The sequence below is a fragment of the Microtus pennsylvanicus genome, chromosome 11 (assembly GCF_037038515.1).
Source record: "Microtus pennsylvanicus isolate mMicPen1 chromosome 11, mMicPen1.hap1, whole genome shotgun sequence".
Taxonomy (NCBI): Eukaryota; Metazoa; Chordata; class Mammalia; order Rodentia; family Cricetidae; genus Microtus; species Microtus pennsylvanicus.
This window is the reverse complement of record NC_134589.1, coordinates 8,755,986-8,827,110: the sequence shown is the minus strand read 5'-3', so window position 1 is coordinate 8,827,110 and position 71,125 is coordinate 8,755,986. Positions and strand designations below refer to the sequence as shown.

The following is a 71,125-nucleotide window of genomic DNA, read 5'->3' as shown; positions in this document are numbered from 1 at the left end:
ACCCAGTCAGAATCATTTCAGATCACTTCGCTGATATCTGGCCTTGGCAGGCAAGCCCGACCTGATTGACTAGGTGGATGGCCAACACTCCAGGGATAGCCTAACCACTAAATTCTGAAGAAAGCCAGTAGCTTTAAGTTATAGCTAATTTTGCCCGTGTGGTATTCAAGGTTGAACCTAGAGTCTCGTGCATGCTACAGAAAGGTTCTGTGGACCCTTTGGGCTACGAGAGAGAGAGAGAGAGAGACAGACAGAGAGAGAGAGAGAGAGAGAGAGAGAGAGAGAGAGAGAGAGAGAGTCAGTCTCACTAAACTGCCTAAAGAGGCCTCAAACATTCCCCCAGCTTCCTAAGGAGCTGAGATGACAGACTTACCTCCTCACGCCCACCAATACTTATTTATTTTCTTTTATTAGCGCTAGACTTAGGTTTTCATATCCCAAGCAGGCCTTGAATTCAATTTGTAGCTGAGTGAAGGCATAAGTCACAAAACAATCCCATACCAGTTTGGAATTATGATTAATAAAAGGGTTATTTATTTAAAGGGAAAACTTACAGATCACCGACCGTCCTAGACAACACCCTCTGCACGACCAGGAAAGGAGTCTAGTAGCCGGTAGCAGAATCTGAAGCGAGAGGGAAAGAGGGAGGGAGAGGGAGAGGGAGAGAGAGAGAGGGAGAGAGGCTCCAGAGCCTGCCAGCAAGGCTACTGCTGCTTTTTAAAGTGGGCTGGTATCTTAAAGGCTATTGGCTAAAGGAGCTATTGCCATGGTGAGCAGAGAGCCACAGGAAGTTATACGGTAGTTGGGTGCAACAGGAGTAAGTAGCCAGTGTCGGCTCAAGCTTTGGGAGTCTGACCCTCATGGTTTATTTTAGGCATATTTAAACACAGCACAATTTGGTGACATTTTCCTGGTGATAATTAACTCAACCCTGTTTGCACAATAAACCTTAAGACGTGACTGCACTGAGACTCTGAAATGTAGACGTGACATCTTCCATAAAGATGGGCTCTATAGATTGGCAAGCTCATGATCGGGGTCTGAGGGAGGGACCTGGTGTGGTCTTGGCCGCACAGTGTCAAGGTGATCAGCCTATTCACCACATCTGCCCCGGCCTTCTGGCTGGAAAACAGATTATACATCCCTCCTTCTGAAAGGTCAACCTGTGTGTTTCAGTCTAGCGAAGGTGTCACATGCCTTTAATCCCAGCACTAGGGAGACAGAGGCTGGTGGATCTCTGAGTTTGAGGCCAGTCTGTTTTCTGAAGCGAATTTCAGCACAGCCAGGATTACACAGAGAAACCTTGTCTCAAAAAGGAAAGGTTTTCCTAGTGCTTATCTGTGAGCACAGGAACCTCCGTACATCCCACAAGACTGGATAAACCAGATACCAAAGCCATTAAAACCCTCCAGGAAGGAATAGGACGCCTTATTCTCCACACAGCCAGGAGGCAGTGCAGCTGGCCTGTAGGGCTCCTTTTCAGAGGAACCAAGGGAAACACTGACTGGGGCTGACCTGGCTGGACTCCTTGAGGTTAAGTCCTTTCTGCTCTGACACTGGCCTGCCTGTTTGTCTCCATCTGGCCCATCTCCCTGTGGCAGTCTGTTTCCAGAACTCTTCCCTGGCAGAGACAAGCTCCTTAGATATCACACCAACCAACCGAAGCACAAGTCCACCAAAGTCCAACTTGGCGAAGGGGAGAAGCCGTGAGTCTGTTGGGCTTACATACAGAGCAGAACCGAGAGGTTAACTATAGGAGCCCGTGAGACGCTGAAGCAGCTGCGCTCCCAGAGAGTATCTCTCCCAGCTATCATAGCAGACTTCCCCAGAGCCGCATGGATGGACAGAGCCCTTCAGCCCCACCCCCACCTGCCTCGGTTAGCCTTTCACAGACTGCCTATGCTAGTTCCTCTAGAGACCACCAGGCCATGTGCAACTAGGGAAGAATTCAATCCAAATGGCTGGAAATGAAGGCCAGTGACCCCACACCTGCAGACACACACAGACAGACACACATATACAGAGACACACACATATATACACACCCACAGAGATATGTTTCTATAAGGAACCATCAGTAGTTAAACAGCTCAATTTTTTTGTTGTTGTTGTTTTGTTTTTGAGACAAGGTTTCTCTATGTAGTCCTGGCTGTTCTGGAACTTGCTCTGTAGAGCAGGCTGGCCTCAAACTCAGAGATCCACCTGCTTCTGCCTCCAGAGTGCTGGGCTTAAAGGTGTGCGCCACCAAACCTGGCCACAGCTCAATTTTTTTTTATCTTTTTATTTTTTTAAGACAGGGTAGCCCTAGCTGGCCTGGAACCCACCATGTAGACCAGGTCGGCCTTGAACTCACAGAGAGTTCTGGTATTGAAAGCATTCTCCAGCACAGCTAGGGCTAACAGCCTACTCTTGAGAGTCTCTTACAAGCTGTTGCAACTGCTCTGAAGAGGGCTGCTGTTAAGTTCAAAGGGAGCGTGCAGAACCTCATCCCAGTTGAGGACAAAAGACTCAGAGGGAAGAGAAAGAAAACAAATAGGAACTGGGCCTGAATGAAAGGAAGCTGGAGTACACCAGGTGGCCAAAGCTAAGAACAGGCAGGTGGTGGAGCGAGCACTACCTGGTGATGTCTTCCTGTTCCCATCTAATTCCCAAGGGAACCAGGACCAATGTCTACCATTCAGGCTGTGGCCACGGGTTGTGGAGTCTGTATGGTCCGCACATCAATAGAAAAAGAGGCTTCTGCCAGGTGTGATGACACAGGCCTTCAAACCCAGCACTGGGGGAGGCAGAGGCAAGTGGATCTCTGAGTTCAAGGCCAACCTGATATATACAGAGAGAGCTGCATAATGAGACCCTGTCTCAAAAGAAGAGGAGGAGGAAGGAGGAAGAGAGGAAGGGAAGGCGCTTCCTTGGACCCTTGGTGAGAACCCAGAGAGCCAGCCACAAGCAATCCCTGTCGCCACCTGCTGGTCAACCCTGGAATTTTAACTCTCCTGAGTAAGTAGAAACTCCTGCACAGGATCTGCAGGTGTACAAGTATGGCATTGGTGCCTCTAGAAATCCTTCACCCCCACCTCCTGCCCGACCAGGAAGCCTCAAACACTGGGAGGAGCTCCTGAGGCCTCCTGGGGGGAGGGGGCAGCTAAGAAAGGAGCGGGTGAGAGGAACCTTACAGGCAGCTTTGAGCTCCCTCAAGTCCAGCTTTGAGCTCCCTCAGGCTCCTGCCTCGCAATCAGTGAAATCAAGGGTACTCCGTCCCCAGTGGGACCAGTATCTCTAACACCCACTGCCACTGGTGTCAGCCTTGAAGGGTGGATGGAGTGTTGTGCTTTTCCGTGCCTGCTAGATTGCTCCAGCAGAGGGGAGAGGGGCTGGGCCGCAGGTGCAGCTGAGGGAACCCTTGCTCCTCTTCCCCAGAGCCCGAGAAAGCAAACACAAGGAAATGGGTCACACTGCCCTGCCTTCCACTCCTGGCAAACTTAATTTGGTCTTCCACTATAATCTGGGTTCTGGGCTCGATGCCTAACACCCCAGGCTCCCAATACAGAAACACTCCTTAAGAGTTGTCTGGGGGTAGGGGAGATGGCTCAGAAGTTAAGAGCACTGGCTGCTCTTCCGGAGGACCTGGGTTCCATTTCCAACAGCCACATGGCAGCTCACAACTGTCTCTAATTCCAGTTCCAGAGGATCTGGCATCCTCACACAGACATACATGCAGATAAAACACCAATGAACATGAAATAAAATAAATAAAAATACAAAAAAAGAAAAGAATGTGCTTTGGCTGCAGGGTAAGGGGTCCAAGGCGGCGGCTTTAAATGCTGCTAAGGTTTCCCACTTTCAGAAGTGAGAGCTTCCACTTTCAGAATGGAGAAGTAGCCAGCTGGGCAGGGCTCTGTAGGGTGAAGTAGAGCCCCACTTCCCAGTCCCACTGACCACATTTGTTTACTCATGAACCCAAATCCAGGGGCACTTTTGAATCCTTTGGGGAGTTTTTAAACAATATCTGGAGCTGGAGAGATGATGACTCAGAGGTTAGGAACACTGACTGATCTTCCATAGGACCCAGGTTCAATTCCCAACACCCACATGGCAGCTAACAACTGTCTGTAACTCCAAGATCTGACACCTTCACACAGACATATGAGGCACAATTAATAAAAGTTCAGGGCCAGAAATTGGGGTTCAACCTGAAGATACAAAAAGCAAAACAGCCAGCCACTGGCTCTTACCTCGACCTCAGTCTGAAATGGCAATCCTACTTCCTGGAATCTCAGAAGGAGACTGTGTCTGAGAGCTGCCCCCCCCCCCATTTTATATTCCTCTCTGGGATTAAAGTGTGCACCACTGGGATTAAAAGCATGTACCACCTGATTTCTATGGCAACTAGTGTGGCTACTGGGATTAAAGTGCATGTCATTGTGGCTACTGGGATTAAAGGTGTCTGTTGCCATAACCTGGTCTGTAAGGCTGACCAGTGGGGCTGTTTTACTCTCAGATCTTCAGGCAGGCTTTATTTATTAAAGTAAAATTGAAATGCCACTACAGACATGCATGCAGGAAAGACACCAATGCACATAAAATTTTAAAATAAATAAACAACAAACAGTATCTGTGCCCAGCCAGGCATTCTGGTTCAGGCTTGTAATTCTGCAGTATTCAGGGGACTGAGACAGGAGAATTGTGAGTCCAGCCTGCTGAGGCCTCATAGCAAACAAATTCTAGGCCAAATGGGCTAAGAAAAGAAAGAAAGGGAGGAAGGAAAAAAATTAGAAGCAGCTAACATTTTCTATGCATGTGGTGCACATTTATAATCCGAGAATTTGGGAGTTTGAGCTAGGAAAGATCAAGAGTTTGAGACTATCCTCTGCTACATAGCAAATCTGAGGCCAGCCTGGGCTACAGGAGACCCAATCCCCAAAATTAGAAACAACACCAGGTGATGGTGGCGCACACCTTTAAATCCCAGGATTTGGGAGACAGAGTTCTTTGGGTGATAGATCTCTCTGAGTTCGAGGTCAGCCTGGTCTACTGAATGAGTTCCAGAACAACCAGAGCTGCACACAGAGAAACCTTGTCTCAAAAAACAAAAACAAACAAACAAAAAAAACTAGAAACAATAACAAAGGTGTTTCTCCTTTGAACCCCCTCCTACTCTTGGGGGTTATTTTCTCCCTTTTTTCTGAACAAATGCTTGCTCAGGTATTAGGAAGGAAGGAAGGAAGGAAGGAAGGAAGGAAGGAAGGAAGGAAGGAAGGGAGGGAGGGAGGGAGGGAGGGAGGGAGGGAGGGAGGGAGGGAGGCACGGAGGGAGGGAGGCACGGAGGGAGGAACAGAAGGAGGAACAGAGGGAGGAACAGAGGGAGGGAGGAACGGAGGGAGGGAGGGAGGAAGGAAGGAAGGAAGGAAGGAAGGAAGGAAGGAAGGAAAAGAAAAGAAAACAGAAAAACCCATCTATGCTTCAGCCAGTCACCACCCAAATACCCTTAACTGCTCCTGGAGATTCTGCCCCACTGGCTGTACAGAGCCTGTCTGATAAAGGGGGCGGGTAGGAGAGCCTTCAGGACAGCAAGGGAGGTTTGGGGTGGAAGTGGGAGGCAAGAGGCTAGTGCTGAAATGAATGCTCGAAGGAATGAAAGGCATAGCTAAGAGTTTTGGGTTTCTGTTTGTCGAGACAGGGTCTCATTCTGTATCACTGCCTAGCCTGGAACTCATTTAGTAGACCAGGCTGGCCTCACACTCGCATAGACGCACCTGACTTTACGCCACCACACCCAGAATAGCCTGGGTTTTGGATCCCACCTTGTCTCAGATAAGCTGTGTGACGTGGGCTGAACCTCTAGCCTCTCTGAGCCTCAACTTTTCCTCCAACAAACTGGAATAAGGATGCCATCAATCTATAGGATCCAAGGTCCAGAAGGGTTTGTAGTTAATGCTATCTCAATGTCTTTATGTTATTTGTTAATTTATTTTGTATGTATGGTATGTTCAAATGTGTTTGAATGTACATGTGTGTGCAGGTGCATGTGTGAGTATCCAGGTGGAATTCAGAGGTCAACCCTAGTGGCAGTTCCTTTGTTTTTTGTTGTTTTTTTGTTTTATTTTTTGAGACAGGGAACTACAGGGTCTCTCTCTAGAAATTGAGGCTCACCAATTAGATTAGGGTGGCTTGCCAGACGACCCCTGGAGATTCTTCTGTCTACTTCCCCCAAATTGGGATTACATTTAACCATGCCCAGCATATTTTTTATTGTTTTGTTTTATTTTATTTATTTATTTTTTGATATTTTGTGACAGGATTTCTCTGTGTAGCTCTGCCTGTCCTGGAACTCACTCTGTAGACCAGGCTGGCCTCAAACCCACAGAGATCTGCCTGCCTCTGCCTCCAGGGTGTTTGGATTAAAGGCATGCGCCACCACCAACTATCATACCCAGCTTTTTATGTGGGTTCTAGGAATGAAAATCAGGCCCTCACACTGGCTTGGTTACTTTAGCAACGGGACCATCTCCTTAAGCCACACCATGGCCTTAGGACACAACCGTCCCCGTGTCATAGTGTATGGTTTAGGATATAACTGCCCCATGACATACTGTATGCCTTAGGACATAACCGTCCCCATGTTTAGAGAGGTATATCACAGCATAAGCTTTATCTAGAAAGGAGAAGTATCGGCTCAGGACTTCAAAGACCAAGTGTTCAGGCCGAGTTCTCAGCACAAAGGAGATTTATTTGCCCCCAAAGAACAGAAGGCAGGGATAAGGGACAAAGACCGGAGATAGAGGGAGAAGGAAGAGGAACAAAGGAGAGGGAGAAAAGGGCCAGGGAACAGAGGGAAGGGATATTTGTCCTGGCGGGACAACGGACTGCCTCTGGATAGAGAGGACACAGACACGGCCCACAGGCAAAGGGAGGTTTATAAAGGTAAAATGGGAAACTCAAGTTAGGATGAGGTGTCTAATTTTGATTGGGCAGGTTAATTAGGTGAGCCAAAAAGGGCTTTTGGCCGGGCGTTGGTGGCGCACGCCTTTAATCCCAGCACTCGGGAGGCAGAGGCAGGTGGATCTCTGTGAGTTCGAGGCCAGCCTGGTCTACAAGAGCTTGTTCCAGGACAGGCACGCACACACACACACACACACACACACACACACACACACACACACATACAAACTACAGAGAAACTCTGTTTCGAAAATCAAAAAAGGGGGGGGGCTTTTGTTGCTGGACTTCAGCTTTGATAGCTGGACCATGATAGCCTCAGGAGCAGGAATTGGTCAAATAAGGGAATGGACCTTGGGGGTTAGCTTTAGGAACGTAATCTAACGCAGAGGGGACTGGGGAGGATGAAGACACCAGAGCCACATGCGCGAGTGGACGAGTGTCCCGTCACACCTCACATGTCTAAAGCCGGCAGTCTCCTCCTGCCCCTCACTCTGCTGCCCGTGTGACCCACCCTTGACCCTGAGTCAATTAGCAGCACCGGGCACATCCCTGCAGCTCCACTGATAACTGGCATCCGAGATGCCACCAGACCTGCTGTCTGTCTCCACCAGGTGGCACTTGACACCTAGGCCTTGTTTATTTGCTTAGCAAATACTTCCTGGCTGCCCTTGTTATGCCAGGCTCTGGGCCCAAAGATAGGGTCATGGAGATAAAAAAAAAAACGCAACAACTTCTCCTTTCCGGGAGTCCGTGGCCTAATAGGAAACACGTAAACAAAGACAAGAAAAAAAAGATTCCCTTAAAAGGTGAAAATCTCTGCTAAAATCCTAGCCCCAGTGATCTAGTGAGACACTGGCCACGGCTTTCCTACTAGACACAGAAGAGTGGCAGGCAAGTGATGGGGGGTTGGGGGGAGTAGAGTGGAGTAGGGAGGGAGGTGTTGACCCCAGCCTTTTCTCTCACCCTGCTTGATCTCTGTCCCCTTGAGGAAGTCTAGAGGACACTGAAAATCCAGAGGGGTGCTGGGGATGGAGCCTAGCTGATAAGTCCTTGCCTATGAGGGCACAACGCCCTGGGTTCCATCTCGGGCACTACATAAACCAGGACTGGTGTGCACACTTCTAATCCCAGCACAACAGGAGGTGGAAGCAAAAAGGTGAGGAGTTCAAGGTCATCCCTGCATCCTTGGCTACTGTAATGAGTTCCAGACCAGCCGGAGATGGAGACGCGTGAGAACCCATTTCAAAAGAATAAAAATAAATAAATAAATAAATAAATAAGTTAATTAATTCCAGGATGTCCCTACCTGGGATGCGTCTGCAGGGGGCAGGGCATGGCACAGGCTTAACTTGTCTGGCCCTTTTTACCCCACAACTGAATTCCACGTCCATCCCCAAAGATGATGAGCCTTTGTAAAAGCTTTCTGTTCGTGTGCATGCGTGTGTGTGTGTGTGTGTGTGTGTGTGTGAGAGAGAGAGAGAGAGAGAGAGAGAGAGAGAGAGAGAGAAGCAAGTACTTACAGAGGCTAGAAGAGAGCGTCAGATCACCTGGAGCCGGAGGCCGGAGTTATGGAAGGCTATGAGCAACCTGATGTGGATGCTGAGACTCAGACTCCCCACCCCCCCACCCCCGTCCCAAGCAGCTTTAACTGCAGAGCCGGCTCTTCATCCAGGCCTCTCCGCGCTTTTCTCATCTTTGAGACAGAGTCTCATCCCCACCTTGTCCCCTGCAAGAGCAGCAGCACATGCTTTTAACCACTGAGCCATTCATTTCCCCAGCCCCAAGCACCGCACTGCCCTTCCATTTGACCCGAGTTCAGTTCCCAGAAAATTAAACTCATGGTTTATTTTCACAGCAGGAGAGGAAGGGAGGAAGAAAAGACGGGGGCAGGGAAACAAGAAGGCAGTGAAAGTCTCTCCCTCCTCTGCCTGGTACCCCCACCCTCACCTGTGAACTTGAATCTCATTTCCTCAACTTTCCTTTCCTGAGTCCTTTTATGCAAATAAGGGTATCTGAATATGGAGGGGTGGGGCTAGCAGGCTACTGAAACCACCCTCTCTGAGTCTGGGACTGGAGCTTCCTGCCCCAACCTTGCTCTGCTAGCCGCTCCTATAGGGATCTGGGACAGGCAGGGCCTGGAGGGAATCTGCCTGGACTACAAACTCCAGCTCGCTCACACTCGCACGGGCCATGCATGCACATGTTGGCAGTATTCTATTTATCCTCCTGAGGGTCACAAGGGAGAGGTTGTGCCCAGCCAAGTGTGGCCTGCCCCCTGCAGTGACATGCAGCTGGACACCCACTGCCAGACTCTCCCTGACCTTGGGCCCTTACTGTGGGTCTCTCTGGTGGCCCAGATACCCTGATCCAGTCAGTGTACACAAACAGACCTGTGTGGCTGGCATTCCTGTCCCAACAACTCAGCTCACCATGCAGGAGGTAGGCAGCTGACAAACGCTTGTTACCTATGTTGTAGCCAAAGGTCAGGGTCCCCGGGCTGCCCATCGGCAAAGAAATGCAGAAATAAAACAGAATCTGGGGCTATATGGAATCCCAGGGTCCCTGGGAGGCAGGCACAGAGGCCCTCTGTAACTCCCTAGGAGATCAGACCTTCGCCCACGGGTTGGACAATCCTAACCAACATTTGCCAAGTAATTTTGGTTGACACAACCTGGAGCTTGGTGGTGATCCTGACATTTAGTGGATAGAAAACACTACTTCGCATCCTAACACAGAGACCCCACCAAAAGAATAGTCTTCCTTCTCAAACGTTGATAGTGCCAGGCTGGTAAGCCTGTCCCCTGAAGCTCAGGCAGCACAGTGCAGGGGCTCCCTCTCGGGACTGGCTGGTCCAGGCACTGGTCCTCTTTGCAGACAGGGGACCTGCTTCCTTGAGTTAGGCTGGGACATACATGATTCTGGACAGGTGGAGCATACGGGACGAAGACTTCCAAACCATCTCAACCCCAGGCTCTAAGGATGGGAAAAAGTTGGGCACCATGGGGTAACAGTCCCCACACTCTTTTTCCCATCCCCCCCATCCCCATCCTCACCCAGGGCTAGGCAGGCACAGGGACAGCTAGGGACAGCTGGCGCCGGCTGGCGCTCAAAGAGATCCTATTGCAGGGCACCAGGATGGGGCTTAGATTGGAGTAGGTAGCAGCCTCTGGTCAGCTCCCCTAAAGGGACAGGCCCTAGGAGAGTGACAGTGGGGCTCCAGATGTTCAGGCCACCTCCCCACACAAGAGCCTAGGAGAGTGGGGGTGTTTGTCTTGGGAGAGGCAGAGGATCTCCTGAGCCCAGCACCCTGGGGATCCAGCATACACTGAATTGTGATTCAGTGTAAAACCTTCCCAGCCAGGTCTGGACCCTTGCACCCTCAAGTATCCTTAATGGAGGGATGGAGGTGGGGTGGAGGGGAATGTGAGCTTCTGCTCTGGCCACACCAGGGAGCATCTCCTCCTTGCCCTGGCTTCCAAGGAACCGGCAGGCAGACCGCTGGCCAGGATGATCGTCAGTTCCTGTGTGAGGCACAGCCCTGCAGTGGCTTTTCATCAACCTAGTTCTTCTGCAGACCTTGGGCAGGGGCTGCTGTGCGTTCCCAACTCCAAGTCAGACAGAGAAGAGTCAGGCCACGCCATGATGGTGTCCTGTGACCCAAAGAGCTACTACCAGTCTGGAATGACCATTTGTAGCCTCTACAACTTCTTCAGAGTTCAGATTTCTCCTAATAAAGGAGAGGAACCACAGTTTCTCCTCTTGGTGCCCCTATAGGTAACTGGGGGACAGTTGTCTGGTGGCAACTTGGATTTCCTGTGCGGCTAGGCTACGCACCAAGGCCTTTCCCCTTACACATCAGGAAACTGACCTGATAGACAAAATAGACCCCTACTCCCAAACCAGCTATTGTACCCACCCTGGGGACCCAGTGCCTACCTAGGGCAAGCAGAGATATATTAAGTCCAAGGTCACCAAGTGATCCATTCTAGAGGCCTGCTGGTCTGGGGAGGACATAATGGGAGTTTCGCTTTGACTGTGATTTTCGTGCGAGTGCCCTTTTGTGAACCCAAAAGTTGTCACTCTTATTTTACAGATGAAAGGAGCCTGGGCAAGGTCAAATGAACCGGGCAAGGTCAAATGCACCCCGCAAAGTCAAGGTTGGAGACTGCCCTTTGATTTCTATACAGGGTATAGAAATCTACTTTATGGAGTCACTTCCTGCTACAAGGGTAATTGACTGCTGGTACCCCCTCCTCTCAATTATTGACACACCAATGGGACCCTCCCCTCTTCTACCCATTAACAGCTACCTTTCCTCCATGAGGATGAGGTCAGAGCCACTTGGGGCCCAAGGAGGATGAGGTCAGCGCACTCTGGCTGGTGCAGACACTAAATAATTCATGGTGCTGCTGTAAGTGGGGGCTGCAGCTTCCTGGAGGACCCAGCGTGGAGCCGGCAGACAGGAAGTCTGCTTAGTAACCCCCTGAGCGCGACCTTGGTGTGTCCTCTGGGGAGCCAGAGAGAGTGCTGGTCTCAGTGAGAATGACCGTAGGGCTATAGCCAGGCAAGCCACCTAAACTTGCCATCTCTCTTGTGAGGAGCTGAAGCGCTGATGAACAAGAACAATGGGCCAGGAGAGCAAGCTGGGTGTGGCCATGACAGGGTGCCTTGGCCTGGGGCAACTGTGATCATCCCCAGTGTGTCTTTCTGTGAACAAAGCATTTTATGAAGATGAAATGGGGCTGTGGCCCTGCATCCCCAGCTGTGCCAGAAGTAGCTGGATTGCCATCTGTGGTGGCCCCTTCCCCACCCCCTTCCCTGTGTAGGAACCATTTGTCTCTGTGTTTGGCTGGTCAGAATGCATTATCACCCCCCCACACACACACACACACACCGTTCCCCATCACAGAGTTTCTCTGTGTAACAGTTCTGTCCTAGAACTCACTCTGTGAACCAGGCTGGCCTCGAACTCAGAGATCCGCCTGCCTCTGCCTCCCAAGGGCTGGGATTAAGGGTGTGTGTCACCAATGCCCAGCTCATTGTCCTTTTTTCCCCCTTCTCACTATGTAGCCCCAGCTGTCCTGGAACTCATGAAGATCTGCCTGCCTCTGTCTTCCAAAGTACGTGATTAAAGGCATGCAACATCATGCCCAGCTGAGAATTCAATGTCTTTCGGAGGCCTGGTTTTCTCCCCTAAAGTCTAACCAAAAAGAAATTAGCCAGAATCAGACATTGCTGGTGTAGCAGAGATGGGGGGGGAGGTAAGAGGCGGGAAGGCCAGCTGACAGACACCCCAGAATGCCTTAGAAACACACAGGGACACAGAGGCTTTAACCCCTCACGAAGAAAGGGCAGTCATTTAATTCTGAGTAGTTACAAAGTTGACCCTCCATTGACGTCCACTGTAGGATTTAACAGTGTTGGTGTGACATCGACCAAGGGGCGGGCCTGTGAATGATGAACTTGAACCAAGCCTGGGTCTACTCATTTCTCCCTTGTGTGGGATACAGCGACACAGCACTGTAAACTAGGAGGCCCCCAAACCTCCTAAAAATGTCCTTCGCTGGAACCGGAACTGAAAGATGCAGGGTAAGTAAGGACCACAGGTACTTCTGCATCCAGGCAGCTCTGCATCTTCCAGGAGCCCATGACTCCTGAGCTGCAGCTGCAGCCAGGACTTGGGCAATAAACACAGCCACATCCACCTAGGCATCTGGTGCTTTTGGAGTCCTAAAATACTCGTTTAAGACAGCAAACTAGTCCCTTGCTTGCTGTGACGGGTCTCAGAGCTCTAGATCAAGAACAGTGTGAGGTCCACGGAGACCCTGTTCCCTTGCATGTGTGTGGGGGCAGTATTGTATTACTCATAGACTGGGCATCCTCATTCAACAGAAGTCAAGGCAGAAGGTGTCACATTTGGAGGTACAGTCCCACTCTGTGGGGACCTTTCCCCCAAAAATAAAAGGCACAGGCTACTAGGGAGGAGTCAGCATGGGAGCCATGACTAAGTATGGGGTACCTTCCTGGGCAGTCACTCATCCTCACCTCTGTCTACATTGGCACTAAGTAGTGCTGAGCTAAAGGGCTCCAGGGCACACTTGGAGAGGGCCTGAAGGAGGCTCTCTCTGGTACCCAGGGCTGTGGAGACCTCGGTTCCAGGGTCCGGTACTATGATCATCTCAGTCATTGGTGTCGTCAGCTCACAGGCCTGAAAGTGGCCCTCTGTGACCTGGGTAGCCATCAGGTCCCTCAGGTGCACGTCCTAAGGCCAAGGCCACTAGAGGCTCCTCTAGTGATGAAAGCAGCAGGGCTTGTCCAGGTGTACCAAGGACACCTGCTGCCCAAGCTGAGGTAGAAACTTAGACATCTTCCCATGAGTAATCTCCAGCCCTGAATCCCACATCCCACCAGCCTGACCCAGGAAAGGTTCGAGTCACCCTGAGAATGCAGCCATGGCTCCCACCCACTGTCTCCTAAAGGAACTCCCAGACCCCAACCACATATGTCCAAGTAGCCCCAGCAGGTACCTCTAGAACCTAAGAGATCCAGATAATCCCACCTCAGCACCTGTCCTAGGAGCCATCCTGGGAGCTGGCATAGAAGCCGAAAGCAGACCGGGGAGATGCGGCCAGGGGTTTAACTGAGGTACATCCATAGCGCAACGCTCTAAGCACCATTGTGGCCCACCAGCTCTTCGACTCTTAAGTGGGGTTCTCTGTGCGGCAGTGCTGGACAACGAGAAATCTTCCCCCATTGGGATACGTGTTGTGATTCCCATTCCCAGTGGGGATGGGCAGTGGGGAGGGAGAATGAACGATCCTGCCCTGGTAAGGGGACACAGCTCACTGAAAGTAAGGTAGACTCAGGCCAGGCACAAAGGTGCTGGGACCTGAAACCCTCAGGTCATGAGAAACAGCCTGCCCAACCCAGGCTCTGCCCCTAGCTGGCGACCTCTTCCAGTCTAGAAGATGGTGGAAGGTCCAGAGTAGGGCAAGGGATAAGGTCTGTGTGGTTTGCATATGATATCCATTGTGTGACATCTGAGGGGTTACCAACATGGCCAAGAGGGTCCAGTGTCAAAACAGTGGCATTGTGCACCTGACGTTCACAGCAGGACAACAACCACCTGGAGAACCACATGGGGGCACAGACTCTGTGACTTGGGGGATGTGTTAAGGCAGGAGACATGAGTCAACAGTTAGCTCCCTGTAGCTGCAGTCACTTGGGGACCAGGAGGCTGGGAATGGGCAAGAGGGTGGGTGACCCTATGAGCACCAGTCACATGCTTCAAGCCTATCCCAAGGTCCCCACTCAGTCCAAAGCTTCAGATTGCTGGCCTCTGGTCCCTCCCAGCTCCAAGGGCAAAGGTGGGGAACCTGCTGGGCCCTGCTCAGCTGGATGCAGAGCAATGAGGGTGTCCGGATGAGGTGTGGTCCAGGGAAGAGGGCATCTACCATCTCGTTTTGTTTTTCGGGGACTGATCCTAAAGTAACCAGAAAGAACAAGAGTCAAAAGAGATGGATTCCACAGTCCAAGTATTGGATTGCATTTTAAAACAAAACAAAAAATAACCTCAATCTACAGGGAGTGATACAATCTAAACATAGTCTGGAGTTTTCTTCCAACAACCCTTTCTCTCCCTTTCAACAAAAAACTATTTTTCCCCCTTACAATTAATGTCAGAAAATAGCTTCTGGCTAGTTGGGGATGAAACTTCCCAAGCTTGGGATGGGCAGGCTCTCAAGTGCTGTTGAAGGACCTGGAGCTGATCTCCAAGGGTCAGAACACTGTTCCTTCCAGAAGGGTCAGAGGCATCTCAGAGCCCAGGACACTGGTCTGGCTTATCTCAGGGAGAGCCAAGGACAAAAGCTAGGGATGTCAGTCTGTCCAGTTTTGGTCCAGCCACCTAGAGGCTCTGTGGCCGGACTGAGGGGTTGGGATAACTATATCCCTAAGACCCCATATAAACCTGAAGTGACAGCATTCTGAGATTTTAGCTCTGGAAATGAAGGGAAAGACTGGCCCCATTCTGCCCTACCTCCCACCCCACCCGACTAGCCATGGAGATAAGCCTGAACTTCTGGGGAAAAGCTTTTACTGACCCCCAAATTCTTAGCACATGGATGCTGTGACCCTTGAGCTAACCAGGACCTGTAGTGACCTGCCTGTCTCTGTGAACCCACACTATAAACAACTCAGGCCCACCCCAAGCCATGCCACTCATGCTACGAAGCATGATCCCAGAACTTGGAGCAAAATGTTGGCCTCACCCTCTAAAGTATGCTAACTTCCTATGAGAGAGGCCAAGATGAGCTGACCCCCCCTCTGCACCCCAAGAACTGCCCACTGGTGGGCCTGCCTCCCCTGTTCTATCTCTGAATATAGCCCCCTCTGGGGGAGAGGATGAGCCCCTCAGGAAAGCTACGTAGGCTGGACACTCCCAGGTGTGGGTCCAGACAAGAGCCCAGATGCTCATTCTGATGGCAATTAATGACAGACACACTAGAGAGCCCTGCCCTGGAGGAGGCGCCAGCCCCTTACCACACAGATGACACAACAAGTATCAGCCCCGAGAGCAAGATGTGAGGAGGAGAGGGGGGTTCAATGATCCACCACAGAAGAAAGGAAAGAGTCACGGGAGGTGAGAACCCAGTCAGAAACCACGAGCCCAGAACAAGAGTTAATAAAGCAATAATGTGTTTATTAGGCACCCTTGCTCCTCACAGAGGAGCAGGATCCAGCCCAAGGCATCCTCTCTGAGCTCTCTGGAGGCTGCAGGTGTCACTGGAGAGTATAGGCACAGGACCAGCTGCCACCCCGAGCAGAACACTATTTGGAAGGAGCAGATCACCAGAGGTGGCCCTGGCATAAAACAGGGCAGGCGTCTGGACTCCACAAATACTGAGAGGGAGGAGGTCCCCCTGGACACCCACCCAAACATTGGCAGATCAGGGGACCTGACCCTGAGGCATAAGCTACCCTGAGCCAGTGAGGGAGAAGGGAGCCACAGAGCACAGTATCCCTAGTGGTCCCTCACCCAAGCCAGGTCCTGAGCGCCCTCTCCAAATCCGCCCACTTCCTCCTGGCCACAGCTGCTGCCTTAGTCCCACACGTAGGGGTTTCTAAAGACCTGAGAGATCTTGCCGTCTTTTGGTGGCGTGGCCACCTGGTGGCTCTGCACCATGTACATGTCTTCAGCTCGCAGGGTTGAGTTGGCACTGCCCATCACCTGGCTGTTGGCGGTGGCCCGTGGGAGGATGACGTCGTAAGCGCCTTCAGTCTGGAAGGAAGAACAGGCGGTCTCACAGTCGGGGGATCAGGAGCCAGGTTCCGCCAGGGCTGTGCCTGCCAGCTCCCACCTCTTGACCCACCCCCTTCACCCTCATTCTACCAGGGCCCTGCTGGCAGGATAAGATGGAAATAGAGGTCTGGCCTTCTGAGCACGGAAGAAGGTCCCTGAAAACCTCGGGGGCTTCCCAGAGGAGACCCCGTCTCTGAATTCCTGATCCTAATGCTTTGCGAAGCCTCAGGATCGGCAGCATTAAGCTTCTGCTACATGACCGATGCCACTCACAAGCTCCCTTTCTCATGTCACTACAACACTCAGTACCCTTCGGGTAGGTCCTGGTCCGTATAACTCTAGCTTTGGAATCTAGCCCCAAATGTTCTCCCTGGAAGGTACATGAACCCCTGGGGTGGTCCCTCCTGTCTTATCACCATGTTAGATGTTACCACTAAAGCACCCAGGCTCCCAAGACCCCAAACCAGCAGCTGCGGGTGTCTGGGCGGGGGCCTTCCCCCTTCCAGAAACATCCAACCACTCCCTGCCCTCTAGGACACTTAGATCTTGGAGCACCAAAATTAGCAGGACTGTTTGTCAAGCCCTATCCCCAGTTGAGCTCCACCCCCTAGCTGGGCCCCACCCAGAGATAGTCCGACAAATGTTTAACTACAGGGGTGTGAAAGCCCTTGAGTTCCCTGTAAATCTGCCTTAGGGAGTTACTACTCCCTTTTAGGTGGAACCTAAGCTACCAGGTGACCAACAGCCCCCACCCCAGGGCTACCAACACAGAACTCACAACAACCTGTCCCACCTCACACCCCATCTGCATTTTAAGCAAGTTTTCAATTGCTGCTCCCTTGAGTGGTCGGAGGACCACGGTGTGAGAACTAAGCAGAAAGAACTCTTTGGCTCAGTTTACCCTCCAAACTGAAAGACAGGGTGCTGGGGACCAGGTTCAGAGGCCGGGGGCGGAGGGGCAGCCTCTGATCATGGTGTGAACGGCAAACTGCTCAACTCTGTGCTAGGCTGCAGCTTCACACTTGGTGAGAGGGACTGGAAGTCTCAGACACACCAGCCATCCCGGGCCCCCAGCTTAGGGGGTGGGGAAGGGATGGGAACAGCACCCTGCTGACCTCCTGGCTTCCTGTTCCCAGAATCCTGCCAAGGCAGGTCGCTGACCTCTCTGGCAACCACTGCCAGCAAGAAGAGGAACATATATGGAGTGGGAATCTAATCCACCTCCTTCCTGTTCCCACCACCCCCCTAGCTAAGGGAGTACTGGCTCCCAGGGCTCAGGGGAGGTATAAGGTCAAGACTTGCTGGCCAGGCATGGAAATAGGGTCTCATATAGCCCAGGCTGGTGGTGCAAGCTATAGCCAAAGATGGCCTTGAGCCTCCTGCTTCTGTCTCCAAAGTGCTAGGATTACAGGTATGTGCCACCGGGCTGTGGGTGATGCCCAGTGATGCAGGGCAGGTCCCACTGCAGTGTACTAGAGCCCTGGGTTGGCAGTGTTGATGCCCCAGGAGAAGTTTGCCATACAATAAGAATGCCTCTATCCAGCCAAACGTTCACTGCCTGCACAGGCTTCCTACCAGCAAATGAGGCTGAGCTCTGTGACCCTCAACCAGATCACGGGAACCTGAGGGACCTACTCACCGGGCCTTTGTGCATTAGGGCCATCTCAGTGGGCTGGTACACACTGGTCAGCAGCTGCCCATTGTAGCCACTGTAAGGCGACACGGGTCTCTTCGCTGTAGGGAAAAACAAGGTCAAATGTGAAGGGTTCTGGATTCTTGTTTCCTGCTTTGATCCACAGTCCAAGCAACTCTCCTGGGCATAGGGGAGTGGGGGCCCCGGGGCCCGGCATAACACCAGACCCAGGAGTGGAGAGAGACCTGAGAATGAGGCCCTGGACCTGATGGCCCTCCCATGCCTGGCGTTCTTTCGTTTAGATGTATAAGAAAGTGCCGCTTGGCTCCCTGCATTGTGGGACACCCCCAAACACACACACACACCAGCCTCCCTTCCCTCCCACAACAGTTCCCCCTCCCCCTACACACCAGTACCCCTCCCCCATAGCTCAGAAAAACACACTGTCAGCAACCTTCACATCCTATCCGGCCTCGGGGCCAGAGGCCAAGAGGGGCACATGGGCCTTCGGCAGCTTTCCAAGATGGCCAGCCTCCAGCTCCTGCCTCTGCCACGACGGACCCGCTGCCAGGCACAAGGGGAAATCCAGCTGAAACCCTACAGCATTTTATGGGTTCATGTCCACACAGGGCATGGGTAGCTGCTGGTGCCACTTTGTAGCCATGCAGGGCCCAGTCAGGAAGACTTGGTGCTCAGTCCATCCTAGGCCCCCTGGCAAATACCCAGAGAGATTTGTAGCTCCCCACACCTTCTGGTGTGGGTTTCCTGTCTGATCCACCCTGATGAGCACCTCTGGGGCATCCGAGGAAAGCTGCTAACTAGCCCTGGGCCCCAAGAACAGGACTTCCTGGGGGGTCAGGTATACAGGATTCAGCTCTCTTCTGCAGGGCTGAGGGCCACGGCCTGTGCAGGGTTCCTAAGTGCTGAGCTCGTGCTATTGGTTTTTCCATTTTGGAAGAAAATGAAATAAATAAAAACTAACAGCCCAGAAGCGTCTCCATGAGAAGAAGAAGACTAAGTAAGACCTCTCCAGCCTGACGAAGGAGTACTGGGGCAGGAAGGAGCGGGGGTGGGGACAGGGTTTGCTGGTTCTCCCAGCACCTGCCCAGGTCTTCTGTCTTTCTGGCTTCCTTACTGGTCCCCTCCCTGCACATTCAGTGGCCCAGTCTGTGTGCCAGAGCCACCCCAGTGTGGGGCCAGCAGTCGTCTCCAGGGAGTGACATTGCAGACTATGGCGCTCCCTACTTCCACGAGGCAGGACATTGAGGGCCACACAGTGTGGACAGAGGACCCTAGGATTTCTGTTTCTGGAGTGTCCATCGCCTCTAACTGAGCTTCTGTCAGAGATCCCGGAGCCGGCATGTGATAACCAGTCCAAGTCTAAAGCCCTAAATATCTCACAAACAGTTTGGGTCCTGTAGAACTCTGGTCATGCCTGAGGGGCTGCAGCTTGTAAGCCACAACCCTTTGTGTCTTAGCAGAGCCCAGCACACAGCAGGCAATCACTAAAAGCTAATATTCCTTACAGTTAACAAACGCGCCCCTGAGGTCACAAATGCTGTCTGTGGTGCTGGAGACTAAGCCTTGGGTCTGCTACACAAATACTCTACCACTCAGGCTCAATGATCGGTCCCAGAACGCAGGGGCCTCAAAGCAGAAAACTGCAGATATTCACAAGAACTTTCAGTTTTTCTCAAGAGCCTGGCTCCCTGCCCTGCAGTAAAAGACATGGCATAAAGGATGGCCCAGCCAGGTAAGGATGCTTGCCACCATGCCTGACAAACTGAGGCTGATCCCCGGAAGCCACAGGGTAGGAAAGAAATAATTGACTAACTAAAGAAATGTAACTTTAACAAACAAAAGCTGAGAACAATGGCACACGCCAGCAACTGGGAGAAGAGAGGATCCGTTCAAGACCGGCTTCAGTTACATAGTGGGTTCGAGATCAGCCAAGGCTACATGAGACCCTGTCTGGCCTCACACACAGGTACGCCCCGACACACACAGACAACCCCCACCACGGATATATACAGGTCCTCACCGCACCTGAGGCTGGCTCATCCATGGAAAACGCCTTGTTCTCCACAAACATGCTCTGGCCCGTTTGCTCTTTCAGGATGGTCTCATAGCCCACGCCTCGGGTAGGGTACATGTCCCCCTGGTAGCTCTGCTCAGGGCTGGGTTTGGTCACCTGGGAGACCTCAGGGATGACATAGAAGAGGACGAAAGTCCAGGCATTGGCAGCAAGGGCGATGGCCAGCGTGGGGTCATCCCAGGTGGGGCTGTGGCGCTGTTTATTGCCGTAGGTGTACATGACGATCCACACGACCCAGATGGCAATGGAGAGGGCTGTGGTGAGAAGCGCAAAGACTCCGTGCTTCCGCCAGCGCTTAAAGCGGCCGCACAAGGCCGGCCAGGCTCCTAGGAAGGCCGCCAGCAGCAGCAACATGACATAGATGAGCGCCATGACGAAGTCCATATTGGCGATGGCACAGGGCGAGGTCACGGTCCAGTCGGCACTGCCGTTGCCCAGAGGCCCAACCTGGCCGCCTCCCCGTACCAGGGTGATGATCAGCCACTCGGTGTTGATGATGACCTCCACGAGGGTGAGAAGCAGGGCGACAGTGAAGATCACCCAGCCCCGGGGTCCATGGTTCTTCCGGGCTAGGAAGTTAAGGGCAAAGACATGGGCGACCAGGCAGGAGAAGCAGATGGCAAACAGGACCCCAAAGAGGAAGCGTCGAGAGGCGCAGGTGGAGAAATCAGGCTTTACCACGCAGGCAAACACAAGGCAAAAGAGGCCCAGGGTGCCCAGCAGAAAGAACACCTGGGTCCCCAGGAGGCTCCGCTTCTTCGTGTCCTGCACAAACGGAAGGCTGGCCACCAGGATGATCGTGAGCACAAACGTGGTGATGACGCCAGCGCCGGCCACCGCCTCCAAGACGATGCCCCAGGCCCCAGAACGGTCACAAAGGTTGTAGTACAGAGGGTCCAGGTCCGGGCCGCAGCCAGGTGGGGCATGGTTCTGGGCCCAGGCCCCAGGGAAGAACACAGGCAATCCTAGGCACACCAGCAAGGCTTTGTGGGTGGCCATCCTGGCTCCCAGGCCAGGCTGGGTCCCTGGAGACAGGAAGAATAGAAAAAATCAGTTCTCCAACGTCAGACCTCAGTGAGCAGAGTATTGCTTCCCCATTCTGAAAAAGAGTGACCAGGAGACATGCCCCTCTAGGCTTTGGAATCCTTATTTTATGTATTTTTAATTTAAAAGAATTATATTTCATGTGCAAGGTGTTTTGCTTGCATGTATGTCTGTGCGCCCATGTGTGCCTGGTGCCGCAGGGGCCAGAAGGCTGTGCTGGATCCCGCAGAACTGAAGTTAGGATGGTTGAGCCACCGTGTGGGTACTGTGAACTGAACATAGGTCCTTTAGAAGAGTGACAAGCGTTCTTAACTACTGAGCCGTCCCTCCAGCTCTTCAGAGTCCTTTTCTTTTGGTTTTTCGAGACAGGGTTTCTCTGTAGCTTTGGAGCCTGTCCTGGAACTAGCTCTTATAGACCAGACTGGCCTCGAACTCACAGAGATCCACCTGCCTCTGCCTCCCGAGTACTGGGATTAAAGGTGTGCACCACCACTGCCTGGCTAGAGTCCTTGTTAGCCCAGAATTCACGAAGGTTTGTCAACTGAGTAGACAGATGAGGTTCATCTGTCACCCCGTTCCTTTTTCCTTATTTTCCTTTTTCTGTTGTTTGTTTTTGGCCAGGCTTCTCTGTAGCAGTCTAGATCAGGCTGGTTTTGAACTCACAGAGTGCTGGGATTAAAGGTATGAGCCCCACACCCAGCTGTCATCCCTAATCCTAACCATGGAAAAGAAGAAATTTCTTAACTGCTGGAGAGATGGCTCAGTGGTAAAGAACACCGGGTGCTCTTCCAGAGGACCCAAGTCTGAATCCCAGCACCTACATCACCTACATGATGGCTCACAATGGCTCCTGACACAGGGAATCTGAGCCTGGTCTCCTCCGGCACTGCACAGACAAGGTGCACATACTTACATGCAGGCAAAACACTCATACACATAAAATAAAAATAAACCTTGGGGTGGGGACCACCAATGAACTCTCAGTGCTTTAACCCATAAAAACCCAGGTTTACTCCACTCAACATGGTCCTTTCTGCCTGGGGACTTCCAGGTAAGATACTGTACCCCTCAACTAAATCCTGGAAATGCCTAAGTCCAGGGCCAGCCTGACCTCCAAAGCAAGTTCCAGACTGCTACTGAGAAGTCCAGTTCTTGTCAACTTGACCACACCTGGAGTGAACTAAAGCCCCAACGGCCGGGCACACTTTCTCAATTAAATCATTTGAAGTGGGAAGACACGCCTTCAACGTGGGCCACACTTTCTGCCGGCAGCCTATATAAAGGACATGGAAAAAGCAAGTTCTCTCTGCCTGCTTGCCCTCACTCTCACTGGCAGGCCCATTCCTTCACTTGGCATTACATCACATGTCTTTGGGATTCCAGGCTGTACTGATGACCAGCGGAGACATCCAGCATGGAGAGCTGATCAACTGCTGGATTCTCGGGCCATCCGTCGGTAGGCGGCCACTGCTGGACTAGCTAGGGCACAGCCTGTAAGCCGTGTGTAATCGCTCTTTCTGTAAGTTCTGTCCTCTAGAGAACCCTGACAAATGCGGCCACTCAGCCCCGCGTTCCTCGATTCAAAGCCTTTAACAAGCACCTACAGTGGGAAGAAACCTACAGCGCAAAAGAAGAGAGCTGAAAATTCCTCACTCCACTGTTCTGGTTGGCTTTCTGTTGCTTCGAGAAATACAATGACCAAAAACAACTTGAGGAGGAAAAGGTTTATTTGGCTTACAGGTCACGGTCCCCACCATCAGGGGAAGCCGTGGCAGGAACCTGGAGGCAGGAAATGAACAGAGCCCACGGGGGGAATGCTGCTCACCCCCTTGCTTTCCTTAGTTTGTTTACGTACCCTTTTCTTTTCACTGTTTGTTTATTCATAAGGCGGATTCTTGCTAGGTAGCCCAGGCTGGCTGGAACTCACTACATAACCCGGGCTAACTGGCGCTAGGATTACAGGCATAGGATACAAAGACTGGCTTTTGGATTTTTTCCCTTTTAGTGCCAACTTTCCCCTTCAGATCTACAACTCCTTGTCTAGTTCAGTACTAAAGACAAGGAGAACATAAACGGATTCAGGCTGGGGAAATGACTCAGAGGTTAAGAGAACTGGCTGCTCTTTTAGAGAACCCAAGTTGGATTCCCAGCACCTACATGGTGGCTCACATCCAACTGGAACTCCGGTTCCAGGGAATGGGACATCTTCTTCTGGCCTCTGTCAGCATCAACTATGTAGATGGTGCACAGGTAAACATGCAGGCAGAACGTTCACACAGAAATAAAAATAAAATAAATCTCTTAAAAAGAAAAGAAACAAAACCAAACCAAACAAGCAGGAGCTGGGTGCGGTAGTACACACCTTTGATCCCAGCACTCCAAAGGAAGAGGCAAGAGCATCCCTGTGGAGGTCAGCCTGGTCTACACAGTGAGTTCCAGGCCAGCACTCCACAGAGAGAACCTGCCTCAAAAAAGCTAAACATAAATACACACACACACACACACACACACACACACACACACACACCCAAAGGGATTAATCTTTAATGAAAGACTTTAAGACACTGTAGTGAAATGCGGGTAATGGTCTATTTATTAACACCAGAAAGGTAACAACAGATCATGACATGCTCACTGTGGCCATACCAAATGTCGCAGATCTGTGCCAAGGAAGTAAACCAAAGCTGGCTGCCCAGAACAATATCCCCGTGTGCATTGAAGGAGATCGTGGTTTAAGAAAACTTCGAATCCGGGGGACTCTGCTGCAGCTCAGTGCTGGACACTCCCCTGGCGTGGGTATAAAGTTCTAGGTTCCATCCTTAGCTCTGCTCCCTGCCCCGCCAAGAGGGACATTTGGTGAATTTTCCATTCAAAGCTTTAAGTTGATTTGGAAATTGTGGTAGTTTGAATGAGGATGGCCCCTTAGGCACCTATATTTGAATGCTTGTTTCCCCATTGGAGGAACAGGGAAGGTTGAGGAAGCAAGGCCTGGTGGGCAGAGGTGTGTCACCAGGGATAGGATTTAAAGTTTTCAAAAGCCCAGGCCATTCTTGAAGGTAAGGACTTGAGTTCTCAGCTAATTCTCTAGCCTGGTGCCTGCTGCGAAGATCCCCACCGTGATCTTGGCCTCCAATTCTCTGAAACTGTAGGCAAACCCCTAATAAACTCTTTCTTCTATAAGTTGTTTCAGTCATAAAAGACAGAGCTCTAACACAGAAGGTTTAAAGGCTCTAAAACAAACTATTATGAAGCCCAAATTCCCTGACGCATAGATCCTCCGTGTGTATAGTAGGTACCCTACATGTTAAGAAACTAGTTATAGCTGGACAGGAGTGGTGGCGCATGCAGCTGGACAGAGACACAGACACGGCAGCGCATACCTTCAGCCCCAACATTCGAGGGGAAGAAGTAAATGGGGTTCTATGAGTTTGAGTCTACATAGTTTTAGGGCAGCCAGGGGTACATGGAGAGCAAAAGAGGGGCTAAATACAAAAGAAGCAAGGTGGTGGCGCACGCCTCTAATACCAGCGCTTGGGAGGCAGAGGCAGGCAGATCTCTGAGTTCAAGCCCAGCCTGGCCCAGGACAGCCAGGACTACACAGAGAAACTCTATCTTGAAAAACCAAAATAAAAAAATAAAATTTTAACAAATACTTTTAATAAATAAATAATAAATTTAAAAGGGAGTATCTCTCCTGCCTAGCCAGGGCGAAGGCCCCCCTGAAACTAGCAACCAAACTTTCCCTGGATGACAGCATCCACTAGTGGCCACCAAAGGCATGGCACCATCTATGTTACTAAATGCTTCCTCCAATGCCCAACTATGTGTTTATTTATTATTAAATTTGAAGCAGGGCCTTGCTACTCATCCATGGCTGGTCTCAAAGTTGTGGGAATCGTCATACCTCAGCCTTTTGATACTGGGGACATAGGCTCGAGCCACCACTCCTAGCTAATGTTTAATACGCACACAAAATGTCAAGTTTCCCTTTGATAGAAAATTTCCATCCATAACTGATAAATGGGAAGTCACTAAATCAGGGGGAAATGACACAAGTTATGACAGTCAATCCTGACAGTTGACTAGCAGGATCTAGAGGAGCCCAGGAAACAGGCCTGGGCGGTGCTGTGAGACTCTATCTAGATTAGGTTAATGGAGGTGAAAACATGTGGGCGGCACCATTCCCTGGGCTGCTGTGTGGGATGGGAGGAGGCGGCGAGAGTGAGCCAGGGGCCAGCAGTCACTGCTCTCTGCTTCCTGACTACAGAGACAATGTGGCTGGAGCCAAACTCCTCAAGGGGGTGTCTTCTCAGTTATTTTCTTACAAGAAAAGCAACCGATACATAAATTTAAATGAAACTGACATGATCAGTCTTCACTTTCTTCTTGCCCCACCTCCTTTCGTCTTTAAAGAAAATTGTGTATGGGTGTTTTGCCTGCACATTTGCCCAGGAAGGGCCATAGAGGCTGGAGCTGAGCTACAGATGGTTGTGAGCAGCCATGTTGGTGCTGGGAATTGAACTGGTCCTCTGGAAAAGCAGCCAGTGCTCTTACCCTCTGAACTATCACAGTAACCCCGCCCCCTCCCGGCTTTGTCTTTCTGTTTATTCATTTATTTACTTTGAGAGGCTCAAAGTGATAGCTCAGACCAGCCTCAAATGTGTGACAGTCCCCTTGCCTCAACCTCCAGGGTGCTGTGCTGGGGGTTACTGTACTTTAAGCCATCCCAGCTTTTGCCCCTTGAAAAAGTTTCAGGTCCCAGCATGGTGGCACACACCTGTATTCCCAGCACTGGGGACATGGAGGCAGAAGGGTCAGGATTCCAGATCCCTGGCTACAGTGAGCCAGACATCAGTCAGAACCACAAGAAATCCCATCTCAAAAACAAAGAAAGGGAGGGAGGGAGGGGAGGAGAAAGAGAGAGAGAAAGAGAGAAAGAGAGAGAGAAAGAAAGAAAGAAAGAAAGAAAGAAAGAAAGAAAGAAAGAAAGAAAGAGGAGGGAGGGAAGGCCGGAGGGGTGGCTCAGTGGTTAAGAGTATTTTCTGCTCTTAGGGAGGACCTGGGTTGGATTTCCAAAGAGCAGCTCACAACCACCTGTAACTCTAGTTCCTGGGCTCCCACGCCCCTCCTGGCCTCCACAGCTCTTACACGCACATGGTACACATAAACTCCCATAGGCACACACATAAAAATAAACAAAATAAAAATTCACAAAGCTTAAGCCACCTCAGCGATTTCCTAGCTTTTCCTCAGCTACCATCTACCTTTAACTCCTAAAACCAACAAGCATGCTTAAGTAAGTTTATAGTTGTCTTCCTAAAGAAGTACCATTGTAAAAGCGAGTTGCTCGCCAAAGTTCACTTCCCCTGCCCCAAGACTCTGTATTCTGGTAAATCAATAAAGGGTCACTGGTATTTACAAGCCCTGGAAAGAGAAGAACCATGGGAGTTAATGGGTAAGGGGGTCATTCCCAGTCACCCGAGAGATAACTCGCGCATAACAATATCATAGGCTCCCAAATGTCCAATGTTTCAGCAAACAGACAATTGAAAGAATTTGGGGTGGAGCTAGAAATTTAAAATAGAACATTGAGAACAACCAAGAAGCCTGTATCCCTTGGACACACCACTTTCCTGGGCCCCTAGGAGCGTTTCTCCACCCACTTTCCTGGGTCAGGTCCTAGTTCAGAGCAAGCAATCAGGACCAGGGACACAGCTTGGTGGTACAGTGTTGGCCTACCTATGTGAGGGCCCTGGGTTCAATCCCCAACACTGGAAGAGGGGTAGGGATACAGAATAGGTGATGATTCTGGGTCTGCCAGTACTGACTATATACATCCAAGGAGACAAGACCCAACTACTTTAGAGTTCTGGAAAATACAAAGATGGACAAACACTGTCGCTGGCCTGATGCTAGCTAAGGTCTAATAAAGATATGGTAGGTGTGGTAGGAAGATAGAGCGTAAGGAAACAAGAAGAAAGGGGACGGGGGAGATGACTTAGTCTAAAGTATCTCATTGGGAATTAGGCACATGGATGGCTCAGTGGTAGAGTACTTGTCTAGAATGCATGAGTCCTTAAATCTGATTCCCCAACACCTCCAAAAAAGTGGGAGATAGACCAGTCAGTAAGTGCTTGCTGTGTGCATGAAGACCTGAGTTTGCATCCCTACCTCCCAGGTAAAGATTGTGGCTAGAGCACGCACTGTAATCCCCAGCTCTGGGGAGGTGGAGACAGGAGGATTGCTGGGACTTGTTGGCCAGCCAGTCTAGCTGAACTGGTGAGCTCCAGATTCAAGTGAGAGGCCGTCTCTCAACAAGTCAGGTGGAGCCACTCAGGGACATTGCGGAGCGGGAAAGAACGTTTCGAGCCAGAGGCTAGGAGGAGCAAGTGCTGTGAAATGCTGTCTCATGGACATGAGATGGCAACTGTGCCCATGAACCACACAAGGTCAAGTCAGCAAGATCAGTCAATATTCCAACAGGCTCGGTGGATCATTAACAAAGGAGAGGACACGAGGCAGGGCGAGGAATGTACTAGAAGTGCCTGCAGGGACCGGGAGGCAGGAGTCGAGGGTTCATGGGGGGAATAGGGAGTCCACATGATCAAGATGCACTCTCTATACATATGAAATTGTCAAAGAATATATATGTATATTTGTATTTTCGAGACAGGATCACATTATGTAGCTCTGTCCTGAAATTCACTATGTAGACCAGGTTGGCCTCTAACTCACAGGGAACCAGCTTCCTCTGCCTCCCAAGTGTTGGAACTAAAGGCATGTGCGACTATTATGCCTGAATAAAGATATTAAAAAGTAAGATAATGGAGAGGCAAAATAGTTCAGTGGTAAAGGCACATGCAGCCTAGCCTGACAACCTTTGTGTAATTCTCAGGATCTGGAGCTGACTCCTGTAAGTTGTCTCTGACTTCCCTGTGTGCGCTCACACACATAAAAAGTAAAATAAAAAGTAAAAAGTAGCCGAGCAGTAGTGGCGCATGCCTTTAATCCCAGCACTCAGGAGCAGAGCCAGGCAGATCTCTGAGTTTGGGGCCAGACTGGTCTACAAGAGCTAGTTCCAGGACAGGCACCAAAGCTACAGAGAAACCCTGTCTAGGAAAAAACAAACAAACAAACAAAAAAATGAAAAGTAAACAAATAAATAAATGTAATAATAATAATAAACTAAGGTGGAGAGTAACTGAAGAAGACTCCTGATGCCAACCTTAACTTCCCATGCATGCACACACACGCTCACGTACACACACACGAACAATCTGAAAACACACCACACAAAGCATTTTACTCAGTATTTAGCAAAAATGCACCAAGAATGCTTAAAAGTAGAGGCATGGAGAGATGTCTCAGTGATTAAGAACACTGACTGCTCTTCCAAAGGACACAAGTTTGATTCCCGGAATCCACATGGCAGCTCACAACTGTCTTTAACTCCAATTCCAGGGAATCCAACACCGTCTTCTGGTCTCCTTGGGTACCAGGCACATGCATGATACACAGATATGCATGCATGAAAAAACACCCATACACATAAAGTTAGTATTTTTTTTTAAAAAAAAAGAATGCCATTAGCAGTAAATTAAATTGTATGGTGTCCCAGACACTGCCACGAGACAGACTAAAAGGAGATACCAGGGTGAGGGTGGAATTGAAAAACGTCAAAGGTGAAGGAAAGGGAAAAAAAAAGATGACAGATGTCAGTATCCTGAGTTCAGCCCTCAAATTCAGAGCAAGAGATAGAAAACTAAGTTCAAAGAGTGGTGAGCGTGTATGCAGGAGGCTAGGGCTGGGTACAAAGATGGGCGGGGTTACAAAGAGGACTTGTTCAAGGCAATGAGGAGTCTCTGCAGGCTGTACTGAACATGATGGGGGCATGGCCAGGGTCATGTTCTCAGATGTGTCTAGCACAAAGGCACAATCAATCAATTTGTTGAAGCCATGTTCATCCAGTTTAAGGAGCGAGGCCAAAGGCAGCAGAACCATAATGGCCAGGTCTGAGAGATTCTTGCCACCCCCTCCCGCTGCACCCCTCCCCGACAAATATCAGGACAAGGGAGATTTAGGAGAAGAGGGCGCTGCAGGCCACATTACAGGTTTACGTCTGATAATAGCCAGGTCATCCCAAGACTGGGGATGTAGGTCAGTGTAGGCACGTCCCAGTACAAGGTCTTGGCTTCCTTCCCCAGGGAAGAAGAGGAAGAAGGCGGAGAAGGAACACATGCGTGCCTCTGCTCGGCTGGTCCCCAGCACCCCTACAGACACTCGGGACAGGATTAGAGAAGGGTTACAGTCCTGTACTACTTATTCCTCTTGCCTTTGCTATGGGATGACCAGCTTCCGCCTTGACCTGACCCTTCAAATCTCACCTCTGTCACTAAGCCTCCAGTATGAAAAACTGGGCTGCCCTGAAACGTACCATTCCTCCTAAAGGGCAGATGGAGACAGAGTCAGGTGGGGAAATTGGGGCAGCGGGGCTGGACTCTCTCCCCTGTGTAGGACAGAGGCCCTGGGGTGAGCAAGACTGTTGAGAGCCAGGCATGGTGGTGCATGTCTTTAATCCCAGCACTTGGGAGGCAGAGGCAGCAGATCTCTGTGTATTGGAGGCCAGCCTGGTCTACGTAGTGTGTTTCAGGATGGCCAGAGCTACATAGTGAAACCCTGTCTCAAAAAAAAAAAAAGAACCCTTCAAAACAACAAAAAGATACTTAAAGAGAAGAAAGCTCATTGGCTCAGAGACCAACCAATCCTTCAGTCCAGGCGTACACATGTATTCAACCAAATTTATTTTGATTTTTTTTACATGTATGAATCTTTTGCCTGCATGTCTAGATATTCACCACATGTGTGTCTGGTGCACATAGAGGTCAGTAAAGGGATCAGATTCTTTGGAACTGAAGTTAAAGATGGTTTTCAACCATCATGAGGGTGCTGGGAACCCATGCAAGAGAAGTCAGCGATTTTGTCCACCGTTCAGATTCTGTGGCCACTACTGCTATTTTTTGTTTTGTTTTATCTCTCTGTGTAACAGTCCTACCTGTCCTGGAACTCATTCTGTAGACCAGGCTGGCCTCGAACTCAGAGACCCGCCTGCCTCTGCCTTCCAAGTGCTGGGATTAAATGTATGCACCACCACCATTGACAGGCTGTTACCTACTATTTTTTAAGATGGTGGCTAAAGGGTAGCGAGGAGAGGCCAGTTTTGCCTAGAGACTCTTAAATAACACCCACCACCTGTTGAGGGTTGTCACACACACACACACACACACACACACACACACACACACACACACACACCCTACATTCACACTGAACCTCTGGAGACCTGAACTTTTGAACCTTGTGACACAACCTCCCCTACCAGGCTCTAAGTCAATGGTTCTCAACCTTCCTATTGTCGTGACCCTTTAATACAGATCTTCATGTTGTGGTGACGACCCAACCATAAAATTATTTTCACTGCTACTTCGTGACTTTAATTTTGCTACTGTTATGAATCATAATGTAAATGTCTGTGTTTTCTGATCTTAGGAGACCCCTAGGAAATGGTCCTTTGACTCCTGTGCTGAGAACCGCTTCAAGACTCTGTACCTCTGAGGGTCTCCCACCCCCTGAACACAGCAACCATGTGAAACCTGCGCCCTAAAGGACAGAGTACCCACCCATCTCTGCCAGGAGTGGGACAGGCCTCCTGCCCTAGAAGCCTTAACAGCCCACAGCCAAGGCTCCACTTCATATTACTGTCTGGACAAAAAGGCTTTTAACTTCATCTCCCTGGAATCGGTCATACGATTTTTTCCTTCATTTTTCAAGATAGGGTTTCTCTGGTTAGCTGTGGCTGTTCTGGAACTTGCTCTGTAGACCCGGATGGCTTCGAACTCAGAACAACCCACCAGCCTTTTCCTCCTGAGTGCTGGGATTAAAGATATGAGCAACACCTCCCGGGGGCACCATACAAATATTCTTAATCACCTCAGAAATCAGCCTTTCCCCGGGGTCAGCTACCCAGCCCCCAACTCTGGTCGGAGGCAACATAGTCAAGTTCCTAGATCCCTTTTCTCCATCTTTCTGTGTTCAGGTGGAGCGGAAAAGCCTTGTTAAGGCTGGAGGGCTGAGACTCTGCCAGCCCTGAACTGGCTTTAAGCAGTTACAGGTGAGGCAGTAAACCTTCACCTTCTCACCTCTCAGAAGAACAACCCCATGGTCTCCCCATCAGCGTTTACACATGCATGCACACACACTCACACACACACACACAAACACACACACACACACACACATACAGTGGGAAAGAAGGCTCCTTGGTAGGATCAAGGCTACAAGTAAGACACAAGCCAAAGATCATAACCACCTACTGCCCCGTTCCATGGAGCAAAGGCTCAGCCAGGGACACCACAGAGCATCCTTCTTCCTCCCTAGCTGCGTCCCCTCAGCAGCTGACCTGAAAAGATGGGTGGACACGTAGCCAGCCTTCCTCTCACCCACCACTTCCTTCTTTTTTCACAATCTCAGGACAAGTCCTATTGTCTGAGCCCTCTGACCAAAGGGCTGGTCAAGGAATCCTGTAAGAACGGACCTGGGGAGATGCTAAAGCATGGAAGGACCCACAGTCCGTTTACTGTCCCCCATCCCGCTTTCATAACCAAGAGTGGGTATCTGAACTAAAATACCCAAGTATGAGGAATCTTAGAAGCCTTCTAAGCAATCAGGGGTCTGCTCTCCACTTTGGAATGTGCCCCACCCCCATCCCTAACAGCACTCCCTCCCAGCCACAAAACAAACACTGTTAGGGGGAGGGGGTTCTCCAGGAGCACAAAGCCACGCTTCCATATATCCTCATGATGTCCGTTCTTCAGGATCAAGATCATGGAGGCGTAAGTGATTTGGAACTTTGTACGTGTAAAAGTGTGGGCGTGAAGTGGAAGCGGAAAGCGCTCTGGAAAAACCAGGAGCGAGTAAGGGGTGGGATCCAGAACCTAGGCCTCCAGAAGGAGAGGCGCCCTAGGCCTCTGAAATTCCAAACTTCCCGCGGAGATATCCGGAGCCCTCGCCTCCCCATTCCAACCGGATTGCTAGGTCTCCGCTCGCAAGACCCTGGAAGTCTGAGCCAAAAGAGCAAGGGGCCAAGCTCTGTTCCTCTCATTGCTCCGGTCACAGAAACCTGCCCTCCCCACGCACCGCAAAGAAATCAGGAAAACGACGCCAACCTACAGTCACAGTCAACCGTGGCCTCCCACTGCGTGAATGGGTAAAGGGACACCTTACGGACACACGGGTGGTGGAGTCCTTCCTTGGCCGTCCACCTCAGGACGCAGAACCCGGATTCCCTGACCCATTAAGTCCCCAGCTGGCTCGGATTTGGAAACTTTCTGCGAAGTTGCGGAGTGGATGCATCGTGGCCTGGCCCTCGGGTCCCCACCCCGGGCCTCGGCCCTTGCCCTCTCCCAGCCAGCGGGACCCAGGTCTTCCGGCCTGCCGACGGCGAAGGCGGAGCGCCGAGGCAGCAGCCCTTACCTGGGACTCGCAGTCAGCCCGCTTCGGCGCGGCGCAGGGAGCCAACTTCGGGCCCAGGCAGAGCGCCGGCGGGCGTAGGAGGGACTCAAAGGAGGGAGCAGGGCCAGAGCCCGCTCCGGTAGGGGTGGCCAGGCCTGGGCAGAGGTGCAGGGCCTTCCTCCCCGGGACCCCAGACTGAGCTGAGTGAGCTCGGTGGCTAGCTCTCCCGCCCGCCTCCCCCGGCACAGCACTCCCCTCTCTCGGCCAGGGTGGGCCGGGCTGCATCACCGTGACATCACCTCCATTCCTGGCGCTCCTTAGGCGCCAGCAGCGCTCCAGGTACTAGCGATCCGTAACCCCAGTAACAAAGCGCGCCCGGCCCTGCCCCCTCGGACTCACCTCCAGGCTCGGCCTCAGAGCACTTTCGAGCTGGGAAGAGAGATCCGAGTTTCTGGCCAAGCTGGGGTGTGGGTTGTTGCTGTTTACTGCCACGCCCCCGCACGCGGGGGCGCGCGCACTTGCGCGTACTCACTTTCTGGGCTTGCCTTTCTCTCCCGAAAGCGGTGCGGGGTGCAGCTCAGCACACCCCTTGGTTTCATGTCCCGGGGATCGCACGCATCCACAGACGCACAGTGGCCACCTTGGCGCGTTTGCCGTGACAGACACCCAGCCTTTGTCACTTACGTCCTGGCTTTCCCGTGAGACACATGCCTGGCACAGTTTGTTGCTCCCCGTTGGAGCGAGGCGCACACTCAGCCATAAAGTCCGTCTTTGTCACGCCTTCCGCGCCCCCTCCCCTCGCGAACTTGCACACGTGGACACAACACACACGAGCGTCCTCTTTCATGCGTGATCCTTGCCGGAGAACCCAGTCTCCAAAATCACAAAGGAATACCAAGGTTTATGCCCCTAACTCTGTGGACTGAGCCCAGAACCCCAGCGAATTATTGGCAAGCGTCTTCGTCGACCTGACTACCCCTGCCCGAGTTTCTCACATCGCGGGCTCCCCTCCCCACGTCCCGGTTCCCTGTGGTGACCTGTCCTAATTAGCCTTCTCAGTTTTGTTCCCCGAGGTACAATGCTTAACGCGATCCATGTGGTCCCTGCGCTCCTGGCCACGTTGTTCCTGACTCCGTGTCCGGCTACTCCAGAAGTCGGGGGACCTTTCCACGAATTCGGATTCCCCTGAACCCCACCCCCATTCCCTGCCTGGGTGGATCCACCGGTTGCCACCCTTTCTTCTCCAGCCCCAGGAATCTGCTGAAAAGAAACCACAAAAACAGTGAAGCAAATCCCAGCTGAGGCCTCTCTGACCCAGTAAACAAGAGATTTTTTTTTTCCGGCCACTTTCCTTGGGGACTTGGGATCCCTCGGGAGTGGGCTGCGCTGTCCTTGGAGCACTGAGTGGGACTGGTTAGACCGCGCTGTATCCCCGGAGGGGACAAGTCGCAGAGCGAGAGGTTGTTGAGCCTGACAGGGGCCCTGGGGACGAGGGAGAGGGCTGGGCGTCGGGTCTCAGGGTGCGGGTTCTCGTGACGCCGAGTTGCCTGGGGGATCGCCAGGAGCGCGGTCGGAGCCAGCCGGTGGCAGGGCAGGCGGCTGGGCGTGTTTGCTCAACCCTGAGCGCCCTCGAGGGGGAGGGGAAGCAGCTGGTCACAGGCGAGGGGATAGCCAGGTGGAGGAGGCAGGGAGTTGGTGACCCGTACCTCCCCGGCTGGCTGTGTGTTTGCACGCCTCGACCTATGACAACCTGGAGTCTAAACTCAATAAATCACCCGGAGTTGCCGGAGCGATAAACCTCAGGCCGGTTCCTCCCCTCGCTCTGCTCTTTTCTGACTCTGGGAGGAATGTTTACTTGGGGGCGGGGGAGCGGGAGGGGGCTGCGGGACCCAGGATTTCTAGAACCCTGAATCCTTTCCCGTGCCTTGCCGATTCTGTCTGGTCTGGGGAATGTGGCAAAGCCTGAACTATTTCAGTGGGTGACTGTTGCAGGGGTACCTTCTCCCACTCTAGGGTTAGGGATCCAGTGCTCAGGTACCGAGGCTTGAATGGCACGGGCAGTTGGTGCCTACACTAGCTAGAAAGGCAAACATACTGGTTAGACCTCAGTGAGCAGAATGAGTTGCCCTGGCCTCTGCCTGCTTTTCATTGACTAGGCGACTGATGCCTAACTCTGCTGAGATGGATCATGGCATATGTGAAAAGCCAGCTAAGGGAGGGAGGTGGGGGGCGCGCAGGGAGCCAGGGAAAGGACCCTGCAAGCCATCTAAATTTCCAGTCTCTCCTTTCCCTTCAGCCTCCAAAACTGTGACTGTTTGGCCCTGCTTGGTGGCTCACACACCTGTAAATTTAACACTTGCGAAGTAGTAGAGGCAGGAGGATCAGGAACTCAAGGTCATCTCAAGACCACTCTGGACTACACAAGATTCTGTCTCAAAACAAAGGCCACGACTCTTCACACACACACACACACACACACACACACACACACACACACACACACACACACACACACCTTCCACCAGACAGGGGTATCTAGTGCCTGGTCATCCCCTGGGAGTCATTAAAAAAGGGACTGGCCCACAGTGGCTGAGCCCTGCCCTCAGCCAGCCTTGTGAGTAGAAATGAGGCCAGTGTCTGAGAACTCTTTGCTCTCTCTGGTTCGCCCAGGCACCTTTCTGGAACAAGATCTGCCTTCAAAGGACAGAGCAAGTCCCTCTGGGTAGATGATCCCACCTCTGGTTCTCCAAGATCTCTATTGTGCTCTGCTTAGGTCTTAGGAAGACTGTTGGGGACGCTACCATTGAGTCGGTCCCTCTGAGGGCTGCTGCCTGTGTCCTGGAGTGCTTTAAAGTTCTGTAGACCCGCAGCAGATCTCAGCCACAGGACGGTCTATGTTCTCCTCATGTCTCTCACCCAGATTTAACCCGATATCTTCTCTATTTTCACAAAAAATATAGTAGCCATCAGAAACAGCCCATTGCGCAGGGAGGCGGTGGCCCATTCCTTTAATCCCAGCACTCAGGAGGCAGAAGCAGATCTCTGTGAGTTCAAGGCCAGCCTAGTCTACAAGAGGACTGAATCCTGTCTTGAAAAACAAAAAAACAAAAACAAAAAAACAAGCAAAGAAAGAGAGAGAGAGAAAGAGAGAGAGAAAGAAAGAAAGAAAGAAAGAAAGAAAGGAAGGAAGGAAGGAAGGAAGGAAGGAAGGGCCCATTGCAGGAACTGTCCTCCGGCCCTTGCAAGCTCTCCTGGAGTTGCAGGGTTCTAGGAGCACAGCACCGTCCCCACCTTCCTCCACTCTAGGTGTCTGTTCCTGTTTGAAAGGTAGGCTGATGCCATCTTAATTCACTTGGCCTATCTTGGCCTATCTTTTTTTTTTTTTTGGTTTTTCGAGACAGGGTTTCTCTGTGGTTTTGGAGCCTGTCCTGGAACTAGCTCTTGTAGACCAGGCTGGTCTCGAACTCACAGAGATCCACCTGTCTCTGCCTCCCGAGTGCTGGGATTAAAGGCGTGCGCCACCACCGCCCGGCTCACTTGGCCTATCTTTGAGCTGCCAGAGGACCCCTCAGTTTTGGTCTTAGAAGTGCCACCGGCTAGCTGTGTGACTCTGACTCCCTCACTTTCCTCTTTTGAAAACTAAGTGTTAACCCCACCCTCCGAATACAACTTGTCTAGAATGTTCCACCACACACATGTCTGACACTTACAGATGGGTCTGAGGCCAGAGTCTGCTTCCCGTGTGATGGTCCAGCCCTCAGAGTCAGATCTCTCCACAAAAAGGCAGCTAATTGTTCTGAAACCACACACTGGAAGAAGTTTCTTCTCCCACACTTTTTCAATTCCACTTCACCATCACTAGAGAAGGCTTGCCTGTCTGCCCCGCTGAGCTGTGGTTTGTGCTGGTCTTTCTGTCTTCAAGCTCTCCCTTCTACCCCTCGTCTCTGTCTGAGTAAAAGTTTTAAAAGTCTTTCCTGCCTCAATGCCCCTACCTCTGAGGAGCCTTCCTCATTTCCCCCAGAAAGGATTTTTTTTTTCTTTTTATGAGACAAGATTTCTCTGTGTAGCCCTAGCTATTCTGGAACTCACTTTATAGACCAGGTTGGCCTCAAACTCACAGAGATTCACCTGTCTCTGCCTTTTAAGTGCTGGGATTAAAGGTGTGCACCACCACGCCTGGGTGAGAAAGGACTATCTAAGGGGGCTCAAGAGACAGTTCAGAAATTAGGAGCATTGTTGGTATAAACCAGCACTTGGGAAGCAGAAGCAGGCAGAGTTTGAGGCCAGCCTGGTCTACAGAGAGAAATCTTGTCTCTAAAAGACAGATAAACAAGCAAACAAAAAAGAGCCCTAGTTGCTCTTGCAGAAGACCCAGGTTCAGTTTCCAGCACCCACATGGTGGCTCACAAGCATCCAGTACTCCCTCTTCTGACTTCCTCAGGCACCAGAGATAAACGTGGCAAACATACATACAATGCATGCAGGCAAAACAGTTATACACATAAAACAAAAGAACCTTAGAAATTTCTTAAAGAGAGAACCATCCTGAGTTGCCTTGTTCACACACGACCTATCATATATTCAGTTATTTATGATTTATCCTACTATGCTATAATTAATCTTCTGAATTGTCTTCCAAATAGAAAATGCCTTTCTCAAGAGCAGGGACTCCTCTGGTCCTGAGACCAGGTCTTATCCATTCACTCCCAAGAAGGAAAGAAAAAGGAAGGGGAGTGGGGAAGAAAGGCAGGCAGGACATCCCACACTGAGCTGAGGGTGGGGCCTGGAACTTGTGTGGAGGAGTGGTGGTGCTGGGGAGTCCCAAGGCTGCTGGCAGACAGTTTGTATTTCACCTCCGTGCTTTTGGGCTTCTGGCAGCCATTACTGCCCCAGGTGCAGTATGGGGCTCCTTTCCCCTTGAGCTTCCAGGGCTTCCTGCTGCGAGCTGAGCCTGCCCGGTTATTTTGAGAAGATTCATACCAGGAGGGCCACTTTAAGAAGCCGGAAGCCAGGATCCAAGGGAGTTAAACACACACTCCCCACTACTGGCTGCCCATGGCTGATCTCTCAGGAATTGTACCCGGAAGCAGGCTTTGGGTAGAGCCTGCTGGAATGTCACCTGATGCTGAACCCATCCACAAAACCTGTGCCTCCCTCATCCTGTGTCAACCTCCCGCCGGGCCCCTTCTACACTCAGTGGCTCAATGGCAGTAACTAACTTCCCTTGGGAAGGAAGAGCTGGATTTTCTAAGACCTTCCTAAGGGTCTGGCCAGTGCTCATCAACATTCTTATCATAGCCTAAGAATCAGGCCTCAAATCCAAGTCTAGGCATTCAAGACATTCAACTCACCCAGCTCTTCCAAAAACCAAGACAGAAACACATGACCTTGTTGCATTCCGCTCTCCCTAATTTAGAGTGTCACCCCAATCTGAGAACCTTTCAAAGCGAGCATACTTTGTGACTGACCCCTACCCCCCCCCCCAAATCTACCGTGCTGCCCCTCCCCATTGTCATGCAAAGCCTCATCCAGTGAGGGATGCTCTCTGGCTCTGACCGTACCTGATAATGGTTTCCATGGCCGCTAAGTCAAGGTTCAAACTCCCTCTGGCCTGGCCTGGCTATAAGGAAGATCCTTCCTCGTCCCCACAAGAAATAGTCACTCCAGCCAGAGAAGCCCCAACCAGCCTCCCACACAGGCTTTCCTGGGGTTCACTCCCACTGGCTCCCATTCTCAATCCCAGATGTCCTCCCCCTCTTCTCAGCCCCTCAGGATCCATCCCCACTTTGAAGCCCTGGGGATTCTATTGGAAAGATTGTTGGTGACACCAGAGTCCTCCTCCCCTGGCACTATCTAGGAATCTTCCATTATTTAGTGTTTGTTTGATTGGTTGGTTGGTTGAATTTGTGGGCGACCACAAATTCTCTAAGTAAGCAAGAATGACCTTGAATTCCGAACCTTCCGCCTTTCTCTGTCTCCTGAATTCTGAGATTACAGGCGTGGCTCACTACTCCTGGCTTCCTTCTTCACATTGTTAATTTTTAAAGTTGTTTTTTGAGATGAATGGGGGCTGGAGAGATGGCTCAGCAGTTAAGAGTACTGACTGCTCTTCCTAGAGAACTCGGGGTTCAATTCCCGCATGGTGACTCACAACTGTGGTTGATTCCAGTTCCAGGGAACCTGACACCCATGGCAAAACACCAATGTACATAAAATAAAAATAAATAAGTTTTTTTAAAAGAAGTCGTTTTTGAGATGACCCTCCCAAGTGATCTGAACCTCTCCCTGCCCCTGACCATATTGTTATTGAAACCTTATGCATAGACATTTTGCCTCCCCTGTTCTCTGACAGTCTCTGCTGGGAATGGATTCTAGACTCCAAAGCTCTCCTTCCAAGCAGCCCCTGGCACAGGACGGTATGCATCTAAAATGTAGGCACTAGCTATCGGTGGATTGATCGGATTGATTGTCAGCCTCCTGGCTGACAGGCTTCTGTAAAGGGATGGATGGGGTCTACAAGGCAACTAGGCACCTGACTCCCTGACTCCAGGGCTGATGGGCTCAGAGATGAAGCCTAGTTGATAATATAACTCCTGTGATGGTTTACCTCTGTATAGCTTTGAACCATTTTTGTCTTTTACACAAATGACGTTTACAATCCTGTAGCTATCCAAATGATAAATAGGATCTCACAAGACAGGTACTATTAAAGGTAGATAAGATTCCAGAAGGCATATCTTATTGTCTCTGTTTTATGGATTTTTATAAACAGATTCATGGAGGCTAAAACCAGCCATGAGTTAGAACCATTTATTTTAGCGCTTTGGTTTATACTGTATTGGAGTGTGCCCACACCCCACCCCCCTCACCATTTTCTGCCTAGTGATTGTTATTTAGGTACAGGTGTCCTGAGGTCTTCGGGCCTCCCTCTTTGCTTGCAGGTAGTGAGGCTTCAGTTAACATTTGTAAAGGGAATTAGCATATGAAAGAGCTGCCAGAACCTGCCTAAGGAGGTTAAGTTAGGGCTGCAGAGCACCCCTGCTGCCAAGCCCACTGTGTGCACCTCTATCCTCCCTTCTCAGCCAGCCTTCCACCTTCAGAAGCCAGCTGCAGCCTGTTCCCATTCTCTGCTGGTGGTCATTGGCCCCAGTGGTCACTTCGAGGCTACACAGCCTGCAGCCATTTGGCCATTCACCAACCTCTGCAGCCACCACCAACATGGCTCTCCTCTGTCTAATCTAGCCACTACCAACATGGCTCTCCTCTGGCTAATCCAGCCACCACCAACATGGCTCTCCTCTGGCTAATCCAGCCACTACCAACATGGCTCTCCTCTGGCTAATCCAGCCACCACCAACATGGCTCTCCTCTGGCTAATCCAGCCACCACCAACATGGCTCTCCTCTGGCTAATCCAGCCACTACCAACATGGCTCTCCTCTGGCTAATCCAGCCACCACCAACATGCTATACAAAACAAAGCCTTCTTTATTTATTGTGTTTATTTGATTGATTGATTTTTAAGGCAGAGTCTTGGGTAGCCCAGTTTGGCCGTGTTTTGACTGAGTAGCCAAGGATGACCTTGAACTTCTGATCCTCCCACCTCTGCTCCCTTGAGCTGGGATTACAGGTGGGCTCCACGCGTGGTTTATTCTGTGCTAGGGATGAACCCAGGGCTCCATGCATCCTGAGCAAGCACTCTACCAACTGAGCCACATCTTCAGCCCTGTATTGGTTATTGATTGTTGTTGGTTAGCCGGGGTTTCAGTCTGCAGTCCAGGCTTGCCTCAAATTCATGGCAATCCTCCTGTCTCAGCCTCCTACGAACACACCTGGTTCAACAAAAATATTTAAAAGACTCAGTCACTGCTCACCCTCTCATCTGGAATTTGAGACCACCCAAGATATTATTGAGCTCAGCTCAGATCTCTGGTGGGTGATGAGCCTCATTTGCCTGAGCTCACCAGAGATGCTGCCTCCAGCAGGGCAGGGCAGGGCAGGACAGGACAAGGCAGGGAGGGGCCAGCCGGCTGGTTCTGGGCTAAGTCCAGGGCCAGCTGTTCCCACTGCTGCTGGGGCTTGACTGTCTCTCTCACCGGAAGCCCAGTTGTGGTGTAGCTCAGGCTGCCGGGAACCGGTGCGCTATTCTGGGAGTGTGATGGAGCTGGGCAGCCGCTGAAACTTCAGCGTCTTGGGTTTCCAGCTGGTCTCCTCCCTGCTGATGAGAAGGCAGAGTTCAGGCTTTATGCAAGTTCGGAACCGCTGATGGCATGCCTGAGGGTCTTAAGAGCAATTGTGGTCTCGATAAAGTGGGACCTGGCAGGAACAGGCGGCCTGTGATCAGTTCTGTGCTTAGCAGTCATCTTTCTTGCTGTCACTCATGGGGGCCCACAGTCCCTTTCTTTCTCTTTTATAATCCTCTCCTCATGTCTGCCCTGCTTTACAAAGTTAACCCATTCATGGGCCTTCTAAAGCAGTGCCTCCCGGTTAAGTCCCAATCAATTTCCTCCAAGGTCCTTGTCTTTTTAATATTTATATTACATTTATTTATTTATTTATTTATTTATGGTGTGTGCAGGGGTGAGTTGTTGCACGAATATGAAGCTTCAGAACTGGTTGTGTAATTTGCTTTGAAAACCAATGATATGGGCCCATTTTTACCTACCAAGTCCCTGGGAGCCTACTTGATATCCAACCCCAAAAAGTGCACACTGGTCTTAAGAAATAGCAAGGTCAAATCTGGGCATGGTGGCACATACCATTAATCCCCAGCACTCGGAGGCAAAGATAGGCAGATGTCTGTGAGTTCAAGGCCGCCAGCCTGATCAACCTAGGAGTTCCAAACCAGTCTGGACCACAGTCCTGAGACCCAGTCTCAAAAAAAATCATTGGGGCTGGAGAGATAGCTCAGTGTGGCTTCCACACGCACCAGGCATACACATAGTGCCAATACACACATGCAGGCAACCATTCATACATAGTTAAAAATAAGTAAGGTCAGATGGGCAGGGCGGTGGTGGGGCAGCACCCCGGAAGCAGAGGCAGGTGGATCTGTGGATCTCCCTTGAGTTCAAGGCCCCCTGGTCTACAAAGTGAGTTCCAGGACCAGGACAAACTCCAAAGCCACACAGAGAAGCCCTGTCTTGAAAAGCAAAACCAAAAACAAACAAACAGACAAAAAACAAAATCAAAAAAAGGAAGAACAGAAAGGAACAGGGAACATATTGGAGCAAAAGGAAAGAGAGGCAGGCAAAACACAGGAAGCAAGATGCTGCCTCCGGGTTCTGCCTGTTGGGCTACTCCTTGAACTATAGCAGATGAACAGAAGGGGAGACTGAGAAGGGGTTCACGACTGAGGCCTGCCAGAAGCCAGCCAAGCAGCCTGCTCTGTTCAGTGCACCATGGGACCTTCCCAGGTAAGGAGCTTCTTTTCCACAGCACAGACCGGGAGCTGAGGTCCGGCTCAGAGCTCCCAATGGCAGTGGTTACGCAGGAAGGTGACTCTGCCACACCTCCACAGTGGTCCCCAGAGACAGGGGCTCTTACCCATTTTGCAGATGAGCAAGCTGTATGCCCTTTGGGCTTCTCTGCCATCCTGCCAGCCCTATGACTGTTCCAGAGTGTGACCCTGGGTGGGCTCTCCACCCATTCCCCCCATCAATTCCTCTTCTCTCTGCTCCTCCCCAGAGACAGACTTTTCCTCTATCTCTGTGAAGGAGACAGTGAAACAGGAAGTCAGACTCATGAGATGGCTCAGTGGGTAAGGGTGTTGGTTTGTCACCAAACTTGAGGACCTGGACGACCTCCACGGATGTATCTAGCATGCACTTGCACACGTATGCTCAAGCACAAAACACACACAAGCATACATGCACTTAATAAATCAATAGAAATTGAAAACTATTTTAAAAGCGGGAAGTTGGTATGTTGGGTCTCCTGTCTCTTGCCTGGTGTTCCCATCCCTGGGTTTTCTCCAGCGCTCTCTGACATCATCCCAGGTAAACACAACATTCCTTGGCTGCATGTGGTGGCAGATTTTAGTCCCAGCACTCCAGAGGCACAGGCAGTTGGAGCCCTGTGAGTTCAAGGGTTCAAGGCTAGCCTTGTCTACAAAGGTAATTTATTTATTTATTTATTTATTTATTTATTTATTTATTTATTATTTGGTTTTTTGAGACAGGGTTTCTCTGTGTAGCTTTGGAGCTTGTCCTGGAACTCACTCTGTAGACCAGGCTAACTTTGAACTCACAGAAATCCACCTGTCTCTCTCTCTCTGGAGTGCTGGGATTAAAGGTATGCACCAGCATCACCCAGCCTGTTTTTCTTAATGTGTATTTAAGTGTGGAGGTCAGAGGATAACTTGCAGGCTTTGTTTTTTTCTACTTCATGAATTCTGGGGATCTAAGTTGCCAGACTCGGTGGCAAGCACCTATACTCACTGGGCCATCCCACCAGCCCAAGACTGTAGATTTCTGAACCCACTTAAACCTGTCCAATCAGAATCTATCCTTTATTGAGGGCACAGGTGACCATGAGATTTCTTAAGGTTGCAGCCCCTAAGATGCAAGCCCACCACAATGTGTGGTGGTTTTAATGAGAATAGCCTTAGTAGGCTCATATGTTTGAATGCTTGTTCCCATGTTGGTGGAACTGTTTGGGAAGGATTAGGAGGTGTGGCCTTGTTGGAGGAGGTGTAACACTGCCAGCAGGCTTTGAGGTTTCAAAAGCCATTCCAACCTCTCTCTCTCTCTCTCTCTCTCTCTCTCTCTCTCTCTCTCTCTGAGGTATAAGTTTTCAGTTGTTCCTGTTGTCATGTACTTTATTGTACCGTCATGGATTCTAACTCTCTGAGATTATGAGACCCAAATTAACCTCTTTCTTTTCTAAGCTGCCTCTGCCGTGGTGTGGTGTTTTATCACAGTGGTAGAAAAGTAACTAAGACACAGTACTTCCGACGAGAGTTGACCAGGTAGACAAAGCTGCAGGTGTGTGATTGGATGGTGCACGGGGTGAAGGCAATCTCATCAAATACAAGTAATTTGGGGAACAGTTTCGATGAGAATAAATAAGACATTCACCCAGAGTTGGCTGGGGAGAGGCCTGAAGGGCAAAGCCTTGGTGGTTCACGATGGGAAGGTCTTGGAAGAGAGCTGAGGAGATCGGCTCTAAGTGACTCTGTCTTGCGCTTGGGCCTGGGCAACTCCATTTAACAAAGCAGTGTCTGTGCAGATGGAGAAGAGGGTGGGTACTGCATATCGAGCCCATGGACACTACCACCTGTGAGACACAGACTGATAAAGAACTCATCCCTAAAAGGAAAAAGGTTCTACCTACAAACCTGTCAGTGTTGATTGGGAACATCTGGGCACTTGGGCTTTTATTCAAAGCATATTTGGATGTCCCGGCAGGAGAGTTCAGCTACTTGTATTTCCTCAACCCCAAAGAGTGTAACTTTGCAAAGAGCACAGGTGCAACAGCGAGGAAGCAAACAGACACCCGCCTTGACAGCCAGTCAGCGGGGTCACATGGCATAGCCAAGTCACTTTCCCCTTCCACAGAGACTTGTCAGAATGATATCAGGCTAGGCATAGTTGTGTAGGCAGATTTCTGTGAGCTTGAGGCCAGCCTGGTCTACATAGTGAGTTCCAGAACAGCCAGGGATGCATAGTGAGACCCTGTCTCATAATAAAACAAAATAAAATTAGGGACTGGGGAAATGACTTAGTGGTTACGAACACCTATGGCTCTTCCAGAGGACCTGAGTTCTGTTTCCAGTACCCATGTTGGGTGTTGTGTAGCCCACAACTACCTATAACTCCAGCTCCAGGGGATTGGCTTCTATGGGAAGACATACACCTGACATTCACTCACGCAGACACACATACACGTAAATAAAAATAATAAAAAGAAAATCCGAATAACCAGGCTAAGAACTCACCGAACACTCCAGCCCCAGGAAGGCTGCAGCGCTCTCAGGGGATGGGATAAAGAGGAGGACATCAAATGCCATGGTGATACTGGCTCCCACAAGGGATCATCTGAACGCAGGGTGTGTGTGAAGGAATCAACCGGCAGAGACGCGATTGTCCCTAGGCTCTAGCTCAGTCCCTGCTGCTAATGTGTCCTCATTAAGTTGCTGTCCATCTGTCTGCCTGTCCATCCATCTACCTGGACAAAGTTCTTCACTTTGTCTTGTGGCTCAGCTCAACCTCCAGGGCTGCCTCAACCCATGACCCAGAAGCTAGGCTCTGAGTTTCCCTGTTGATCTTATCTGCCATCAACACAGGAGCCTCTATCTTCATCAGCTCCGCCTCATTCAGAAGCTTTGAACACTTTAGGATCCTTAGCTTTTCTGTAGCCATTTTGCTACATGCTCACACATGCACACACACGCACATTTTATAGATATGATTGTCATTACTGTGCATATGTAATCTGTGATCTGAGAATTAATATAATAATAATTAAGACTGGAAACAAAAAACTATTGTTTGCCAATGACCAGTTACCCAGGCAACTGGGGCTCCTCAACAAACTGCAAAAAATGAGACTGTCATACTTTCTGAATTTATTTTTATTCAACAAATCCTGACACTGTGGGAAGACACGAATACATCCATCTTTTTTTTCCCCTTCTGACATCTGACATCACTTCATGTGCTCATGACCAGGGCAGGAAGCAGGGGTGGGGGTCAGGGGCCGGTGCAAACCCTCAGAAACATTTTCTAGTCATCAAAAGCTGCTATCAGGCCTGGGACATGAATTGGTGGATTAGGGCGTTTGCTGTGAAAGCCTGGCGACCTGAATTTGTTCCCCGGAACCAATGTAAAAGCAGGAGAGAATTGACTCCACACACCAGGGGCTGGGCACAGTTTAAGCCCTAATGACAATTCAGGGACAACCATACCCAGTAGCCTTTCTTCATGTCTCCCAGGCATACCTGGCTGGGAGGAGTCGTCGGAAAGCTAGGAGCACACCTGGAGGCTCTTTGCATCCCATTTTTATAAGGGATCCTGGAGGCAAATGCCACAAGCCGCTGAGTTTCCCTGCCTCTGCCCTGACCCCACCACGTTTGCCTCTGTCAATCAACCATTCCCTATTTCCTGTTCTTAAGTGGCAGGCAGGAACCTCAGACTTAGAAGAAAAGGGAGAGTGGGTAGTTCTCCCAGGCCTTGGGCTTCTTCAAGGTCACTTTTCTCGCCTAGCTAAAGCAGCCAGCTGAGAGCGGAGGAACAGTGGAGATTTACTCCCGTCAGCCCTTTCGCCTTAATACCATATTGCATTTCAAAACAGTTGTCTTGTTCACTGGGCCATTTCCTAACTAGGCCTGCAAACAGCGGCTCAGCAACTTCCCTGTCCTTGGACCTGCTTTGGTGGTGAAATGCGATCCAGGAGAGCCCCTCTTGGCCTAGGAGGAACCGTGCAGTCAGCTCTCCGCCCACCGGAGCAGGGTACCAAGGGCTCTATTCCCAGCAGCACATTCGTTGCTCTTAATTGTTTAGTGGACAGGATCTCATTTGGAGCCCAGGCTGGCCTTGAACTTGACGTACAGCCAAGGATGACTTTGAACTTCCCATCTTCCTTCCTTTCTTGGCCTCTTGAGTGCTGGTACTGTAGGCGTATGCTGCTCTACCCAGTTGGGTTTCTTTTCTCTCTCTTTTAAAGATTTATTTATTTTGATTTTATGTGTGTGTTTGTCTGCATGTACATGTGTACCATCTGTGGGCACTACCCACAGAGTTTAGAAGGGGGCATCAGATCCCCTGCAACCAGAGTTACAGACAGTTGTGAGCTGCCATGTGGGTCCCGGGCACTAAACCCTGGTCCTCTGCGAGAGCAGCCACTGCTTAGCCATGGAGTCATCTCTCCAGACCCAGCACCCAGGTTTGTTATGCAATACTAGGATTCAAACTCGAGGCTTTGTACATGCTAGCTGTTCAGATGATGGACGCTTCACCCCAGCCCCTGGCATCCAAATATCCAAAGAGTCTGAAACATTCAGATGAAAGCTCCACCCTAAGCCCCTCCCCCATCTCTCTCCAAACCCTGCTGCATCCCAGAAGGCCCACCAAGCAATGGTCCCTTCCTACAGATGCTCAAAACCACTCCCACGGGGTATTTAAACTGCCCCTCAGAAAACAGACACCTGATTTTCCAGTCTTCCTTTCTCATTGTCTCCTCTCTGGGGGGCTGAAAAGCTATCTGCGAGTGTGGTATCCATAAACCTGGGCTTTTTCTAATCTGGTTTGATTTGGCCTTATTTGGATTGTTGCAATGGCGGAGAGGCTTATGGGGTGCAGAGACTATTCACTAGCCAAGCCCTCTCCCAACTGAGCTACATTCCCTGACCCTATTAGATATTAGCAAGCCTCTTCCAATGGTTCCTTTATTTGAAGGAAGGATACCCTTGGAGACTAGGTCCCACTCTGTAGCCCAGGCTGGATAACATCTCTTGCCCTTGTCTCGCTCCATGTTTCAGATGGAAACCACTAGTTTTCTAAAGGTCTGGTTTCGAATAGAATCCCCTCCAAGGCACACTGCCTAGACCCTTGTTCTTGGTGCTCGCTGGCTCCTCTCTGAATGTGGCACCCAGCCACGTCTGCCTGAAAATGCAGAAGCAGAAAGCAGCTTCTGGTGCTGGTGGGGTGGGGTGTTCAGGTCTTCAGGTTTGTCTTCTTCTGGCTATCAGGCTTCCTGATCTGCAGATAACATTCATCTCGACCGCACACAGAGCCACTTCCTCTACATAGTCAGTCCAGTCCCAGAGTCAGTCACTTCCCTCGGGCTCCCAAGAGCTCTCCACAGTCCACCCTTTGTACCGGCCGGTTTTGTGTCGCCTTGACACCAGCTAGAGTCCTCAGAGAGGAAGGAGCCCCAGTTGAGGAAATGCCTCCACGAGATTCAGCTGTAAGGCTTTTTCTCAATTAGTGATCAGTGGGGAGGGTCCAGCTCCTTGTGGGCAGTATCATCCCTGAGCTGGTGGTCCTGAGTTCTATAGTAAAGCAGACTGAGCAAGCCAAGGGGAGCAAGTCAGTAAGCAGCACCCCTCCATGGCCTCTGCATCAGCTTCTGCCTCCAGGTTCCTGCCCTGACTTCCTTTAATCCTGCTTTATTATAAAACTAGCCTTTGATGCTAGGCAGGAAATGACATCATGGGCTTTGCTGCCTGCTCCCTGTGCAGGTTGTCATGGGTGGAGTGGACTTAGTCGGGTCAAGAGTGCTTGGCAAGCTGTTTAGTGCTCTTCAAATAAAAGGTATTGTCAGCCTCTTCGATTCCTCACAGAACCATGAGTGTCTGGTTGCTTTATAAATATTTGTTGGTCTCATAAAAGGGCTTCCTACCAAGCCCAGAAGGGGCAGGGCAAGGCCACCCTTACATTCTGCCCTGTAACCGTAGCTGGTCACCAAAGCTAGGGAGACCACTGGGTCAAACCGCCCAGAGGAACATGAATATGGTGTCCCTCATCTGTTCCAAAGACCCAGGGTACAAGGATGGCAAAGAGATGATAAAACCATCCGCATTAATCCAGTAATTGATGGCAAATACTCTAATTTAGTACCTTAAAATAACATTCATTTAGTGAGACAAACTCTTTTTTCTTTTTCTTTTTTGGTTTCTCAATGCAGGATTTCTCTGTGTATCTTTGGAGCCTGTCCTGGAATTATTCTTTGAACCAGGCTGGCCTCAAACTCACAGAGATCCACCTGTCTCTGCTTCCTGAGTGCTGGGATTAAAGGCATGCACTACCACCACCCAGCATAAGACAAACTCTTATGCAGCCCAGGCTAGCCTCCTGCTGGACATATAGTCAAGGATGACATTGATCTCCTGATCCTCCTGCCTCCATCTCCCGAGAGCTAGCATTATAAGCTGTTCAGCATGGTGCCTGGTTTTCTATAATGCTTAGAATCCAGTCGGGGGCTTTGTGCGCGCTGGGCAAATAATCTGCTTGAACTAGACTCCATCCCTATTGATTTATTTCTGTCTGTCATGGTTGCATGAGTTTGCAGGACTCAGCAGGTAGCCTCTTCCTTGGGTCATTATGCATTTGCAGTTTGATGGCAGCTAGGGCTGTGATCATCTGAAGGCCCAACTTATTTGGATGGACAAGATGGTAGCTTAGGGCTTCTCCTCAGGGCCTCTGTCCAACAGTATAGTCCAGGCTTCTAAATGGCAGCTTAAGGTCCCAATTACAGGCAGTCTTCAGGGGGTGTAAATATGTCCCAAGTTGCCGAGCGGTGGTGGAGCACTCGGGAGGCAGAGGCAGGCGGATCTCTGTGAGTTCGAGGCCAGGCTGGTCTACAAGAGTTAGCTCCAGGACAGGCTCCAAAGCATCACAGAGAAACCCTGTCTCGAAAAACAAAACAAAAAACTATGTCCCAAGTTGACACTGCTACATTCTATTGGAAGGCACTCAGTCAGTCCATGTAGAAGGAGGTGAAGGAAGGGACTTCCTCTCTCCATGGACCAGTGCCAGAGGGAAGAAAGTCAGGCTTATGCCTTCAGAGACAAGCGCTACCCAGAATCAGAGACAGTCTCCATACCTGAGCTGCCCAGCTTACCAGAACTGTTGTTATGGCAACATGGAAGCCCTGGCTTTGGTGGAAGATGTGGGTAGAGGCAGAGTTTCATTTCCTGAACAGAAAAACCATTGGGCATCCATTTCCGGGAGTCACTCAGGTTCTGTTGGGTTACAAGGGCAACGGGAATCAGGGCGCTGGAGGCACCAAGACGCAGGTGTCTAAAGCTGGCCATCACCACCCTTGTCCCACTACTGTGTCCTGACTTCAACCATATCTGTCCAGGGTGATGGCTACATGGGCGTTTGTGATTGTTCACTGGACAGCTGTGTAGGTGTAAACATCGTGGCTTCTCTCTTCAATGATGAACTTGTCATGGCTCTGTCTCCAGTTTTCAGGGCTAGAGGAGAGGAGCCCATGCTTGGTCAGTCACACATCTCCTAACCATCGCTGGCCTTGATTTCAAATTGTTATTGTAGCCACCCCCTTCCACCCCAGCTGATTTCTCCTTTCCTTTGCCCTCTCCTTTCCTGTCCATTCTCTTATCCTACCACCGTGGTTGCATGCTTCAGAGCTGACAGGTTCTAAGAGACAGCAGGAACTACCCTGCAAAGATCTCATAGCGGGTATTAGTTTCTTGTGGCTGCTGTGACAAGCTGGGTGACTTTAGACAAGAAGTTAGACAGTCTGGGAGGTGGACAGAAACTCAGATCAAAAGATCAACAGGACTAGTTCCTTTCGGCAGTTCCCCAAAGTATGCAGTCCTCACCTGTCCCTCAGCTGCTGGAGAAAACCAGAAGTCTTTGGCATCTTTGGCTTTTAGTAGGATCACCAAGTGTATCTCAATCATCTGGCGACCTTTCTAGGTCTCTAAGCAGCTTCCTAGCTATCATTGGTTCCAATTCAGACAGTCTTCATTGGGCTTAGGGGTCCTTCCTCTCTACTATTATTATTATTATTAAGTTATAGGTTGCTAATTGTTTTTTGTTTTGTTTGTTAGACAAAGTCAAAAGTATGCCAGGGTGACCTGGAGCTCTATGTAGTCAGTGATGACCTTGAACCTCTGATCCACCTGCCTCCTCCTCTTGAGTACTGGGAGACTCAAGTGTAATCCACCATGCATGATCAAAATTAGGGCTTCGTATGTGCTAGATAAGCCTTCTACTCAGAGCTACACGCCCAGCTCAAACACAATCTCTTTTGAGATAAGGCCTCCCTGTGTGGTAAAGGCTGGCCTCGAACTCTCAAACTCCTGGGCCATCTGGCATCAGCTCCCAGATTCTGGGATCACAGGTGTGTGCCACCATACCCTGGTATCCATCAAAATCCTATTTCATTACTTAGTTTCATTTATCAGCACCCAGATTCAAATCAGGATGTGGTGGTGCAGCACTGTTATCTAACCGCACGTTATCTGGTGGCCTGGGCTAACACCAAACACTCCAACACAGTGTTAACCACAGAGCAAAACTGTACAACACACAGTCTCTGGGAGTCTATCCCACTAATGCCCACCCACAACTGTCCCAGCTTTCCCAGGAGAGACCAGTAGGACCCATAGCTGAGCACATAGTTTCTTGGGGCAGTTGAGTTGAGCTCTCTGTCCCTGCATGAATGGAAACCACAGTTCCTGCAAGCTATCAATCTGCCTATTGTCCGGAGAAGCAGAACTCCAGTCCTTTGCTTGTCTATCAGCACTCACAGTTCCCCTCTGATTATAGTAAAATCAGTGTGTGTTTGGACAGCTAACTGCTTCCTAAGAAGCCTGGGTTTCCTCTTCTGGAAAATGGGAACCAAGATTCCTGCTTCATAGCGTGGTCATGTGTATTTATTAAATAAAATGCTTGGGGTAGCGGGATGGTTCAGCCTTAAAGGCACTTGCGGCCAAGTCTAGTGCTTGGAGTTTGATCCTCAGGATCCACATGGTGGGAGGAGAGAACCAACTGCCGGAAGATGTACCCTGACCTCCACACATGTGCCGTGGCACCACACGAATTCATGATTGCTGCATAAACATGAAAAGTAAATAAATAGCTATAATAAAAACTGTTGCTAGCAACTTTAATCCCAGCACTCAGAAGGCAGAGGCAGGCAGAGCTTTGTGAGTTTACCCAGTGACGTCTAGACCAGACAGAGTTATGGAGTGAGACCCTGTCTCAAACAAGATGCAGGGCAGGAGCCAGGCATGAGGGCACATGCCTTAATCCCAGCCCCTCTAGAGGCTGAGGCAGGCATATCATTATAAAAATAAAACCAGGCTGGACTAAGAAGCCAAGCATTATCTCAACAAAAACAGAAGGTGTAGCCAGTCAGTTGTAGTGCATGCCTTTAATCCCAGCATCCAGGAGGCAGAGGTGTAGCGTGAATAATGAAAACCCAGAGACAGATATTGGGGTTCAACCCAAAAACCAGAAAAGTAAAGCAGCCAAGCCTCTAGAGAAGTCTCACCTCTACCAAGGCAGGGTGACTACAGACTAAGCAGACTAAACCTCTCTCTCCCATTTTATATTCCCTCTAGTCCTGGGGATTAAAGACATGTGACTCCCTAGGACTGAGAGTAAAGGTGTGAGCCACCACCACCTGGATTTGTTTCAGCATTGATCTTGTGTAGCCCAGGTTGGCCTTGAACTCAGAGGTCTGCCTGCCTCTGTCTCCCAACTCCTGGAATTAAAGGTGTGTGCCACCACTGCCTGACCTCTAGTGACTTAGTTTTGCCCTTCTGATCTTTAGGCAAGCTTTATTTATTAAAACATAAATAAGCCAGGCGGTAGTGGTACACACCTTTAATCCCAGCATTTGGGAGGCAGAAGCAGGCAGATCTCAGTGAGTTCAAGGCCAGCCTGGTCTACAGAGTGAGTTCCAGGATGGCCAAGACTACACAGAGAGACTCTGTCTCAAAAAAAAAAAAAGGTGGTAGAGTACTTGTCTAGCATATGTGAGACCCTGGATTCAAGTCACCCAGCACCATGAAAAAAGAAAAAAAAAGTCCCTTTTCTCGAATGTGGGAGGTGCTCAATGAGTAACTTAGTAGTTCTGACCACAGGTTAGCCCTGCCTGTATGCACATCAGAGATTGTGGTGTGTGCCTTAGAGGTATTATCTTGTTATCTTTCTCAACCTAGAGCCAAATGCAAATCTTGCCCCTTCATGTGCGTTCTCTCTCTCTCTCTCTCTCTCTCTCTCTCTCTCTCTCTCTCTCTCTCTCTCTCTCTCTGTGTGTGTGTGTGTGTGTGTGTATGATTCTGTTGGTCCCAGGGATGGGGAATCTTTAAAAAATATATTTATTTTAACTTGTGTGTGGATGTTTTGCCTACATATATGTCTACATACTACATACATGCCTCAGAGGTCAGAGGAGAGAGACCTGAAGTTACAGAGGGTTGTAAGCCACCATGTGGGTGCTGGGAATTAAACCCTAGTCTGCTGGAAGAGCAGCCAGTGTTCTTAACTGCTGAGCCATGCCTCTACCCTGGGACCTCTTTTGAGATACAATATCCTAGTCTGATCTGGAACTCATAATATAGTCCAGGCTGGCTTCAAACTCACTATTTAGCAGATGCCCTCAAACTTTTTTTTTTAATTAAAACAACAACAACTTTATTTCATGCACATTGGTATAACGATGTCATATTCTCTTGAACTGGAGCTGCGAGGTGCCATCATATGGGTGCTGGGAACTGAACCCGGGTCCTCTGGAGGAGCAGTCAGTGCTCTTAACCACTGAGCCATCTCACCAGCCCCGCCCTCAAACTTCTGATCCTCCTTCCTCCACCTCCTGTGTGCTGAGAGGGCGGGCATGCCCCAGCACTCCTGGTGTAATATGGCTGGGAATGGAACCCAGGGCTCTGGACATGCTGAGCAGGTGCGCCACATCCCCACTCCCTCCGCTCGTCCTTACAAAGTTTTATTAGGACACAGCCCTGTGGATGTATTGACTATTGTCTCCCCCATGCCTACACCCTACATTATACAGCAGCGGTGGAGATCATGTGACTGTGAAATGTAATATCCTTGCTATCTGGCCCTTTACAGAAATGTTGACCACCCTGAATAAGGGCAATTGCCAGGCTCCCAGGCTTGCCCTTGGCATCAGATAGTTCCAGCATGGGCTTCTAGTGGGCAGGTAGAAGTGGAGGAGGTTCCTCTTTACAGAGGGTCCTGAGGGCTGGCATCAGCTGGAGGGGATGGCGTGGTGTCAGGGTTTGTTTAGGACTAGAGCTCAGTTAGGGACCAAGGTGTCCTTGATGTCACCTCTGCCCTGAGGCTGCCACTGGATACAAAAGTGCCACCTTGGCCTCTGGGCAGCAACCAGCACAAAACAACTACCCCCACTCCACTCGCCGCCCCCCCCCCCCCCATCCCACAGCCCAGGACAACAGGAAAGGACTTGTTGGCCACACAGAGGAATTCCCCACCTCCCACCCGCTACCCCAAACTGACTGCAGAGCCTCAGGGCAGAAGGTGACTTCCCCTGCCCGAGACTGAGAGCAAGGCTGTAACCCGATCTCCTCTGTGTTAGTGTGGCCTGGTTGAGTGGCTGTCTGGCACGCCCCTCCCCCATTCCTGTCTTCTCTCCCCCACTCCAGGAAGAGCAAGGTCTATGGAGGCTGCTTTCCTGTTGGTCAGAATGACAGCTGGCCAGGACCGCCTGATTTGGAGCTACAGCGATCTCCTTACTTGCTCCCTTTTCTTGCTTCCGGGGTGTGCTGGTTTCTCTTGGACAGCGACCCCTGCCATTTTTCAGAGCTGGCAGAGGGTCTGAGGAAGGGGAGAGCCTGCTCCTCGGGGACGTCACAGAGGGAAATCTGCGCACCCACTACCTTACCTGCTTCTGGCTTCAAAAAAGAAACAAAGAAGTGCGTAGACACAGGCCCCCACTCCTCCTCCCTGCCCAGTGGAGTGTGCCAGCCCTGGCTGTGCCTCCGGGTGCAGAGCTGCTGGCTCAGGCTGACCACGGCTCCTGCTGAGCCATCAACATCCCCAACCCGGCTGCAGCTGGCTCCAGAGGAGGATGCCTTGGTGCCCAGTCCCCTTACTGTGGTGGGTTTGCTGTTCTAGCTATTGATTTTTTTTTTCTCTCCCGCTAATGTGTTCTGTACTGAGTGTCTGTCCTCCTCTCTCTGGCACCATAAGGCCTGCCTGCTGGCTGGTCTGGACAGTTTGCCAGAAAGCAACATATGCCCCTTACCTAGGAGGCCAAGAGTGGGGAGAGAATCTTTACCCCTCCCCAACATGGAGTCCCACTGGAGCCCCGTGGTTCTTCCTCCCACCCCGGTTCACTGTCACCCTCAGATTTTCAGGACTTAGGGAGTCTGATGTTGGCTACAAAGTCAGTTTGATAAATCCCAAGCCAAGCAGTCCCCAGTACAGGCTCCGGAGGATAAGGCATAGCTTCACAGGGCTGGAAGCTCCGTGAATACTTACAAACTGGCATCCATGTATTTTGCTTTGGTGCCGAGGATGGATCCCAGGGCCTTCAGTCTGCAAGACACAGAAGCCATGTCCCTAGCCCTACACCATTTTTAAATCATAAAGGGAATCCATGCCTGTTTTAAAGATTGAAACCCAATTAGATTTTATTGAAGGTAAAAGCAGATAGTCCATCAACCCCCTCTAGTTTCCTATTGCACTCCCGGGGAAGCCATCTGTATGGTTTGGGATGGTGGTTCTCAGCTTGTGAGTCACAACCCCTTTGGGGTCAAATATCAGACATCCTGCATTTCAGATAGCTACATTATGACTCACAACAGCAGCAAAATTACAGTTACGAAGTAGGAACGAGAGAATTTTAAGGTTGTGGGTGGGGGGTTCACCACAACATGAGGAACTGTGTTAAAGGATTGTAGCATTAGGAAGGTTGAGAACCACTGGTTGGGGCAGTCTCTTTCCAGAAATTTCCTTTGCTTAATAATTTACATCTTATAATAATTCCATGAGACGAGCAGACCAGAACACAGAGTAGCTAGTTTACAAGTGAGCGAAAGAGTTCGAGGCTATAGCTCAGGAGGTAGAGCACTTGTCTAGGATGCAGAGAGCCCTGGGTTCAATACCCAGCACTGCACAAACACTCAGTTATAAACCGGGTAGAATGGCGCACGCCTTTAATCCCAGCACTCGGGAGGCAGAGGCAGGCAGAGCTCTGTGAGTTCCAGGCCAGCCTGGTCTACAAAGTTGAGTTCCAGGACAGCCAGAGAAGCTTTGCCTCAAAAAAAAAAAAAAAGACAAAAACAAAACAAACAAAAACAAAGAAAAAAAAAAGAAAAGCATTCTTCCAATAGCTAAGTGATAGCCTGCAGAACAAGGCAAAGGACCACCAGCATCTCTGCAGGCCCAAGTGCTGACTGACTAGCAGAGAGTTTATTACTCTGAGTCTTTTTATAAACACGGATCAATGCCAAGGGAGAAGAGAAAAGCAAATTTGCATTTTTCATGGTCCTCGGGCAAAACACAACCTGTTCTACCAGAAGCAGGTAAATGGCCATTCCTGAACTTTCTACTAAAAAAATAATAATTTCCTGCCTCTAAAAATGGTCTAACTAGGCCTTAGCCAAAGTTGGTTGCTTCAACATTGCAAATGAGACTTTGGGTGATTGCTCAGGTAGCTAATTGACTCCATCACATTCTGCTCGCTTTAGAAGCTGCTTGATTGCACTTCCTGTCCACTCCAGTAATATTATTTCCCTTCTCAGGCCTTCGATGGGGTTGAAGGTTAGATAGTCATAGTTACCTTCGACTTATGATTTAGCCAAGCTTATTTCTGATGCAAGATTTAGACTCCTTGAAATAGAATGTTTTTTTAAAAGAATTTATTTATTTTTATCTTATGTGCATTGGTGTTTGGCCTGGATGTATATCTGTGTGAGGGTGTTAGACCTTGGAGTTACAGACAGTTGTGAGCTCCCAAGTGGGTACTTGGACTTGAACTGAGGTTCTCTAGAAGAGCAATCAGTTCTCTTGACCACTGAGCCATTTCTCCAGCTCCCTAGAATGTTTATTAAAACATTTGTCATGTGTTCCTTGTTTAATATTGCTTATGTTGTTTGTAATTTTATACTTGATATCTGTTCCTCTTGTATATAGTTTTGTATTGGGTTTGGATTGCTCTTGTTTAGACAAAAGGGGGAGATGATGTGGAACCTTGTCAGCCAATCATCTTTAAGAGGTGGGTTTTAGTTAAGGTGTGGCTTCGCTGGGACCCAGGGTAAGCCATGTGCACCTCCACGTGTGCACTCTCTGCGCCTTTTCCCGAGGGACATTGCTGTGCTTGGATTTCTCGTTTCCTGTTTCGTGAGTTTTCCCCCATAATAAATAAAATATAATTGTTTTATCCTTGGCTAGCCTAGTTATTTCAACAAATGGTCCTAGCTGTCCTGGAACTCACGCTGTAGACCAGGCTGGCCTTGAACTCACTGAGATCTGCCCCGCCACCACCCAGCATGGATATTTAAGGCAGACCTAGACTCTGACAAGCGTCCTTCCTTCCCGCTTGCCCTAGGGCTGTCTAGGGCCCCTGTGCACAGTCTGAAGCCCACAGTGGTGGTGCATACCTATGATTTTGGCACTCAGGAGGAGGCTGCAGGACTGTCTGGGAGTTTAAGATTCAGATTACACGAGACCCTGTGTCAAAGAACTCTAAAGTACTGAACTTGGGTCCTCTGCAAGAGCAACCAGTGCTCTTAATTGCTGAACTATCTCTAAGCCTTCTTAAAATACTCCTAAATCAGGCATGGTGGCACACATCTTTAATCCAGCACTCTTGTGGCAAAGGCAGGCAGATCTCTTCTGTGAGTTCGAGGCCACTGTGGTCTACAGAGAAAGTTCCAGGACAGCCAGGGCTAAAAAGAGAAACCCTGTCTTCAAAGCAAAACAAAACAAACAAACAAACAACAGACAAAACAACCAAAAAGCCAAATTACCACTGAGGAAAGGTCTTGGTGCTTAAAGAGTACAGGAAGGAGGAGCTCAGGCTTTGGATCCCCAGAACCCTTGTGAGCGAGCGCCTGGTGAATGTAGCTACATACCAGTGATTCCCACTTTGGAAGATGGAGTCGGGGATCCCCAGAGCCAGACTAACCATATAGGCCAGGCCTGGGCTTGACCGAGAGACCCCACCCTAATTAAAAGAGATAGAAGAGTGCGCAAGGATGATTTCCAACATGAACCTCCAGCTTCCACAGGCATGTGCACACACGTGGGCTCACACCTACACACAAACAAACACACGTGAAAACGAGCGTGGGAGAAGCAAAACAAAGCAAACTCAAACAAGCAAACAAAACCATGAACTTGAAGGTCAGAGAGTCCGTCCTTCAGACTGCTGGTCTACTGAGGGCAAGAGGAAGCAGCTAGAGCAGGAACAAGAGAAGGGAAGGGGAAAGCATCCCACAGTCTCGTGGAAGCTGACGATGCAAGAAACATGCTCCAGTAAGTGCAAAGAATTTTCTTTCTCCTTTCCACAACAACCCACAGCAAAGTGGGAAGCCTTGGCTGGTGCACCTCTGGGTGGCTGTTTCTTTAGACTTTGGTCATGCTGTCCTGTGGCCGCCCTCTGAGGCAGATGTGATTCCTGTTTTACAGATGGAGCCATGGAAAGCCTGGGTTTGCCCGTGTAGGATACCAGAATGAAATAGCTTAGGCTGGGCAGTTTATAAGTCGCAGGAGGGTGACAGCAGCCACTTCTAAAGACTGCGAAGTGCAAGATCCTGGTGCCTGCGACCCAGTTGCTTGTGAGGACTTTTTTCTTTTCCTGTCCCTTCCCTTCTCTTCCCTTCCCTTCACCTTCCCCTTCTTTCCTTCCTTCCTTCCTTCTTTCTTTCCTTCCTTCCTTCTTTCCTTCCTTCCTCCCTCCCTCCCTCCCTCCCTCCCTCTCTCCCTCCCTCCCTCCCTCCCTCCCTCCCTCCCTTCCTTCCTTCCTTTTTTGTTTGATTTTCAAGACAGGATTTCTCTGTGCAGCTTTGGAGCCTGTCCTGGAACTCGCTCTGCAGACCAGGCTAGACTCACAGAGATCCACCTGCCTCTGCCTCCCGTGTTGGGATTAAAGGTGTGCGCCACCACTGCCTTGCTTGTAAAAACTTCTCACAACTCCATAAGGAAAAAGGGACAGGTATTCCTCAGGCTCTTTTTGTCTTTAAAACTTCTTTTTTTAAAAATCTACTTATGTGTATGTGTGTGTGCCTGTATGAATTTATATGTACTAAGTGTGCAGAGATGCCCAAAGGAGGCCAGAAGAGGGTGTTAAATCCCCCTGGAATTGAAGCTACAGGCAGTTGTGAGCCACCATGTGGGTTCTGGGAGCAGAACCAGGATTCTCTACAAGAATAGTAAATGTATTTAACTGGAGTCATCTCTCCAGCCTGCCTCTTTTTTTTTTTCTTTAAAGAAATCTATTTATTGGGGCTGGAGAGATGGCTCAGAGGTTAAGAGCACTGCCTGCTCTTCCAAAGGTCCTGAGTTCAATTCCCAGCAACCACATGGTGGCTCACAACCATCTGTAATGAGGTCTGGTGCCCTCTTCTGGCCTGCAGGCATACACGCAAACCAGAATATTGTATACATAATAAATAAATAAATAAACATTTAAAAAAAAGAAATCTATTTATTGCTAATCCTATTACTACTACTGTTATTAGTATATTGTGGTGTGTCTGTGTGTGCCCTGTCACAACACATGTGGACATCAGGGGACAGCTTTGTAGAGTCAGTGATTTCCTTTTCTTCTTATGTGGATTCTGAGGATGGAACTCGGGTCACCAATTCATGCAGCAAGCACTGTACCCACTGAGTAATCTCCCTAGCTCCTCTCTTTCTATCTTTCTTTTTTTTTGAGAGAGAGTGAGGGCTGTTGTGGGATTTCCCTCTGTATGCTGTGAATACCATTGGTTAATAAAGAAATTGTCTTGGGCCTGTGCAGAGCAGAATAGAGGTGTGGGGGAAGGAATTAGACTGAATGCTGGGAGAAAGAAGGTGGAGTCAAGGAGAAGCCACATAGCCCTGCTGGAGACTGACGCTGGAACTTTACCAGGTAAGCCACAGCCTCATGACGATACACAGATTAATGGAGATGGGTTAATTTAAGATATGAGTTAGCCAGAAATATGCTTAAGCTATTGGCCAAACAGTATTGCAAATACTATAGTTTCTGTGTGATTATTTCGGGACTGAGCAGCCAGGAACAAGCAAGCGGCCTACCTACTACAGAGGACCTTGAACTTGCTATGTAGCTGAGGATGACCTCGAACTTCTGATCCCCTTGTCTCTATCTTCTGAGTGGGGATCCCAAGCCTTTCAAATACCCTACGTCTTAATCACATCATATTCCGGGATAAGTTTCAATGTGTGAATTTGGGGAGACACAAACATTCAGATGCTAGCACAGCCCCGGTAGGCAAACTTACCCAGAGTCACTCAGAGAGGAGCCCGCCGAGTTCTGAGGGCCCAAACTCTGGTCCTAACACTGTACTGCAATGCTTCATCTACTGAGCCATCTCATTGCCCCAGCCCGCTTGAAACTCATTTTTCAACATGTAGTTTACTTCTCTGCTGCTGTGCTAAAGACCGTGACCAGAAACAGCTCAGGGAGGAACTGAAAGGTTGCAGCCTACAGGTTATAGTTTCAAAGACTGAAGGTTATAACAATGTCTGTTGCCAAAATACGAACTCTTGTAAAACCAATGCAGCTTATTTCTTAGGTCCCCATCCAGAGATGTTCCTCATAAACACACAGCAGACGTGCGTGTGCATCACTCTTCTTTGTCCCTGCGGAAGAAGTGCCGCATTTCATTCATTCCCCCCACAGTCCAGTTCTCCACCACCTCACTTGTTTGATGATTTCCCGCTTCATTATGTTTCTAAAACTTGGTTCTGTATTCAGACCTAGGCAGCTCTAATTCTTTTGTCTGTCAGTTGCAGTCTGTCGTGAGAGTGTAGAACCCAAGGGCCGAGCCGCCTACCTTTACCCTTACCATAAGAAAATACCAGCCAGCCCCGTTCCCAAACAAAAACACATAAGGGGAGACTTCATGACTTCATGCCTGGAAGATCTTTGGGATTGCGTGCACTGGGGAGAACGTGCCAAACCGCCCTCGACGGAAGTTGTCTTGGTTTGTAATCAGGCTAGTGGAGAGTGAGGGCCCTTCGATTGTGCTGTCAAGCCTTTCAAAGTCTTTGTCAATCTTCTCTGTGGGAAATGGGCCAGAGACAAAGACATTTTTCTGCACCGCTTTGACCAACAAGGACATCAAGCCTCTTTTCAGCGCTTGTCCCTCTGACTAACCCTAGTACCTCCCACACGCGGCCTAGGGCCTTGTGTCCTATTTCACCTTCAAGATGCAGGAGTAGACCCTGTGTCTCCATCTCCCAGCCTCTTGCTGAGTCATTCCTGAGAAGCAAAGGGCGGTGGGCTCAAGGTATTTCTCCCCAGGGAGCCACCTGAGTGTCCAGTTTGAGGAAGGTCTTGGACCCTAGGCCGTGTGACTGTCAAGCCTAGGCTTCAGGGTAGTGGTGGATGGATGCTACAGGAAGGAGCCAGGCCACAGGTGTATTTAGGAACCAGGGCATAGAAAGGACCCAGGTGGAATGGGAGAGGGTATATTCAGAAGGAACCGAGGAGCAAAGACCTAAGCTGGAAGATGGAAAGAAAGGAGCCAGGCTGAGGCTGGAGAATGGTGTGAGAGAATGGACAGAGAGGCCCTTGGTGGAGGGTTGGGGGTACTTAGGAGCATTCTCCCTGGAAATCACAGGAGGGTGAGTTTTCCATGCCTGGTTCCGCTGCTCATCACTGATGCAGGGTTAATGCTATGAGCCGCCTGCCATAAGGGACTGAGATGCTCCAGAGCCGTGTGGGCAGAATTCAAGATCCTTTGCACAAACAGCCCAGTGAGAAGCCTGGTTGCCCACCGGCCTGCCTGTCTGAGTGGGTCTAGGGTCTGTGGGGAAGCCCAGGTTAGGCCTATGTAATTTGACCTTGGTGCTGACCTGCACTTCTAGCTGAGTTTTGCCAAAGCAAGGATGGACAGGAGGAGCCAGTGGCTGGATCCCTGGGCCCCTGGGGAGTCTGCAGCCTGTTATTTCCTGACTCAAACAAACAGCAAATTTGCTCTGGAAATTGCTGAGGCAGAGGCCTCCCAGAGCCCCTTGAAGGATGGGCCTTGTCACTTTCTAACCCTCAGGGCATCTGAGTCTGGAGAAGCCGGGCCTCTGTATCTGCCGGTAACAGTAGAGACCCTACCTAAAATCCAGCCCTCTGTCAGGTCCAGAGCCAGCCTCTAGGAATGGGTGGTAGTGGTGGCAAGGGGCCCCATTCTATGCCTGGCCCCACTGTACCCCACGGAAAGAGGGGCAAAGCAGGCAGGGTGGGGCTCTTTTCTAAAGCCAGCTTCCCCAGCTTCCCAAAGCCACAGTTCAAAGCAGAGTTTTCTTAGAACTGCAGGCAGAGACGATCCCCACCCCTTGCCTCCCTGGGGGACAAACACAAAAAGTTTAGTGGTCCCTGGGGCGCCCAAGACGGGCTTAATTGCTTTCTGAGAGAATTGTCACCTTCTTTTGGTTTCCTCCCCCTTCACCACTGCCCTCCCGAGCCCTTCCCCCAACCTCTGGAGGCTCTTGCGTGGGGAGCAGGGCTGAGGCTCAGAGATCCTTGGCCGCCTCCCAAAGTAACCAGCAGCTATGTGCAGAATAGCAGCTTGCTTCTCCAAATACATCGCCGCACCACCTCTGCCGAAAAAAGAACCCTATGTTTGGGGAATAAGTGTGCATTTTGCTAGGAGCCAGGCACTCATCGACAGCGGATGGATGGTGGCCCGGGCTGCCTGAGTGGGCCAGGCTTCAGCGCAAGCAGACAGTGTGAACCAGGATGGGGAGAGGAGCCAGCCAGGGGAAAGTGAACCTTCGGGCTGGTTGGAGGTTTGCATCCCAAGAGCTTCGTCAGCATCTTGTGAAGCTTGAAGCAGCTGAGAGCCTCTCAGGGGGATGTCTTAGGAAGGGCAGGCTAAAGAGAATCACAAAGAGACCACTGACTGTGTAACCGGTCAGATACCTTAGAGCATTGGGTTCTCAACCTTCTAATACCGCGACCCTTTAATACAATGCCTCGTGTTGTGGTAACTCCATAACCGTAAAATTATTTTTGTTGCTACTTCATACCTGTAATTTTGCTACTATGAATTGTAATGTAAATATTTTTGGAGATAGAGGTTTGCCAAAGGTGTCGAGACCTACAGATTGAGAATCATTGCTTTAGACCTTATTTCTGGTGACAGGAGAAATGTCTCAGCAGTTAAGAGCACTGACTGCTCTTCCAGAGGACCTGGGTTCGATTTCCAGAACCCACTACAATTTAAGGGGATCCAGTGTCCTCTTCTGACCTCTGTGGGCACCAAGCACTTACATGCTAACAAAACACTCATACATATTAAAATATAATACAAATATAATTTTTTTCTTGCATAATAGAAGTGAGTGATGACTTTCCCCTCACTGTAGTTGAGGGACCCAGGATCTTTTGATCTTGGGGTTACCCATAACTGGCTGAAGAGGAACTGTGGAGGAAGATGCCTTGTTTTGGCCTGGGCTCGGAGGAGGTGTGCTTGCGTCTGCTCACAGTCTAGTGATGAGAACTTGTCACGTGACTGACTCCAGTCACAAGGGTGGTTGGGGATGTAGCCTTTGTTCTTCAGTGAGGACTGTGGGAGAAGAGCGGGGGTCTGGTAGATAGTTAGCCATCTCTGCTGAATGCCGTCATGGGACAAAGGACGAGTGACTCACACTGACGTATTTTGTTCCTGATTGTTATGTTTTCTTTCTTTGGGTTTATTTGGGAGCTGGAGAGAGCCTGGGGCCTCAGACACGCTAAGCAAGAGCTTTGCCTTTGAGCTGTATCCCAGCGCTTGTTCCAGTGTTAAAGTTTCTCCCGCTCTCTCTGTCTCAAGACAGGGTTTCTCTGTGTAGCTCTGGCTGTCCCAGGACTCGCTCTGTAGACCAGGCTGCCCTTGAACTCAGAGATCCGCCTGCCTCTGCCTCCTGAGTGTTGGCATTAAAGGCTTGCGCCCCCTCTGCTGCCAGCTTATAAGAAGGAGCCTTGCACTTCAATCAGGAAGTCCTGCTGAAATAACAGGAAAGGAATTTGCTTTTGTGAAGGATTTATGACGCTGAAAAGCTGGCTCAGCAGTTGTGTGTTGCTTTGGAGGGCCTAGGTTTGATTCTTAGCACCTACATCAGGCGGTTCACAGCAGTCTGTGCCTCCAGATCCAGCTGATCTAATGCTGTCTTCTGGACTCGGAGGGCATCTGCACGCACACATATGCATACACACACGCACACATAATTGAGAAGGCTTTGGATGGAAAGAGAATTGATGAACTCCTGAATGAGTCTTCAGCGGGTTCTACCGGATCCTTAGGGTGTCCCAAGGTCAAGATCTAGGTGTTGGTTTGGCTGAGCTCTCACCTGGAGCCTTGAGGACTATGATGGTTTGGGGAAAAAAAAGGCTCCCAAAAGGAGTAGGACTGGGCCGGGCCATGGTGGCGCACGCCTTTAATCCCAGCACTCGGGAGGCAGAGGCAGGTGGATCTCTGTGAGTTCGAGACCAGCCTGGTCTACAAGAGCTAGTTCCAGGACGGGCACCAAAACCACAGAGAAACCCTGTCTCAACAAAAAAGGAGTAGGACTATTAGGAGGTGTGGCCTTAATGGAGGAAGTGTCACTGTGAGAGTGGGCTTTGAGGTCTCTTTCGCTCAAGCTTCCTTTGGTGTGACAGTCAACTTCTGCTGCCTGCAAGATGTAGGAGTCTCAGCTCCAGCGCCGCCTCTGTCTGCAGGCTGCCATGCTCCCTACCATGATGATAATGAACTGAACCCCTGAAACTGTAAGTGAGCACCCTCAGTGAAATGTTTTCATGGTGTCTCTTCACAGCAATAGAAACCTAACTAAGACGAGGAAACAACCCTCTCAAGGTCGCGTGGGTGTGGACAAGTAGTTCCTTGTGTTGGGATGACCGAGGTCCCTGTTTCTGTGCTGACTATTGGCTGAAGCCATCTGATGTGTTCCGTGTGGCTCCCTCTTTAGATGCATCGATCTCTATTGTGATTGGGATCTCTGACTTCTGCTGCAAAGAATTCTCTGCTGTTGATGAAGTCCTATGATTAGGTCATGCCCACCCAAACAACCATCTTATTTAAAGATTTACTCAATTATTTTATGTGTATGAGTGTTTTGCCTATGGGTCTGTACGTGTGCTGTGTACGTTCCTGGTGCCCCAGGAGGTCAGAAGAGGGTGTCAGGTCCCCTGGAACTGGAGTTAAAAAGATGAGCTGCCATGTGTGTGCTAAGGTTCAAACCCAGGTCCTCTGGAAGAACAGCAAGAGCTCTTAATGGCTGAGCCACCGCTCCAGTCCCAGGACGATGTTCAGCGAAGCTAAAGTGACTTTTGTTTTCTGTCTGAAGAGCTGCTCACTTGGAGTGACAGATGGGCTTGGCCACAGCCTTTGCCATATACAGGGGCCATCTGGGAACAGAGAGGAAATGTCCCTTCCTCCTGCAAGCCCCTTTCAAAGCTTCATAGGGCTCCCTCAGGAAGAGGCTCAAGATGGAATAGAACACATTGACCCCAAAGAAACACTTCTGGCCCTGGCACTGGGGGTCTACTGGACACCCCTTCCTTCTTAGGCATGCCTGGACGCAGTGACTACAGGACTTGGCAGCTCCCTGGGCATTGACTGGCCTACTTTCCCTCTAGTCCAGAGTGGTAGCTGCCGATTTGTTCCCATAGATGGTTCAAAACTAGGAAGGATGGGAGAGCTGAAATGACCCTGCTTGTGAGGCTGCCCCACAACCATCTGAACATAGCCTCTTGCCAGGTTATTGGCTTCCAGGTTTCTTAAAGGCCCTTTATTGCAACCCCAGGGGTTTTCTAAGCAAGATTCTAGTTCCTCCCCCAGCCTGCTCGTGGTAGGGGCTAGGCCCTGCTCTCCCACTGGGCCTGCCCCCCTCTAGTCACAAGAGTGTGGGCACCTGTAGCAACAAGCTCTAGGGATGTTTTCTTAGCTGTGTGTGTGTAGTGGGGGGGGGGGAATGTCCCGGGGAGCCAGGCAGCAAAAGGACCCCTTTGTGTAGCCCCCTCCTTCAGGCCTGGAGCTACCTTCCAGCATACACCTTTCTCTCCTCCCTGGGAAGTTTTCGGTCTTGGGGAATTTCAACAAGATCCCTCTCTTTGCACCAAACACCTGATGCTTAGCTTCCCATGAGACACCTGTGTGTTCTCACGCCTCCCCTTTCTCCTGGGTGCCACGAAAAGCAGCAGGAGGGATGGCGAGATTCTCTGAAGGAACTAGGACCGCAGGTAGTTGAGGGCCCAGGCAGACCCTAAGGTTCCGCAGGATTTACATAGTGACTACGGAACCAGACTGGACAGGAGGCCCCAGCTGTGAGATGCGTGTGTCTGTGTGTGTCTTGCCTCTGCTGCATTCCGACACCAAAGGGAGCGGTATCCTACATGCTAGATGGCTTGTTACAGCCCTGGGTGTTTTTAAGGTGCTGTGTTAGGTGTTGAGAGTTATATGGGCAACCCATAGGCTCAGAGTCTCTTGGGAGCTGGCTCTAGGTGGGAATGGGAGGCTGGGAAATCCGGAAAGCAGGGCTGGCCGTTCTGAGCTACAGGATTCATCCGGGAGGCCTCAGAAGCCACTAGAAGACTTTATGCCATGACAGGGTCAGGATCGCTTCCAGATAGGTGACCGACCTCGGAGAAGAGACCACATGCTACCAAAATCCTGCTGATGTGGCAGAGGTCCACGGGCAAAGCTCTGCCCATGAACACCCATAAGCTGCTATCGATTCGTAATGGAAACAGCACGTGTCCTTTGCCAGTCTGACTCGGAACCGAGCAACTGGTTTGCCACTCGAGTCTGCTGCTATTGCATTTTGTCATCCTGTCTCCACTAAGCCTTCTGGCTTCTAGACAAACACCCACCCCCTGTCTTCCTGCAATTCTATCCTCTTGGCATCCTTAAACCTCAACATTGTCTCTTTCCTTCTCTGCCTGCCCAGCCACCTGGCATTTCCCGCCTTAGCCCCTGCTGAACTTTCCACAGAAGGGGAGAGAGGAGGGAGGCGGAATGATGTCACAAAGGCAGGCAATGGAGCGGGAGCTTCCACCCCAGAACCCCCTTGCTTTGAGCACTTGGTGACTGGGATCCTGTTTCATTTCTGTGGCTGGGATAAAGTACCCCGAGCACAGCAGCTTAGAGAAGAAAGGCTCCATCCCCACCCTGTACCCCACTCCAGGCTGACACTTCTAGGTCACATCCATCACTGAAGGGAAGACATGGTGGGAGCTGACGGTCACAGTGCACCACAGTGTCACAGTGCACCACGGCCACAGTGCACCACGGTGTCACAGTGCACCACGGCCACAGTGCACCACGGTGTCACAGTGCACCACGGCCACAGTGCACCACAGTCACAGTGCACCACGGTCACAGTGCACCACAGCCACAGTGCACCACGGTGTCACAGTGCACCACGGCCACAGTGCACCACGGCTACAGTGCACCACGGTGTCACAGTGCACCACGGTGTCACAGTGCACCACGGTGTCACAGTGCACCACGGTGTCACAGTGCACCACGGTGTCACAGTGCACCACGGCCACAGTGCACCACGGTGTCACAGTGCACCACGGCCACAGTGCACCAAGGCCACAGTGCACCACGGTGTCACAGTGCACCACAGTGTCACAGTGCACCACGGCCACAGTGCACCACGGTGTCACAGTGCACCACAGTGTCACAGTGCACCACGGCCACAGTGCACCACGGCCACAGTGCACCACAGTCACAGTGCACCACGGCCACAGTGCACCACGGCCACAGTGCACCACGGTGTCACAGTGCACCACGGCCACAGTGCACCACGGCCACAGTGCACCACAGCCACAGTGCACCACAGCCACAGTGCACCACAGCCACAGTGCACCACGGTGTCACAGTGCACCACGGCCACAGTGCACCACGGCCACAGTGCACCACGGTGTCACAGTGCACCACGGCCACAGTGCACCACGGTGTCACAGTGCACCACAGTGTCACAGTGCACCACGGCCACAGTGCACCACAGCCACAGTGCACCACGGTGTCACAGTGCACCACAGCCACAGTGCACCACGGTGTCACAGTGCACCACGGTGTCACAGTGCACCACGGTGTCACAGTGCACCACGGTGTCACAGTGCACCACGGTGTCACAGTGCACCACGGTGTCACAGTGCACCACAGCCACAGTGCACCACGGTGTAACAGTGCACCACAGTGTCACAGTGCACCACGGCCACAGTGCACCACAGCCACAGTGCACCACGGTGTCACAGTGCACCACAGCCACAGTGCACCACGGTGTCACAGTGCACCACGGTGTCACAGTGCACCACGGCCACAGTGCACCACGGTGTCACAGTGCACCACGGTGTCACAGTGCACCACGGTGTCACAGTGCACCACGGTGTCACAGTGCACCACAGTGTCACAGTGTACCACGGCCACAGTGCACCAAGGCCACAGTGCACCACGGTGTCACAGTGCACCACGGCCACAGTGCACCACGGCCACAGTGCACCACAGCCACAGTGCACCACAGCCACAGTGCACCACAGCCACAGTGCACCACGGTGTCACAGTGCACCATGGCCACAGTGCACCACGGCCACAGTGCACCACGGCCACAGTGCACCACAGCCACAGTGCACCACAGCCACAGTGCACCACAGCCACAGTGCACCACAGCCACAGTGCACCACGGTGTCACAGTGCACCATGGCCACAGTGCACCACGGCCACAGTGCACCACGGTGTCACAGTGCACCACGGTGTCACAGTGCACCACGGTGTCACAGTGCACCACGGTGTCACAGTGCACCACGGTGTCACAGTGCACCACGGCCACAGTGCACCACGGTGTCACAGTGCACCACGGTGTCACAGTGCACCACGGCCACAGTGCACCACGGTGTCACAGTGCACCACGGTGTCACAGTGCACCACGGTGTCACAGTGCACCACAGCCACAGTGCACCACAGCCACAGTGCACCACAGCCACAGTGCACCACGGTGTCACAGTGTACCACAGCCACAGTGCACCACGGCCACAGTGCACCACGGTGTCACAGTGCACCACGGTGTCACAGTGCACCACGGCCACAGTGCACCACGGCCACAGTGCACCACAGTGTCACAGTGCACCACGGCCACAGTGCACCACGGTGTCACAGTGCACCACGGCCACAGTGCACCACGGTCACAGTGCACCACGGTGTCACAGTGCACCACGGCCACAGTGCACCACGGTCACAGTGCACCACGGTCACAGTGCACCACGGCCACAGTTCACCAAGGTCACAGTGCACCACGGTGTCACAGTGCACCACAGTGTCACAGTGCACCACGGCCACAGTGCACCACAGTCACAGTGCACCATGGCCACAGTGAACCACGGTCACAGTGCACCACAGTCACAGTGCACCACAGTGTCACAGTGCACCACAGTGTCACAGTGCACCACGGTGTCACAGTGCACCACGGTGTCACAGTGCACCACGGTCACAGTGCACCACGGTCACAGTGCACCACGGCCACAGTGCACCACGGTCACAGTGCACCACGGTCACAGTGCACCACAGTGTCACAGTGCACCACAGTGTCACAGTGCACCACAGTGTCACAGTGCACCACGGCCACAGTGCACCACGGTGTCACAGTGCACCACAGTGTCACAGTGCACCACAGTGTCACAGTGCACCACGGCCACAGTGCACCACAGTGTCACAGTGCACCACGGTGTCACTGTGCACCACGGTATCACAGTGCACCACGGCCACAGTGCACCACGGCCACAGTGCACCACGGCCACAGTGCACCACAGTGTCACAGTGCACCACAGTCACAGTGCACCACAGTGTCACAGTGCACCACGGCCACAGTGCACCACAGTGTCACAGTGCACCACGGCCACAGTGCACCACGGTGTCACAGTGCACCACAGTGTCACAGTGCACCACAGTGTCACAGTGCACCACGGCCACAGTGCACCACAGTGTCACAGTGCACCACGGTGTCACTGTGCACCACGGTATCACAGTGCACCACGGCCACAGTGCACCACGGCCACAGTGCACCACGGCCACAGTGCACCACAGTATCACAGTGCACCACGGCCACAGTGCACCACGGTGTCACAGTGCACCACAGTGTCACAGTGCACCACGGTGTCACAGTGCACCACAGTGTCACAGTGCACCACAGTGTCACAGTGCACCACGGCCACAGTGCACCACGGCCACAGTGCACCCACAGTCAAGAGACAGAACGTAAAGACTGTTTGCGTTCAGTTCCATCTCTCTCTTTTCTTTTCTTTCTTTCTTTCTTTCTTTCTTTCTTTCTTTCTTTCTTTCTTTCTTTCTTTTTCTCATTTGTTTGTTTTTGTTTTTCCAGACAATGTTTCTCTGTGTAGTCCTGGTTGTCCTGGAACTCACTCTGTAGACCAGGCTGGCCTTGAACTCAGAGATCTACATGCCTGTCTCCCAAGTGCTGGAATCAAAGGTGTGTACTACCTTGCTTGGTTTCCTCCCCCTTTTTTTTCTTTTCTTTTAAACTTTTTATCCATTTTACATACCAACCACAGTTCTCTCTCCCTCCCCCGCACCCCTTCACCTTCCCAACCCCTGGCTTCCCCTTTTAATTCCATCCAGGGCCCAGTCTATGAGAAGATGGGATCCAAATTTGGGGTGGAATGGGATGTTCCCATTTCATTCAACCTAGCTGAGAAATTCCCTCACTGATGCACCCACAGGCTAGCCTAATATAGACAATCCCTCATTGAGACTCCCTTCCCAGGCGAGTCTAGATTCTGTTAGGTTGGCACTATCTCCACTTATCCCCCCATGCCCACACCCAGCTGTGTGCGCGCATGCACACACACACACACACACACACACACACACACACACACACACACATCCACCCCTTGCCTTGCCCTACACTTACCCAGAGTCTGCTGCTTGCTCACAGTGAATCCCCTCTATACTTTTAATTCGCTTCTGAAAAGCCCCTTACTGCTTTTCTGTTTACATGTAATTCTTCAGTTCTTTGAACTAGACATCAAAAAACCAAACCAAAACAAACACAACACAACAAAACAAAGCCTAAGAACAGCTGGTCTAGACAGAGATCACCTACAACAGCCTCACTGGGAGCCTTGGGCATACAAGCTTCCTGCTGGTTCAAGCCCTGTCCCGTTGTGACGGTCCACAAGGCTATGATGGGGTGGCCAGGCTCTACAGGTTGCCTAGACTCACTCAGGTGATGGACTGCATCCTGGGTGTCCTCAGGCTCTGGGAGTGGAGAAATTTCCCTCAGCTGGCCCCACAGTCCTTCTGCATGGCCTGGGGAAGGTGTTCAGCCAGCAGTAAGCAGAGCACAGCTTTGGAAAAATCAACAGCCTACACCTGTTGCTCACTAGGTATCTTTTCTCCTCCACCCAAGTCATGCTTAGGGGAACCGGGCAGGAAGGAGCCTGAAGTAGTGGGAGTCCTCCAGGCCGCCCACACTGCAACCACACAGGAAGTGGTTTCTGCTTTCTTAAAACTGCATTCACAGAACCAAGGCACCGCCTGCCTGGGTGCACCTGACCTGGGAGGGGAGCCCAGGGGAGCCGGCCTTAATCCTAGCTTCTCTTGCACTCTCAAGAATTCAGATGACAAAAGGTTGGGTTAGATTACTTGGGTCAGAGCCTGCTTCTGATTCCCAGATGCCAAAACTGGGCCTTGAGGAGGGGTGGTGGCCTAGGCCACAAGGCTATGGCAGGACAAGTCAGGTAACCCGCCCCTGAGGTCACCTGATACCCAGGCACCACCAGCTCCCTGTGGCTGGTGCCTACAGGGTAAGTCTCCTTACATCTGTAACCACAGATGAAATAAAGTCCCAGGAGTCCCAGGGGTCAGGAACAGAGACTATGGGGCATCGTGGAGTTCTATCCACCCGGTGTCTGAGGCTTAAATCCCTCTCTATTACTGGGGTCATTAAGATTGGTGACAAAATTAGATG

The 71,125-nt window shown here is 50.8% G+C and overlaps 1 protein-coding gene across 2 annotated transcripts; it reads right to left on the bottom strand.

The window, feature by feature from the left end:
- Positions 1-12,268: 12,268 nt before the first annotated feature.
- Gprc5c (G protein-coupled receptor class C group 5 member C) lies at positions 12,269-33,684 on the bottom strand. 2 transcript variants are annotated; one of them, XM_075990027.1, is made up of 5 exons: positions 32,920-33,684; positions 19,920-20,993; positions 17,880-17,974; positions 16,070-16,219; positions 12,269-14,422 (listed from the first exon to the last, which is right to left on the bottom strand). In XM_075990027.1, the coding sequence occupies exons 2-5, from the start codon at positions 20,965-20,967 to the stop codon at positions 14,390-14,392; spliced, it is 1,326 nt and encodes a 441-aa protein (XP_075846142.1). In that variant the 5' UTR covers positions 20,968-20,993; positions 32,920-33,684; the 3' UTR covers positions 12,269-14,389. The 2 variants fall into 2 exon arrangements, with proteins under 2 accessions (XP_075846142.1, XP_075846143.1); XM_075990028.1 differs by lacking the exon at positions 32,920-33,684 and adding an exon at positions 32,542-32,757.
- Positions 33,685-71,125: the final 37,441 nt, after the last annotated feature.

Bases quoted from the DNA above. Each gene is read 5' to 3' on its own strand.
- Gprc5c (XM_075990027.1), bottom strand. From the start codon at position 20,967: ATGGCCACCCACAAAGCCTTGCTGGTGTGCCTAGGATTGCCTGTGTTC. The intron at 17,975-19,919 runs GTGCGGTGAGGA...TTTTCCCTACAG, and splicing joins CATGGATGAGCCAGCCTCAG to CGAAGAGACCCGTGTCGCCT. The intron at 14,423-16,069 runs GTCTTTAGAAAC...TGGTTACTTTAG, and splicing joins AAGACGGCAAGATCTCTCAG to GATCAGTCCCCGAAAAACAA.